Genomic DNA, 72,089 nt, shown 5'->3' on the forward strand with positions numbered 1-72,089 from the left:
TGTGGATCATTTCAGTAGGCTACAACAGCATGAGAAGTGAGAATGTCTATTGTATTTCTAATCTCTCTTTCCCTCCCTATGTGTAGCGAGTTTAGAAGGGGTGGGTGTAACGGCGTTAAAATCATACCGTAAACTCATTCCACAGCTAGCCAATGGAACTATCAAAGTAGATATTTTTCCATACTCAACAGTAGGTATGTTGTCGAGGAGAGCGATCACATGTTTGCAAGCAGCGGATCACTGGTTGGAGTCCAGTATGGGGGATAGGGACAATGGAGGAAGCTATACTGTTACCAGAATACGGACCTCCATTTCACAGGGATACTAGGAGATCTAGTAGAGAGCTGGAGAAACAGGAGAGGGTACAAGGGCTGAACACTGTGGATGATAAGCCTGGGATGGGTTGGGACGGTGGAGAACAGAGTGCATGACCCTAAACAAGTGGATCTCACACCTTTTATTACTGTGACCCACCTTAAGGGTCTCTACATTCCCTGTGACCCTCCAGATAATCAGAACAATCCCTCCAGCCAAATCTCAGCCGTAAGTAGCGACCCAGTGGCACTTGACTGCAGCCCACCATTGGATCTCAGCCCACCATTGGATCCAAATCCATCAGTGGTGGAACACTGTTTCAAACCCAGCACCACGTCTCGAAAAACTCACCACTGCCGTGACTGTGGTGAAAAATTTGCTCTGAAAACTGACCTGCAGAGGCATGTGACTCTACAAGAAAAGACTCAGTGAATGTCGCTTCTGCAGAAAACGCTACGACTCCACCTGTACACTGACGGCCCATATCCTCCTCTGTCACAGTGGGAAACCCTACACCTGCCCTGTTTGTGGCAAGACTGTCAAACTCAAAGTGGAGCTGTCCAAGCACATGAAGATTCACACAGGGGAGAAATTTTATTGTTGCGGCGACTGTGGGAAGAGCTTTAATCGCAAGTGGGCCCTAGCCGCGCATATACAGATTCACACAGGAGAAAAAACATTTAACTGTGCTGACTGCGGGAAAAGCTTCAATTTGAAGGGGAAACTTAGGAAGCATATACATACTCACACATGAGAGAAATCATTTAGCTGTGGATACTGTGGGAAAAGCTTCAGCCAGAAGGGGACCCTAATGGCGCATATACGGACTCACACAGGCGAGCTGTGATGTGTGCGGTAAAAGCTTCACTCGAAAGTCTAACTTACTGATCCATGTGAAAAACATCCGATATCATGGAAAACAGGATGAAAACTGAAAGAAAACAGAAAATTAGGACAAAGAACTATTTAGTCATAAGATGAGAATAAAAAGGCAGGATGTGGACAATACTCTGAGTACACGCTCATAGACTCACATCCGGTGGTTGGTGAAGGACGATACGATGATACCTCTCCTAGGGATCTGCTCTCCATGCTTCAGGATTAAAGTTCCTCTGGTCTCTGATCTATTCTATTGATAACCTGCTGTTTCTCTCCACAGTGCTCTCTGCTACTCTCTGGTCTACATGGAGGGCCGAGCTACTTTACAACTGCCTGGAGGGAGAGATAGAGGTCACAGAATGAGGGTTCTAGTCTCAACACTCTCCAAGGCTTTTTAGAGGAAAATACTAACTTTTCAGGTCATGTGACAAGTGCCTTCTTCTCTGACAGTGGCACTGCTAATTAACTCAGTGATGACACTTCTCCTTTCTCCCCCTAGATGGCACTGTTTGAGATATGATCCCCATCACACCATCTCTGTTGTATGTAAAACTTGTTAGTCATTTGAAATCATTCTTCACAGACCTATGAAGATATAATGTTAAATGAATCAACACTGTTACCCATTACGAAACACATTAAAACACACACACCAAACAGGACCACGCTAAACTGAACCAGACATGACTGACCTTTCCTGGACTGACCGTAAGGGGATGTCATATATGGTGTGTATTGTGGGGTCAAAGGTGACTGTAAATCAGGATTAGGTTCTTAACGTCTGAGTGGTATACTACGAAACAAGCTAAATCAACTCAGGGTTTTCTAAAGCTAACCAGCTTCAGTTAGCTTCACATTCCAGCTCAGGTTTCATCAATACTATGACAGTGGATATTGCTTGTCCGCCTGCCGCTAACTCTAGCAGGCTTGTAGCTGCGCTTCCACGTCACACATGGTTAGTCAAACGCCAAACTCTTCGTTGAGACAATGCTGAAAAATCAACCCATGTGCAAGTCAGTGCCACAGTTTCATTTGTGAAGAAATCAAAATGAAAGAAAATTGATTTTACAAATTCAGCAGACTATGGTGTGAAATAGGCTTTTAGAAGTGCTGTCTTTATTTGATTACTTAATTAATGCCGTCTTTGGTGTGCTTATCGCTCCTTATTCTATGTGTGGAACAGCTTGTTGTGTTGTGGCCATAGACATAATCCATAGAAGGGTTTTGTGACCTCTGACCCTGTCAATTTGACTGTTAAACTCATGGGTACACTAGCAATGGCTGGCAGTCTTGACTTGAATAGGAACTACCATCTATGGTTGGTTGTGGCGGTCAGTCTGTCTTTTGCAAATTTCTAAATACAATAGTGTGAAAAAACATACAGTTTGGTAAGCAAATGCTGTCGTTACTTTTTGGTTTATTTGTTTTCATTTAAAATTGTCAAAATTAAGTAAGGTACTGAATTGTAACCCAGAAATGATTTGATATTGAGATAAAAACAGCTGCATTAGACCTTTAAATGCTCTCCAAAGGAGGACATATTGTCATTCTATTCATAAAGGCTACTAGACTAATGAATAAATAAAGGTAAACCTATGTTTGTGCATCATTGTCCCTCTGCCGAAGAGATGTCAGTATGACATCTTACTATAGCAAAATGACATTGGCTAAGGCTAGCTGGCCAGTCAAGTGGATCTATTACACTAACAAGGATCCTATCAGTAGGGTACAACAACATGAGAAGTGAGAATGTATATTGTATTTCTAATCTCTCTCTCTCTCATTCCCTTCCTGTGTGGGTGGGTGTAAATGATTTCTCTAGGGACTACAGGAGGGCCTGGTTTACCATTAGGTAGTCTGAGCACCCATAGGCACACCATGTTCAAGAGGAGTGTCACCATGTTAAGTAATTACACACATCGCCTGCTACAGAGCTATAGGACAAACCAAGTTCGCCTCATCTCAAGGTTGGAATACATTTACTGGAGAATTCTACAGAGAATTGACTAATATTGTCACGCCCTGACCTGAGAGAGGGGGTTTGTTTCTCTATGTGGTTAGGTCAGGGTGTGGGGTGGGCATTCTATGTTTTTGTATTTCTTTGTGTTGGGCCGAGTATGGTTCCTAACCAGAGGCAGCTGTCTATGACAAGCTGATTAGGAACCATACTTAGGCAGCCTGTTTTTCCTGTGGGTTTTGTGGGTAGTTGCTTTCTGTTTAGTTTGTATTAACCTGACATTTTGTTTATTTTGTCTAGTGTTCGTTTTCATTAAAAAATAACGATGAGCACTCAACACGCTGCGCCTTGGTCTCCTCTATATGACGCCAGTTACAAATATACCCCTTTATCAAAGCAAGAGCATGTCTAGTAAGACATTCATACTTTTCTAACATTGTCTTTTGCTCCACGTTTGCTTGTTCTTTCAACAGGCAAAGCCAGCGCAGTGTACAATACTTGCTTTTAGCCCATGTCTCTTTCTAATAATACACACAAAAGGCAATCATGGAAAGGGGACAGTATGGGTCTAGACCCCACCCCCCTCCTGCCGCTACTGGCTCCAGCTCCTTACACCTCTCTGACAAAAAGAAACAGCGAAAGGGAGAGAGGGCGTGTATGAAAGAGAGTCGATGAGAAACAAACCCGAACAGCTCTGTGTGTCACTCGAATACATCGCATCCACAGCTATGACCTAGGCGCGGATCGTCGCTGTCAAGACAAGCGCAACATCGGAGAGAGCAATTACGCATGGTTCTGATAGAGAATGAATGCGAAGCTGTATCCAACAATTCCAAAACGCCCGGTTGGTCTAATTTTGCTACAATTAAAGCATCAATAGGATTACCATAAGGGAGCGCCGAAAACGGAGCACAGTGGAAACGTCTTTACAATTGAGGAATAAGAGATTTTGCTCCAATAATTGAATAATTTACTTTTAATCAAAACACAAATATTTGTATATATTTGGAGGTGTATTTCTAAGGACACATACATTAAAGCACGGATAGCCGTCATTAGGTCCACTTGGATTTGATCATATTGACACTTTATTAGTTATCCTGATGGAAACTGCTTCAAAAGCTCGTCGACTATCCAATGTGTCCACGGCATCTAACGTGTCCAATGTGTCCGCGTCCAGCGCTGGGACTGAGGTAGGACAGAGCGATGTGCAGATTTGGGGGGACAGACCTTTACCTGTCGACTACCTTGGTGACGTCTCGATCCTGGATGACGGGAGATGGTCGAACTCTAGCGTGAAGAAACATCACCACAAGCACAACCTGAAGCACCGCTACGAACTGCTGGAGACGCTGGGGAAAGGGACATACGGCAAAGTGAAGAAAGCCATCGAGAGACAATCCGGCAAAGTGGTGAGTTTTAGACTCACCGCCAATAAAACGAGTGTGACAACTAATGAATAACACCAGTATAATGTTGTTTGTGATGTAAGAACATCAAAACACAGCGTCTGGCAACTGAATATAGTGATATTTTGGTGTTTCATTGATAAATATTCATAAACACTCCCATGTTCATGGCGTGCCAATCAGAAATCAATTGAGAATTCCCTGATGATGTTATGTGGGATTTCAGCTTTCCCATTTAAATTCAGAAATGAGCCCATTTAATGTGGTTTTATGGCCATAATTACACACTTGGCTTCAGGAGACAAAATCGGTTGTATTGCCTCAGAGGTCACACTGCTTATACAAGATGAGTCAAAGGTCAGTTTAAAAATACATTGGGGCCCATGTAGCTAAATGTAGTTTCCATTTATAACATGTGTTTTCAGTGTTAACAGACCTCAGAAGAATGAGTCTCTTGTCTAATTCTGTTGACTTTAACTTGTGAGTTTTGATGAGCTGAGATGCATGAGTAAAAATGAAAGTTTTGTCCCACTGAACATGCACTGACAAATCCATGTAATAATCCACCTTGAACCACCTTCCCTGTAGCCATGACATGAATTATAGGGATATTTCAGGTATTTTGTTGACTAGTACTAAAATAGGTCTAGTGGGTTATTCAACCTCTGTACTGTGTGAAGAGACAGTAGGAGGGGGGGAGAGAGCAGAGAGAGCGATACTGAGGGTATTATTTGACCTCTGGTCACCCCCTGGCTTGGCAACTAGAACTTTCCAAGTGTGAGGTATGCAGGAGGAAAGTAGACAGTCTGGTGTGTGTGTTTCCTCGTTGGGACTAACACCTAGGTGTGAAGGAAGCAGAGGCTCTTGGAGAGGTTACGTGTGGGGTACACACACACAACCTCACATATATATATACATACACGCCGAGAGCTTCTCACTTGGTCGCTGAATTGATGAGGTACCTAATGGAGAGAGAGAGAGAGAGAGATTCTCACTGGTTATCCTGTATAGTCAGGAAGAAAAGACACCACATAGCCTCCAATACATTACCCTTCTGTGTGTGGGCTCTGTCAGGCATAGAAATGCCTCCATGTCTAAGAGGTCTGGAGACATGCCTGTTTCAGGACACCCTGCTTACTAGACAGAGAGAGAGGATGAGCCAGTGAGTGAACACACACTCACACAGACAATACAAACAGAAGTCTGGATGGAATAGTTTGGGGATTTTTAGGCCGCGGTGACTCATTGAGATTAGCTGCTATAAAACCACCAGCATAGCGTACAGTCTCCTGGCTGCTACCATGCAAGAGTCTTCAGTCTCCTGGCTGCTACCATGCAAGATCGTTCAGTCTCCTGGTTGCTACCATGCAAGAGTATTCAGTCTGCTGGATGCTACCGTAAAATAGAAGTCAGTCTCCTGGCTGCTACTGTAAAATAGTATTCAGTCTCCTGGCTGCTACCATGCAAGAGCTTTCAGTCTCCTGGCTGCTACCATGCAAGAGTCTTCAGTCTCCTGGCTGCTACCATGCAAGAGTCTTCAGTCTCCTGGCTGCTACCATGCAAGAGTCTTCAGTCTCCTGGCTGCTACCATGCAAGAGTCTTCAGTCTCCTGGCTGCTACCATGCAAGAGTCTTCAGTCTCCTAGCTGCTACCATGCAAGAGTCTTCAGTCTCCTGGCTGCTACCATGCAAGAGTCTTCAGTCTCCTGGCTGCTACCATGCAAGAGTCTTCAGTCTCCTGGCTGCTACCATGCAAGAGTCTTCAGTCTCCTGGCTGCTACCATGCATGAGCCTTCAGTCTCCTGGCTGCTACCATGCATGAGTCTTCAGTCTCCTGGCTGCTACCATGCAAGAGTATTCAGTCAGCTGGATGCTACCGTAAAATAGAATTCAGTCTCCTGGCTGCTACCGTAAAATAGAATTCAGTCTCCTGGCTGCTACCGTAAAAGAGCAATCAGTCTCCTGGCTGCAACTGTAAAAGAGCATTCAGTCTTCTGGCTGCTACCATACAACAGCATTCAGTCTCCTGCCTGCTACCATGCAAGATCGTTCAGTCTCCTCGCTGCTACCATAAAAGGGCATTCAGTCTCCTGGCTGCTACCGTAAAAGAGCATTCCATCTCCTTGCTGCTACCATAAAAGAGCATTCAGTCTCCTGCCTGCTACCATGCAAGATCGTTCAGTCTCCTGGCTGCTACCATAAAAGAGATTCAGTCTCCTCGCTGCTACCATAAAAGGGCATTCAGTCTCCTAGCTGCTACCATGCAAGAGCATTCAGTTTCCTGGCTGCAACTGTAAAATAACATTCAGTCTCCTGGCTGCTACCGTGCAAGAGCATCCAGTCTCCTGGCCGCTACCGTACAAGAGCATCCAGTCTCCTGGCTGCTACCGTAAAATAACATTCAGTCTCCTGGCTGCTACCGTACAAGAGCATTCAGTTTCCTGGCTGCTACTGTAAAATAACATTCAGTCTCCTGGCTGCTACCGTGCAAGAGCATCCAGTCTCCTGGCTGCTACCGTACAAGAGCATCCAGTCTCCTGGCTGCTACCGTAAAATAACATTCAGTCTCCTGGCTGCTACCGTGCAAGAGCATCCAGTCTCCTGGCTGCTACCGTAAAATAACATTCAGTCTCCTGGCTGCTACCGTAAAAGAGCATTCCGTCTCCTTGCTGCTACCGTAAAATAACATTCAGTCTCCTGGCTGCTACTGTAAAAGAGCATTCAGTCTCCTGGCTGCTACCGTACAAGAGCATTCAGTCTCCTGGCTTCTACCGTACAAGAGCATTCAGTCTCCTGGCTGCTACCATACAAGAGCATTCAGTCTCCTGGCTGCTACCGTAAAATAACATTCATTGGGACTCTGAGTCAGTCAATCATGATACACACGGTTGAGTCGACATGTGTGTGTCTAATCTGTCTCTCTGACTGACTGACTGAACGTTTGTGTTCCCACCCTGAACCTTTTTTCCCAAAAGAGACATAAGACACAGTCATATGGTGGAGGGTTGAGAGAGCCTTTAGATTGAATGTTATGTAATTATGCAGCTTTCCCTGGCCTGGCCTGGTCTGGTCTGGTAATGTTGTTATCAAGGCAGTGAGAGGAGCAGGTTGACAGGGTCAGCCAAGCAGCAGGAAGGGAACACTTCTATGTTGACCTGTCAGGGTGTGTAAGTATGTGTGAGTGTGTGTGAGTGTGTGTAAGTGTGTGTGAGTGCCTGTGTTCTGCGCCAGCTTCTCTGAATAGATTGGTATTTCAGAGACAGGTCTAAGGAGAGAGAGAGAGAGAGACAGAGATAAGAGGGGGGGGGCTAGTCTGGTGTGTACATCACAATAAACCCCCAGTAGCATCTCTCCTCTCCAGCTGGGTTAGTCTGGTGTATACATCACAATAAACCCCCAGTAGCATCTCTCCAGCTGGGTTAGTCTGGTGTATACATCACAATAAACCCCCAGTAGCATCTCTCCAGCTGGGTTAGTCTGGTGTGTACATCACAATAAACCCCCAGTAGCATCTCTCCTCTCCAGCTGGGTTAGTCTGGTGTATACATCACAATAAACCCCCAGTAGCATCTCTCCTCTCCAGCTGGGTTAGTCTGGTGTATACATCACAATAAACCCCCAGTAGCATCTCTCCTCTCCAGCTGGGCTAGTCTGGTGTGTACATCACAATAAACCCCCAGTAGCATCTCTCCAGCTGGGCTAGTCTGGTGTATACATCACAATAAACCCCCAGTAGCATCTCTCCAGCTGGGTTAGTCTGGTGTGTACATCACAATAAACCCCCCAGTACCATCTCTCCTCTCCAGCTGGGCTATTTTGGTGTATACATCACAATAAACCCCCAGTAGCATCTCTCCAGCTGGGTTAGTCTGGTGTGTACATCACAATAAACCCCCAGTAGCATCTCTCCTCTCCAGCTGGGCTAGTCTGGTGTATACATCACAATAAACCCCCAGTAGCATCTCTCCTCTCCAGCTGGGTTAGTCTGGTGTATACATCACAATAAACCCCCAGTAGCATCTCTCCAGCTGGGTTAGTCTGGTGTGTACATCACAATAAACCCCCAGTAGCATCTCTCCTCTCCAGCTGGGTTAGTCTGGTGTATACATCACAATAAACCCCCAGTAGCATCTCTCCAGCTGGGTTAGTCTGGTGTGTACATCACAATAAACCCCCAGTAGCATCTCTCCTCTCCAGCTGGGTTAGTCTGGTGTGTACATCACAATAAACCCCCAGTAGCATCTCTCCTCTCCAGCTTGGTTAGTCTGGTGTATACATCACAATAAACCCCCAGTAGCATATCTCCTCTCCAGCTGGGCTAGTCTGGTGTATACATCACAATTAACCCCCAGTAGCATCTCTCCAGCTGGGTTAGTCTGGTGTGTACATCACAATAAACCCCCAGTAGCATCTCTCCTCTCCAGCTGGGTTAGTCTGGTGTATACATCACAATAAACCCCCAGTAGCATCTCTCCAGCTGGGTTACTCTGGTGTGTACATCACAATAAACTCCCAGTAGCATCTCTCCTCTCCAGCTGGGCTAGTCTGGTGTGTACATCACAATAAACCCCCAGTAGCATCTCTCCTCTCCAGCTGGGCTAGTCTGGTGTATACATCACAATAAACCCCCAGTAGCATCTCTCCTCTCCAGCTGGGTTAGTCTGGTGTATACATCACAATAAACCCCCCAGTAGCATCTCTCCTCTTATCATTCTCATCAACCCTGTGTTTAACATTATCTGTAATGACCATGCTGTGAATAGCAGCACCTGCTATGGTGAGCCTCCTTTCCACTCCACTGCACTGATGCAGGGCATACCCTTTCCCTAATTTCTTCATCAACCAGTCTGCCTGTAAACCAACACACCTGGTTCCTACCACAGACAAAGTCCTGGTTTGTATCTGTGACAGCTCTTCTTCTCTTATAGCTCGAGGCTAAAGAGTACACATGAACACACACACACACACACCACTGAGCCCAGTCGCCAGCTGTTGTATGGCCCAAATGGTGGTTGTGACTAACGATCCATAACCCTGGGCTGGAGGGGTAAGGGTGTGTCCGTCCTGTCTACCCAGCTGTACAGTAGGCAGGGATCACCATTCACTATCACCACAATAGACTATTCATGAGTTCAGAGCTGCGTCCCAAATGGCACTCTTCGGTCCAGAGTAGGGCACTATGTAGGGAATAGGGTGCCATTTGGGACATATATTAGACTTTGACTGTAGTTAAGGAAGGACTTAGAACCTATTCAATATAGTTCTGTTCTCTGTATTTCCTTTAATAAATTATAATATGCAACTGTAACCACATTCTACACTCTGTTTATAACCCATAAAAAAAAAATATATATATATATTTAAGTTGGACACTTAACCATAACACATGATTTGTAACCATAACACATGATTTGTAACCATAACACATGATTTGTTACCATAACACATGATTTGTAACCATAACACATGATTTGTTACTATATTACATGATTTGTAACCATAACACATGATTTGTTACTATATTACATGATTTGTAACCATAACACATGATTTGTAACCATAATACATGACTTGTAACCATAACACATGATTTTTAAAATGTTTATTTCACCAAGTAGGCAAGTTGAGAACAAGTTCACATTTACAATTGCAACCTGGCCAAGATAAAGCAAAGCAGTTCGACACATACAACAACACAGAGTTACACACGGAGTAAAACAAACCTACAGTCAATAATACAGTAGAAAAATAAGTCTATATACAATGTGAGCAAATGAGGTGAGATAAGGGAGGTAAAGGCAAAAAAGGCCATGGTGGCAAAGTAAATACAATATAGCAAGTAAAACACTGGAATGGTAGATTTGTAGTGGAAGGAAGTGCAAAGTAGAAATAGAAATAATGGGGTGCAAAGGAGCAAAATAAATAAATAAATAAATACAGTAGGGGAAGCGGTAGTAGTTTGGGCTAAATTAAAGATGGGCTATGTACAGGTGCAGTGATCTGGGAGCTGCTCTGATAGCTGGTGCTTAAAGCTAGTGAGGGAGATAAGTGTTTCCAGTTTCAGAGATTTTTGTAGTTCGTTCCAGTCATTGGCAGCAGAGAACTGGAAGGAGAGACGGCCAAAGGAGGAATTGGCTTTGGGGGTGACCAGAGAGATATACCTGCTGGAGCGCGTGCTACAGGTGGGTGCTGCTATGGTGACCAGTGAGCGGAGATAAGGGGGGACTTTACCTAGCAGGGTCTTGTAGATGACCTGGAGCCAGTGGGTTTGGCAAAGAGTATGAAGCGAGGGCCAGCCAACGAGAGCGTACAGGTCGCAGTGGTGGGTAATATATGGGGCTTTGGTGACAAAACGGATGGCACTGTGATAGACTGCATCCAGTTCATTGAGTAGGGTATTGGAGGCTATTTTGTAAATGACATTGCCGAAGTCGAGGATTGGTAGGATGGTCAGTTTTACGAGGGTATGTTTGGCAGCATGAGTGAAGGATGCTTTGTTGCAAAATAGGAAGCCAATTCTAGATTTAACTTTGGATTGGAGATGTTTGATGTGAGTCTGGAAGGAGAGCTTACAGTCTAACCAGACACCTAGGTATTTGTAGTTGTCCACATATTCTAAGTAAGAACCGTCCAGAGTAGTGATGCTGGACGGGCGGGCAGGTGCGGGCAGCGATTGGTTGAAGAGCAAGCATTTAGTTTTACTTGTATCTAAGAGCAGTTGGAGGCCACCGAAGGAGAGTTGTATGGCATTGAAGCTCGTCTGAAGGGTTGTTAACACAGTGTCCAAAGAAGGGCCAGAAGTATACAGAATGGTGCCGTCTGCGTAGAGGTGGATCAGAGACTCACCAGCAGCAAGAGCGACATCATTGATGTTACTATATTACATGATTTGTAACCATAATACATGATTTGTTACTATATTACATGATTTGTAACCATAATACATGATTTGTTACTATATTACATGATTTGTAACCATAATTCATGATTTGTTACTATAATACATGATTTGTAACCATAATACATGATTTGTTACTATATTACATGATTTGTAACCATAATACATGATTTGTTACCATATTACATGATTTGTTACCATAATACATGATTTGTTACCATATTACATGATTTGTTACCATCACACATGATTTGTTACCATCACACATGATTTGTTACCATATTACATGATTTGTAACCATAACACATGATTTGTAACCATAACACATGATTTCTAGACATCCAAGGCACCGTTGTTTTTAAACAATGTTGAGTCTAGAGGCAGACGTCTTAGTAGCCACCTAGCCTCACTTTGTTAGGAAAGTGGAAATCCAATGTACCACATACAGGGCATTACCAATACTAATATCATTCCATATGATGTAATAGAGTCTTATCAGACGTGTTGCATAATGTTCTGATACTGCTACTGCCAGCCTGCCACTATGTCTTCTGAGAAGGGGGGGATATTTTACTTCCATACACTTGTTTGCGTCCCTTATGGCACCCTATTCCCTATATAGTGTACTACGTTTGACTAGCTCGGGTATAAAGTAGTGCACTATATAGGGAATAGGGTGCCATTTGTGACACATATTTTGTCAAAGGGGAGATAAAAACTCCCTAAAAAGGAGTGATGGAGGATATGGTGCCATGAGTGACGCAGGGAATAAGGAAGTACATCTCACTGGAACTTCCTGTCCCTGTCGGCTGACTCATAACCCCCCCCCCCCCTATGAGTGTGACGTGTGGAACCAGCATGGTCTGTTTGAGATACTGTAGAGCAGTGGTTCCCAACCCCAGTCCTCCACTTCCCTCAACAGTACACATTGTTGTTGTAGTCCTGGACAAAAACCACCTGATTCCTCATTGAGGGCCTGATGATTCGTTGACAAGTTAAATCAGGTGTGCTTGTCTGGGGCTACAATAAAAATGTGTACTGTTGAGGGTACTGGAGGACTGGTGTTGAGAAACAGTGGTGTAGAGTACTGTTACTTCTATACTCTATCTGTTCCACAGTAGGACACACGTAACTCTGATTACAACTATTTATGTGGCTCTCAAGACATTGGGAGCCACACACACACACACACACACACACACACACACACACACACACACACACTGGGCTGTGTAAAATGGAACATGTATTTGTATCTAACCTCATTTAGCATCTGTTGTCTCCAGTGGGCTGGCTGCATGTCCTTCCATAAACCTAGTTTCTCTCTTCAAGGTTGTGGTAAAACTTCACCATCCATCCTCTCCTCCTCCTCCTCTGAGAGAGAGAGATATTCTTGAGGGTCTTGGCCCAGTTAGAGACACAGCCAGGTTATTTTCCACTACCAGAGGACGGGACACTGCTTATGAGCTTTATTGTGAGACCTAGAATAATCAAAAGTTTATGAGCACATAAGAGTAAAATAGTATTTATTTCCTCTCGCAGGGGACTGGACAAGTTTTACGACTCTTACAAGACCTGAAACAATAAACATAAGTACAAAAGTGAATTGACCACACAAAAGTGAAAATATACCACAGAGATAAACAATGAAACAGTATTACTGTTACTATCAATTCATCTCTTCCTATAGCCTCTGTATCTGTGGAGAGCCATGAGACTGCCAATGGAGAATACTACTCTGTTGAAGACCTGAGACCTGAACCATGCTGCCCCTCTGACCTCACTGACCCAGGGCAGGATAATACTCTGTTGAAGACCTGAGACCTGAACCATGCTGCCCCTCTGACCTCACTGACCCAGGGCAGGATAATACTCTGTTGAAGACCTGAGACCTGAACCATGCAGCCCCTCTGACCTCACTGACCCAGGGCAGGATAATACTCTGTTGAAGACCTGAGACCTGAACCATGCTGCCTCTCTGACCTCACTGACCCAGGGCAGGATAATACTCTGTTGAAGACCTGAGACCTGAACCATGCTGCCCCTCTGACCTCACTGACCCAGGGCAGGATAATACTCTGTTGAAGACCTGAGACCTGAACCATGCTGCCCCTCTGACCTCACTGACCCAGGGGAGGATAATACTCTGTTGAAGACCTGAGACCTGAACCATGCTGCCCCTCTGACCTCACTGACCCAGGGCAGGATAATACTCTGTTGAAGACCTGAGACCTGAACCATGCTGCCCCTCTGACCTCACTGACCCAGGGGAGGAGAAGCCAGAGACAGTTCTACTAAACGCTGAGCTGTTGTATTGACCCAGTATTGATCATCTGTTAGTCTCCCGTGACAGACGATAACATTTAAACGTCTGTGAATGTCATCAGGTCCTGTCAAAATACAAGGGTCACTCCAATACAACATGTTCACAGTGGACTCAGATAACTGTGTGTGTGAAGCAATCTGCAGTCACGCTCTAATCAGTGATCACGCTTCTGTTGTGTGACCTGTGTGTGATCTGCCATCAGTGTGTGATGATGTGATGTTCTCTCTCTCTCTCTCTTCTGTCAGGTGGCCATTAAGTCCATCAGGAAGGAGAAGATCAAGGATGATCAGGACATGGTTCACATCCGCAGAGAGATCGAGATCATGTCCTCCCTCAAACACCCTCACATCATCTCCATCTACGAAGGTAGGTCTGAGAGAGAGAGAGAGAGAGACAGATAGGGAGAGAGACAGATAGGGAGAGAGACAGATAGGGAGAGAGACAGATAGGGAGAGAGACAGATAGGGAGACATGGAGAGAGAGAGAGGGAGACATGGAGAGAGAGAGAGGGAGACATGGAGAGAGAGAAAGAGAGAGAGAGGGAGACGGAGAGAGAGAGAGAGACATGGAGAGAGAGAGAGACAGAGAGGGAGAGCAGTGAGTGCGTTCATTTGTTTGCCTTTGCACATACTGCACTGTACAGCGAATCAGAAGGGAACATTGGGGAGATTCCACTGAAGATTCCTCATCCCTCTGTCTCCACTATCGCCAAGCCCAACATCTGTGGATGTTTACTATGATGTTGGCTGCTTACGTAGGAACAGGGAACACACACACACACACACGACTGAGAGACCAAGTGTAACCCAAAACAAACCCAAATAACACTCAAATAGCAACACATGTAATAACATAGACTTGTATTTGTATTTTAAGTACATCTGTCTGGATAATTTGAACATTTGAGTATATTTGGATGTGAAAGCCGTCAGTGTCTTGTTGCCTTGCTGGTGTGTGTCTCATTGTGAAACCACAGAGGTTCTGTGAGGGCAGCCAGCAGTACCATCTCTGTGTTCTGTACAGTATCTGTCATCAACTATACAACAGAGTCTTTAACGGATGAATACTACATGTGTTTATTGTTGTGGTTTGGACCGAGCCCAGAAAGCCCTAGAAACCTATAGACACACACTTAATCAAGTTTATACGGCCTCGCCCCCGGTGTCACCTGAATGAGAGAGAGAGAGAGAGAAACAGGAGCAGGGAGAGAGAGAGAGGAGGAGGGAGAGAGAGAGAGAGGAGGAGGGAGAGAGAGAGAGAGGAGAAGGGCGAGAGAGAGAGAGGAGGAGGGAGAGAGAGAGGAGGAGGAGGAGGGAGAGAGAAAGAGAGAGAGAGGAGGAGGGAGAGGAGAGAGAGAGAGGAGGGAGAGAGAGAGGAGGAGGGAGAGAGAAAGAGAGAGAGAAGAGAAGGGCGAGAAAGAGGAGGAATAGAGAGAGAGAGAGGAGGGAAGAGAGAGACAAGGGAGAGAGAGAGGAGGAGGAGGGATAGAGAGATAGAGGAAAACGAGAGGAGGAGGGAGAGGGAGAGAGAGAGAGAGAGAAGAGGAGGGAGAGAGAGGAGGAGGAGGAGGGAGAGAGGAGAAGGAGGGAGGGAGGGAGACAGAGAGAGAGAAAGAGAATGAGAGAGAGGGAGGAGGAGGGAGAGAGGATGGAGAGAGAGAGAGGAGAGAGAGAGAGAGAGAGGAGGGAAAGAGAGAGAGAAAGAGAGAGATAAGAGGAGGGAGAGAGAGAGTGGAGGAAGAGGAGAGAGAGAGCAAGGAGATGCGAGAGAGAGTGCAAGGAGGGGGAGAGAGAGAGAGCAAGGAGGGGGAGAGAGAGAGAGGAGAAGAGAGAGAGAGAGAGAGAGGAGGTGGGAGAGAGAGAGGAGGAGGGAGCGAGAGGAAAAGGAGAGAGATGAGAAAGAGGAGCGGGAGAGAGAGAGAGAGAGGAGGAGGGAGAGAGAGGAGAAGACAGAGGGAGTGAGGAGATAGAGTTTCCAGTGTATCCAGTTCTGTAGTGAAGTAAAACTTGTAAAAAATAGTAATAGTAAAGTACAGATAGTACTTTAAAGTATTTTTACTGAAGTACTTTACACCACTGCCTTTGTCACCCTTCACGGTGGCAAGGTTAAAGACATGATGTATCCAGTTCTACAGGCCTATGTCACCCTTCATAGTGGCAGGGTTAGAGACATGATGTATCCAGTTCTGCAGGCCTATGTCACCCTTCATAGTGTCAGAGTTGGAGACATTATGTATCCAGTTCTGCAGGCCTATGTCACCCTTCATAGTGGCACTGTTGGAGACATGATGTCTTTGGACTCCCAGTGTTTTGGGGCCTGACCAGTCTCATTCATTAGTCTCTATGTTTAGACTAGAGGGGAGAGGGCCCACCTCTGAGTCCACTAGCCTGTATCTAATACGGATTAACTGAACTAGCTAGGTAATTACATTGAGGAGTGGCTGGAGATGACTGCCATAGGTCGCAGCTAGCAGACAGACTGAAGGCCAGACAGTCAGACGCATACAGATGGGCAGAATAAGACACACACACACACACACACACACACACACACACACACACACACACACACACACACACACACACACACACACACACACACACACACACAGTGGAACCAGCCCCCTGTAGTTTTCTGGTTCCACAGCAACAGCAGCAGATGAAGTGTCCAGGAGTCAGAGAAAGTTCAGGTTCAGTCCTGGCTAGCCAGCCCACAACCAGCACTGTAGAGATCCTTCCTTAGATGTCAAAACACTGTCTAACACAAACATGATAAATGATGAAGAAAGTTATCACCTGACCAATATAAATACCCTTTATTTTATCACATAAACGGTCTACAGTGGTCAGTTCGTGGGGAGTTTCCAGGAGCTCTGGACCTGAGTCAGCTGTTGTTATTGTGCAGAGCCATATAGTGTAGAAGGAGAATAGACAGGTCCTCTGGCAGCCTACTATCAACTGACAGGCTACTGTCGCTTAGCTCCAGGTCAGGTCCAATGGAAAGAGTTCAGGATCTGGGAGAGGAGAGGACAGACAGACAGAGACACAGAGACACAGAGACACAGAGAGAGAGAGAACAGTACTCTCCTGTCCTAGGCGAGGACATGACTCTGATATCACAGTGTTCCTCAACTATAGCAGGGTAGAACAGTGTTCCTATACACCAGCAGGGTAGAACAGTGTTCCTATACACCAGCAGGGTAGAGCAGTGTTCCTATACTATAGCAGGGTAGAACAGTGTTCCTCAACTATAGCAGGGTAGAACAGTGTTCCTCAACCTTAGCAGGGTAGAACAGTGTTCCTATACTATAGCAGGGTAGAACAGTGTTCCTCAACTATAGCAGGGTAGAACAGTGTTCCTATACTATAGCAGGGTAGAACAGTGTTCCTATACTATAGCAGGGTAGAACAGTGTTCCTCAACCTTAGCAGGGTAGAACAGTGTTCCTCAACTATAGCAGGGTAGAACAGTGTTCCTCAACTATAGCAGGGTAGAACAGTGTTCCTATACACTAGCAGGGTAGAACAGTGTTCCTATACTATAGCAGGGTAGAACAGTGTTCCTATACTATAGCAGGGTAGAACAGTGTTCCTCAACCTTAGCAGGGTAGAACAGTGTTCCTATACTATAGCAGGGTAGAACAGTGTTCCTCAACTATAGCAGGGTAGAACAGTGTTCCTCAACTATAGCAGGGTAGAACAGTGTTCCTATACTATAGCAGGGATGAACAGTGTTCCTCAACTATAGCAGGGTAGAACAGTGTTCCTCAACCATAGCAGGGAAGAACAGTGTTCCTCAACCATAGCAGGGTAGAACAGTGTTCCTATACACCAGCAGGGTAGAACAGTGTTCCTATACTATAGCAGGGTAGAACGGTGTTCCTATACTATAGCAGGGTAGAACGGTGTTCCTATACACTAGCAGGGTAGAACGGTGTTCCTATACACTAGCAGGGTAGAACAGTGTTCCTATACACTAGCAGGGTAGAACAGTGTTCCTATACTATAGCAGGGTAGAACAGTGTTCCTATACTATAGCAGGGTAGAACAGTGTTCCTATACTATAGCAGGGTAGAACAGTGTTCCTATACTATAGCAGGGTAGAACGGTGTTCCTATTCTAAACAGTTAACAGTTAACAGCAGTAAAACACAACAATGTGAACAGTATCAGTGACCTCGCCGTTGAAACACAGAAGCAAGATCACCAGTTGTGCTAAATTGGCGACAGTATGTCTCTCTGTGTTCTGTATTTACTCCAAAGGGCCCCATTGTTGAAACTGTGGACCCTGTGGGCCCTGGTCAAAAGTAGTGTTCACTATATCTGGAAATAGAGGGCTATTTGGGATGCAACCTGAGATGCGTTTGCTGATTTCAAACTCCTCCCATCCTGATGTTGTCCTCTGTGTATGTCCTTGTGTCCAGTGTTTGAGAACAAGGACAAGATAGTGATCGTGATGGAATACGCCAGTAAGGGAGAGCTGTATGATTACATCAGCGAGCGACGGCGGCTGAGCGAGCGAGAGACACGACACTTCTTCAGGCAGATTGTTTCTGCCGTGCACCACTGTCACAAGGTAAGAGATACGCTGATCTGAAGTCTGTTTTACTCTCTTCTGTATGGTAAAGGCTAGGACCTGTGGAAGGCTGAGCTGATCCTAGATCTGTGCCCTAAGCCAAAGGACATTTCTACAAGGAAGAGCTATGTAGCTACAGGACCCTACAGCAGATCAGAGTACATGACCCTACAGCAGACCAGAGTACAGGACCCTACAGCAGACCAGAGTACATGACCCTACAGCAGACCAGAGTACAGGACCCTACAGCAGACCAGAGTACATGACCCTACAGCAGACCAGAGTACATGACCCTACAGCAGACCAGAGTACATGACCCTACAGCAGACCAGAGTACATGACCCTACAGCAGACCAGAGGACAGGACCCTACAGCAGACCAGAGTACAGTACCCTACAGCAGACCAGAGTACAGACCCTACAGCAGACCAGAGTACATGACCCTACAGCAGACCAGAGTACAGGACCCTACAGCAGACCAGAGTACAGGCCCCTAAAGCAGACCAGAGTACAGGCCCCTAAAGCAGACCAGAGTACAGGCCCCTACAGCAGACCAGGGTACAGGACCCTACAGCAGACCAGGGTACAGGACCCTACAGCAGACCAGGGTACAGTACCCTACAGCAGACCAGAGTACGGGACCCTACAGCAGACCAGAGTACGGTACCCTACAGCAGACCAGAGTACGGTACCCTACAGCAGACCAGAGTACAGTACCCTACAGCAGACCAGAGTACAGTACCCTACAGCAGACCAGAGTACAGTACCCTACAGCAGACCAGGGTACAGGACCCTACAGCAGACCAGGGTACAGGACCCTACAGCAGACCAGGGTACAGGACCCTACAGCAGACCAGGGTACAGGACCCTACAGCAGACCAGAGTACAGGACCCTACAGCAGACCAGAGTACAGTACCCTACAGCAGACCAGAGTACAGGACCCTACAGCAGATCAGTTAGCTCACACAATAAGACACATAATTGCCCTTCTGTGCCCATGTAGCAGCCCATCCCCCAACCTCCACCCTCCCCTTCCCTCAGGCCCTCTCCACCTCCAGGTTGAGTGCTGTTCCCTGGGGAGATGGAGAGAGGGTTGGCCCTTTGTCCTCCACAGTCCCTACAGCTGGAGGCTATGACTGATGTCATTACTGTAGGTCCTGTTGGAGTGATGTCATATCCCCAGCTGGGAGAGAATATCCCAAATATTCTACTATGGGCCCTAGTTAAAAAAGTGTGCACTATAAAGGGAATAGGATGCCAGCTGGGAGAGGATGACTGACGGATAGGGCTGGCTACAGCTGCTGGTGACATCCTGGTGAGGGAGTTGTCGGGGGCAACCGTGACATCCTGGTGAGGGAGTTGTCGAGGGCAACCGTGACATGGTGAGGAGGGAGGAGCCGGACATAGAGATACAGTAGGTTAGGACAGGGCAGCGCTGCAGTGACAGACTGAAGGAAGTGTGGCAGAGTATAGACTTCCCCTGCTTCCTCCCTACAGATAGAGAGACAGGGAGGGAGGGAGTGTGGGAGAGTTAGAGAGAGAGTTAGAGAGAGAGAGAGGTCGACCACATCTGCCTTCCATGGTTAAGTGAATTATCAACACACAGTGCATGGTCAAACTGTTCATGTGGTTCCTCTGGTTCATGTTGAACCATGACCACACTTCCTGTCACTGGCTGAACTCCAAATGGCACCCTGATCCCTACATGCTGCACTGACTACTGCACTCATCTGGCCCAAAGTAGTGCACTATGTAGGGAATAGGGTGGCATTTGAGATGTGGATCCTGTGTCCCACATGTTTAACGGCTGTTTATGTAAATGTAAATGTTTAGTGTGTCACCCAACAACACGAGAGATGTTTATGAGAATACATTTTATCATTGAAATGAATTAAAGATGCTAGATTTATATAGAACATGTGCCACTTGAGAAGAACCATTGCGGATGAGCTCAGCAAACATGGTAGACAAAAGAAAGGTGCGCATGTGTGTGTGTGTGTGTGTACGCGGGCGTGTGTGTGTGTATGCAGGTGTGTGTGTGTGTGTGTGTGTGCGCAGGTATGCGTGTGTGTGTACGCGGGCGTGTGTGTGTATGCAGGTGTGTGTGTGTGCGCAGGTGTGCGTGTGCGTGTACGCGGGCGTGTGTGTGTGTAAATGGGTCACAGTTTAATTAGACTTGTCCTGTTTTGTCTTTGTAGAACGGAGTGGTGCACAGGGATTTAAAACTGGAAAACGTGCTGCTGGATGAAAACTGTAATATCAAGGTAAGATCTTTGACTTCGTAGAGATGATCTCTTGTCTTTCATATGCTGTACTTCAACACAGCATCTTAGGGATAGTGACAGTCTCTTTACAGGTGCAGTCAGGGATCTGCGAGTCTTATCCAAGGGTAATTTAACGTTGATTGTCATGCTCTTCTCTCCTCCAGATTGCTGACTTTGGTCTGTCCAACCTTTACCACAAAGACGAGCTCCTTCAGACGTTCTGTGGCAGCCCTCTGTACGCCTCACCAGAGATCGTCAACGGCAGGCCCTACCATGGTCCAGAGGTACACACACACACACACCAGTGGATCTCACCAGTGGAAAATCCCCAGAACAAATTCCCCCTTACAGTTGGATAAGGGAAACACTGAAGGGAACCCCCATCCCAAAAAGTGCTCTTGCTCCCTGGGCCTTCTGGGTTTGTCCTTAAGCTGACAAGTGAAGGTAGTGAACACCCGTTCCTGTCTTGGAGGAAGTTTACTCACACACACACTTCTCCCACACACACACACTTCTCCCACACACACACACATTTCTCCCACACACACACACATTTCTCACCCACACACACACACATTTCTCACACACACACACACACACACACACACACACACACACACACACACACACACACACACACACACACACACACACACACACACACACACACACACACACACACACATACATCCTGTCAGGCCCAACCAGCCAGGATTCACAGCCACTTCCCCAACAGCCAGCCCAGGTCAGCTCACTCATCTGTTACCAAACATAGACCCAGAATGACTGTGACTCCAGGATTTCACTGAGTCCCATCATTTCATGAGACATTAGGAGCCGCCCCTCTCCCACCCTACAGTAAATATTACATAATGACCCCTACACCACCTGACCCTGTGTCAACGCTCCCCTACTCCCATCTCCTTTAGCTTCCTGACCCTGTGTCACCCCTCCCCTACTCCCATCTCCTTTAGCTTCCTGACCCTGTGTCACCCCTCCCCTACTCCCATCTCCTTTAGCTTCCTGACCCTGTGTCACCCCTCCCCTACTCCCATCTCCTTTAGCTTCCTGACCCTGTGTCACCCCTCCCCTACTCCCATCTCCTTTAGCTTCCTGACCCTGTGTCACCCCTCCCCTACTCCCATCTCCTTTAGCTTCCTGACCCTGTGTCACCCCTCCCCTACTCCCATCTCCTTTAGCTTCCTGACCCTGTGTCACCCCTCCCCTACTCCCATCTCCTTTAGCTTCCTGACCCTGTGTCACCCCTCCCCTACTCCCATCTCCTTTAGCTTCCTGACCCTGTGTCACCCCTCCCCTACTCCCATCTCCTTTAGCTTCCTGACCCTGTGTCACCCCTCCCCTACTTCCATCTCCTTTAGCTTCCTGACCCTGTGTCACCCCTCCCCTACTCCCATCTCCTTTAGCTTCCTGACCCTGTGTCACCCCTCCCCTACTCCCATCTCCTTTAGCTTCCTGACCCTGTGTCTCCCCTCCCTACTCCCATCTCCTTTAGCTTCCTGACCCTGTGTCTCCCCTCCCCTACTCCCATCTCCTTTAGCTTCCTGACCCTGTGTCACCCCTCCCCTACTCCCATCTCCTTTAGCTTCCTGACCCTGTGTCACCCCTCCCCTACTCCCATCTCCTTTAGCTTCCTGACCCTGTGTCACCCCTCCCCTACTCCCATCTCCTTTAGCTTCCTGACCCTGTGTCACCCCTCCCCTACTTCCATCTCCTTTAGCTTCCTGACCCTGTGTCACCCCTCCCCTACTCCCATCTCCTTTAGCTTCCTGACCCTGTGTCACCCCTCCCCTACTCCCATCTCCTTTAGCTTCCTGACCCTGTGTCACCCCTCCCCTACTCCCATCTACTTTAGCTTCCTGACCCTGTGTCACCCCTCCCCTACTCCCATCTCCTTTAGCTTCCTGACCCTGTGTCACCCCTCCCCTACTCCCATCTCCTTTAGCTTCCTGACCCTGTGTCACCCCTCCCCTACTCCCATCTCCTTTAGCTTCCTGACCCTGTGTCACCCCTCCCCTACTCCCATCTCCTTTAGCTTCCTGACCCTGTGTCACCCCTCCCCTACTCCCATCTCCTTTAGCTTCCTGACCCTGTGTCACCGCTCCCCTACTCCCATCTCCTTTAGCTTCCTGATCCTGTGTCTCCCCTCCCCTACTCCCATCTCCTTTAGCTTCCTGACCCTGTGTCTCCCCTCCCCTACTCCCATCTCCTTTAGCTTCCTGACCCTGTGTCACCCCTCCCCTACTCCCATCTCCTTTAGCTTCCTGACCCTGTGTCACCCCTCCCCTACTCCCATCTCCTTTAGCTTCCTGACCCTGTGTCACCCCTCCCCTACTCCCATCTCCTTTAGCTTCCTGACCCTGTGTCACCCCTCCCCTACTCCCATCTCCTTTAGCTTCCTGACCCTGTGTCTCCCCTCCCCTACTCCCATCTCCTTTAGCTTCCTGACCCTGTGTCACCGCTCCCCTACTCCCATCTCCTTTAGCTTCCTGACCCTGTGTCACCCCTCCCCTACTCCCATCTCCTTTAGCTTCCTGACCCTGTGTCACCGCTCCCCTACTCCCATCTCCTTTAGCTTCCTGACCCTGTGTCACCCCTCCCCTACTCCCATCTCCTTTAGCTTCCTGACCCTGTGTCTCCCCTCCCCTACTCCCATCTCCTTTAGCTTCCTGACCCTGTGTCACCCCTCCCCTACTCCCATCTCCTTTAGCTTCCTGACCCTGTGTCACCCCTCCCCTACTCCCATCTCCTTTAGCTTCCTGACCCTGTGTCACCCCTCCCCTACTCCCATCTCCTTTAGCTTCCTGACCTGTGTCACCCCTCCCCTACTCCCATCTCCTTTAGCTTCCTGACCCTGTGTCACCCCTCCCCTACTCCCATCTCCTTTAGCTTCCTGACCCTGTGTCTCCCCTCCCCTACTCCCATCTCCTTTAGCTTCCTGACCCTGTGTCACCCCTCCCCTACTCCCATCTCCTTTAGCTTCCTGACCCTGTGTCACCCCTCCCCTACTCCCATCTCCTTTAGCTTCCTGACCCTGTGTCACCCCTCCCCTACTCCCATCTCCTTTAGCTTCCTGACCCTGTGTCACCCCTCCCCTACTCGCATCTCCTTTAGCTTCCTGACCCTGTGTCACCCCTCCCCTACTCCCAACTCCTTTAGCTTCCTAAGAAAAGCCCTTCCTCGGTTTGACACAGCCTGTCAAAGAGGCCGAGACCGACAGAGTCCCAGCCAACAATCACAGCTCTAGACACACACACACACACACACACACACACACACACACACACACATTCTGAGGTTATGGAGTCAGGGGAGTAGACTTCCCATAGACTAATCATCCATTGTTTCCCAGCTAGCTGTGATTCCTGGAGATAATCTCAGCTAATCAGAGAATACAGCCTGTGTCCCAAATTAAACCATACTCTCTATGAGCCCTGGTCACTACATAGGGAATAGGCTGTCATTTGGGCCCGAAGCCTAAGGTTTATACCTCAGAGCCAAAGGCAACCTCATCAGAACAGAACCCAATCACTTAAGTCACAGACCTTGACATGGCTTTTACGACAGCAATCAGTGTGTAAAGAACGGAGTGTTTGGAGAAGATACAGCATCTTGTTATTGTTTCTGTTAAAACACATTAAAGGGCCATTATCTTAGCCAGCAGAGGGGTGTGAAAACAGTAGGAAGTGAACCAATGACAAACCAACAGTAGTAAATCAGCAGCCTTGGGGAATGTGTGCTACTGAGGCCACCATACAAGAACGCTTTGGAGAAATGATGTGTTGTCTACCTATCACAAAGGTGTTGTATTGTAACTACCAGTGTGTTGTGTTTCCAGGTAGACAGTATTGTAACTACCAGTGTGTTGTGTTTCCAGGTAGACAGTAATGTTTCCAGGTAGACAGTATTGTAACTACCAGTGTGTTGTGTTTCCAGGTAGACAGTTGGGCCCTTGGAGTGCTTCTCTACACCCTGGTCTATGGGACCATGCCCTTCGATGGGGAAGACCACAATAAACTAATCCGCCAAATCACCAATGGAGAGTACAGGGAACCTACACAGTCCTCAGGTACTAGTTTAACACTGTTGCTGTCCCCTCTTTCTTTCTCTCTCTGCAGCTGTCTCCTCTCTCTCTCTCTGTATCTGTCTCCTCTCTCTCTCTCTCTCTCTCTCTCTCTGTAGCTGTCTCCTCTCTCTCTCTCTCTCTCTCTGTAGCTGTCTCCTCTCTCTCTCTGTAGCTGTCTCCTCTCTCTCTCTCTGTAGCTGTCTCCTCTCTCTCTCTCTGTAGCTGTCTCCTCTCTCTCTCTCTGTAGCTGTCTCCTCTCTCTCTCTCTGTAGCTGTCTCCTCTCTCTCTCTCTATAGCTGTCTCCTCTCTCTCTCTCTGTAGCTGTCTCCTCTCTCTCTCTGTAGCTGTCTCCTCTCTCTCTCTCTGTAGCTGTCTCCTCTCTCTCTCTCTGTAGCTGTCTCCTCTCTCTCTCTGTAGCTGTCTCCTCTCTCTCTCTCTGTAGCTGTCTCCTCTCTCTCTCTGTAGCTGTCTCCTCTCTCTCTCTCTGTAGCTATCTCCTCTCTCTCTCTCTCTCTCTCTCTTTCTCTCTCTCTGTAGCTGTCTCCTCTCTCTCTCTCTGTAGCTGTCTCCTCTCTCTCTCTGTAGCTGTCTCCTCTCTCTCTCTGTAGCTGTCTCCTCTCTCTCTCTGTAGCTGTCTCCTCTCTCTCTCTGTAGCTGTCTCCTCTCTCTCTCTCTATAGCTGTCTCCTCTCTCTCTCTCTATAGCTGTCTCCTCTCTCTCTCTCTGTAGCTGTCTCCTCTCTCTCTCTCTGTAGCTGTCTCCTCTCTCTCTGTAGCTGTCTCCTCTCTCTCTCTCTCTGTAGCTGTCTCCTGTCTCTCTCTCTCTCTCTCTCTCTCTCTCTGTAGCTGTCTCTCTCTCTCTCTATGTAGCTGTCTCCTCTCTTTCTCTGTAGCTGTCTCCTCTCTCTCTCTGTAGCTGTCTCCTCTCTCTCTCTGTAGCTGTCTCCTCTCTCTCTCTCTCTCTCTCTCTCTCTGTAGCTGTCTCCTCTCTCTCTCTCTCTCTCTGTAGCTGTCTCCTCTCTCTCTCTCTGTAGCTGTCTCCTCTCTCGCTCTCTCTCTCTCTGTAGCTGTCTCCTCTCTCTCTCTCTCTCTCTCTCTCTCTGTAGCTGTCTCCTCTCTCTCTCTCTGTAGCTGTCTCCTCTTTCTCTCTCTGTAGCTGTCTCCTCTCTCTCTCTCTGTAGCTGTCTCCTCTCTCTCTCTCTGTAGCTGTCTCCTCTCTCTCTCTCTGTAGCTGTCTCCTCTCTCTCTCTCTCTGTAGCTGTCTCCTCTCTCTCTCTCTGTAGCTGTCTCCTCTCTCTGTAGCTGTTTCCTCTCTCTCTCTGTAGCTGTCTCTTCTCTCTCTCTGTCTGTTAAATAATTCCATAGATTGCTGCTAAAGTCTCTGTCCTCCTCACCTTCCACTCTCTCCCAGATGCTCGTGGTCTGATCCGCTGGATGTTGATGGTTAACCCGGAGCGTCGAGCCACGGTGGAAGACATCGCCAACCACTGGTGGGTCAACTGGGGCTGGAAGACCACTGTGTGTGACTGTGACATCCAGAAGGACAACACTGGCTGCACCTCTTCTCCAACGCTAGCACGCTTTATCGACTGGCAGAACCGCACCACAGAGTCACCCAGCGTGGCGCCGGTCAAGCCTCCCCGCTCGGAACCCCCCGCCGTACCCCCCCACGCTGGTCGCCAACGCCTGAGGAAGTGCAGGAAGGAGAATGATAGCGGAGTGCTCCACCATCACACCGCGTGGGAAGACAAAGACAAACCAGGACTGAAGAGGCCCAAGGGGATCCTGAAGATGCATGTGTCTGAGCAGAGGTCCCACAGCCTGGGGGAGATCGAGCTGAGTCGCTCCCTGCACTTCCACGAGGGAAGGGAGCTGCCCTCCAGCCCCGAGAGGGATGAGGAGGAGGACGATGATCAGGATCGCCTGGGGGTCTCGCCGGCCAAGATGGTGCCCACCCTCCCCAAGAAGGGCATCCTGAAGAACAACCAGCAGCGGGAGTCTGGCTACTACTCCTCTCCAGAACGCAGTGAGTCCTCTGAACTGCTAGGGGGCAGCACCTCCATGGCCCCACCCGCCAGCTCACCAACAAAGAGGTCCATGGGGAGAAAGGGCATATTGAAGCGTAATGGGAAATACAGCAACTCCACTTCCTTCCACAGTGGCTTGTCCAATATGGGCTACCATGGAGAGACTCAGGGGGACTCAGGCCTCTCTCGCAGCCAGAGTAGACCCTCCAGTATTGTCTCTGAGGAGATGGGTCTCTCCAGTGTTCCTCCCTTAATGGGAATGGATTGGTCTCCCTCGTCCCCGCAGCCCAACGTCAGGGCCTGTATGTCGGCTGAGGATCTACTCCAGCTGGCAGGCTTCAGACGGGGCCTCCAGACGGCTGCAGGGGGGCTCCATGGGGGGAAGGTGGGGACCCGAGGGACACCAGGGTCTCCTGGGGACGATGGAAGCTTCTCTCTGCTAGGAGACATGGACGATATGACCCAGGTCTACCAACACGCCCTGGACATCAGCAGCAAACTGACCTAGGGGAGTTAGGGGAGTTAGGGGAGGTGGAGTTAGGGGAGTTAGGGGAGTTAGGGGAGGTGGAGTTAGGGGAGTTGGGGGAGTTGGTGGAGTTGGTGGAGTTAGGGGAGTTAGGGGAGGTGGAGTTAGGGGAGTTAGGGGAGGTGGAGTTAGGGGAGTTAGGGGAGTTAGGGGAGTTAGGGGAGGTGGAGTTAGGGGAGGTGGAGTTAGGGGAGTTAGGACGATGGGAAGTTACATGGGAAGGACAGACACTCACACTAGAACCCTCATTTCTGTGTTAGGACTGGCCACGTGTGTTGTGAACTAGGCGTTCCAGCCATCTTAACGTACTGAATCTACCCTCAGAGACAGTGCTGCTGTAAATATTTATATGTTCAATAGAGCTAAATAAGTATTGTATTATATGTCAGTCAGAGACACAAACCATGCTGTGGTGAAGCTCATGGAAAACCTCCATTAGGTTTCCTGAAGAATCTTTAGAAGAAGGACTGTTGTTTCTGAATCCATGGACTTATCTCAATGTAATGGACAGTTAGGACTACTGTTCATGTTATCTCAATGTAATGGACAGTTAGGACAACTGTTCATGTTATCTCAATGTAATGGACAGTTAGGACTACTGTTCATGTTATCTCATTGTAATGGACAGTTAAGACTACTGTTCATGTTATCTCATTGTAATGGACAGTTAGGACTACTGTTCATGTTATCTCAATGTAATGGACAGTAGGACTACTGTTCATGTTCTCATTGTAATGGACAGTTAGGACTACTGTTCATGTTATCTCATTGTAATGGACAGTTAGGACTGTGTGTTATCTATTTATTTTGTTGAAACAGACATATATTGCCTGTGTGTTTTGGTCATTTCACGACGTACTGTATGTAACCATCAAGGAATGGTACTGTATAGTAGTAGTGCTTGATTGAATTGACATGAATGCCATACGTGATATTTGTCCTAATCCAGCATCACAGTGGGAAGGATTAAGAGCAAACCGTGTGTATTGATATGTCTACTGTATAGGCCATCCAAAGGAAGTGCCTTTATTAGTGCTATGTTATCATGTACTGTATTTCCTGAAGGTTTATGGAGGAACAGTTAGATAACCAACAAAACTCACCACATTAGACACTACTATAGGGAGGCGATTCACAGAGCTGTGACCACGCACTCTCCTGAGTCTAAACAACTAGGACCTGTTCATGTTCGTAACCATTTGGTTTCACAGTAGAACTGCAGTTGTTTTGGACATGGGACTGAAAGACAGAACGACTGAAAGAACAAAAGAAAGGTGGATAGACTTGTAGTCAAAACTTAAGTAGATTCACAGAGTTGTGGCTACAAGCCCTCCAGTCTACATGATTAGGTCATGTGTAGGCCGTATGATATTGAACTGTAGTTGTTTTAGAAAGAGAAATACTGAAAAAAACAAGGGGTAGATAGACGTGAGTTAGTGGGAGGGGTTAATGGGTTGGTTGTGGAGGTCTTGTTTGTGGAGGGAAGTTGGGTGCTGGCCAAGGCTGTTACACCTCTTCCTACCCAGACTGAAGACTCAGAGTGGAGCGAGAAAAGAGGGGGCTACTAGAGACAGAGAGAGAGAGAGAGAAATACAGAAAGAAAGAGAGCGATAGTAGCTTAGTGTAGCTGGGAAAATAAAGGGGTAGAAGAGAGAGAGAAAGGTTGGGTGAAAAAAAGGTAAAATAGAAAGAATGTTTGGAAGGGTAAAAGGAATGTTATGTTTCAGTTTTAAGTTGGGAAGATATACAGTTCAACACATTGCAGCTGAAAGTCATTACAGTCACTGTAGCTGAAAGTCATTACAGTCACTGTAGCTGAAAGTCATTACAGTCACTGTAGCTGAAAGTCATTACAGTCATTGTAGCTGAAAGTCATTACAGTCACTGTAGCTGAAAGTCATTACAGTCACTGTAGCTGAAAGTCATTACAGTCATTGTAGCTGAAAGTCATTACAGTCATAGTAGCTGAAAGTCATTACAGTCATTGCAGCTGAAAGTCATTGCAGCTGAAAGTCATTACAGTCATTGCAGCTGAAAGTCATTACAGTCACTGTAGCTGAAAGTCATTACAGTCATTGCAGCTGAAAGTCATTACAGTCACTGTAGCTGAAAGTCATTACAGTCATTGCAGCTGAAAGTCATTACAGTCACTGTAGCTGAAAGTCATTACAGTCACTGTAGCTGGCACTACACAACCTTGATAGAACAGCAGTGTGTTATCTCACTGTGAGTGTTACATATAGATGGCCTTCTCTCTCTACAGCCTGTGTGCTGCTGGACCAGTTATATGTGCTCTATGAAGCGTGGCTTGGTGAGAGGGCATAACCTTCAGTACCACTCTAGAACAGAAACAACCCAGGCAATATGTTTCAGTGTGTTTGGGTTTCTCAAACACCACACGGTTGTTTAAATGTCTGGGTTTGTGTCCCAAATGGCACCCTATTGGTTACTTTTGAACGCAGCTCTATGGGCCCTTTGTGAAAAGGAGTGCACTACATAGGGAATAGGTTGCCATTTGGGACACAGACCCAGACATTTAAACAACCGAGTGGTGTCCGAGAAACCCAAACACACTGAAACATATTAGTGTTGAGAAATCAATGGAGCCCCACTGTGGAAATGTCACATATGCCAACGGCTAGCTCATCAAAATAAATCAAAATCAGCCAATGAATGCTTCTGAAAGGTCAGGGGTCTTTATGGCTCAGGGCCCAGGGTGTTACCATAACAACCCACAGTCTTGTTAAGTATTGTTTAGCCTTTTTTGTATTGTATGGACTGAAATTGTATTTTTTAACTGGATTTTACAGTGCTGAAAAATGATACTATGTTAGTATTTTTGAAAGGATTAGTTTTTTTATCATGCTTCTGTTTTTGATTTTTCCAAAATATAGAAACATTGTATGGTTTTATTTTGTGGGCAGAGGATGTGTACCAGGTCTGCTTTAATAACTGGAAGGGGTCCTGCCTCCTATGAAAACAGGGTTAGCGGTATGTGTGTATAAGGGACTGAAGAGGTTAAAGTTCAACAACAGTAAGGAACAGATCGTAAACACACAAGTGATTCTCTGGGAGTCGTAAGATTGAAAACACGCACACATGCACGCACGCACGCACACACACACACACACACACACACACACACACACACACACACACACACACACACACACACACACACACACACACACACACACACACACACACACACACGCGCGCACACACACACACACACACACACACACACACACACACACACACACACACACACACAGCTACGTAGACTGTAATGGAAAAGAAAGGGGTGCCATCAAGTCTCAACAGGTCTAAGAGCCCCCAAGCTGCCCTCTGCCTAACTAGACAAAACAGATGTTAGCCAAATATGTCATATAACTATAGGAAAACTTCACTAGATATTATCTTATGATAAAGTATTATAATGTTATTTAAGCTTTATTTTGCTGCTGTCTATTGATAGTGAAGTTATTACTGTACTATAGTTACTATCTTGTTATAGATGGTTCAACCTGGATCATGCTTTTGTTTGTTACCATCACAGATGTGCTGTTCTGGTTTTTATAAAAACTGTTTCAGATTGTGTAATAGCGTTGTTCTCTACTGTGTATTACAGTGGAAATCATGTTTGTAGTCAGGAGAGTGAGGAAACCACAGATTCTCACAATATCTTCTTTCTGCATCATCTCAAATAAACAGCTCCATTTAAAAGTGAAGTCTCTTGTCTTCTCTGGTGTGTGTTCTTGCGTGCGTCTATTAAAGTCTTCCCATGCTGACTCTAGTAAAAGTCTCCCTCAGCAAAGGAAAATAAGTACTCCATGTCCCTTGTTCTCCATGTTCCTACATCTACACACCCACCATGTTCCTCTTACACTACCTAGTTGTCAAAACAACTTTGTTATAGCTGCTAGCTTTGTTTTCTCTGATAGCCAGCAGGAAGAAGACATTTCACAGACCAGGCCAGTCCATATTTCTCACTGAGTAATGGCATTCTTTTGCTCCAACAAATTTTCCAAAGGTTGTTGAGAAGACAAAGCAGAAGGAGGGGTATTTAACACAGGAGGGAATAGGTTTATACTACAGTATGTCATTTAACACAGGAGGGAATAGGTGTAGACTACAGTATGTAATTTAACACAGGAGGGGATAGGTGTAGACTACAGTATGTAATTTAACACAGGGGGGATAGGTGTAGACTACAGTATGTAATTTAACACAGGGGGGATAGGTGTAGACTACAGTATGTAATTTAACACAGGAGGGGATAGGTGTAGACTACAGTATGTAATTTAACACAGGAGGGGATAGGTGTAGACTACAGTATGTAATTTAACACAGGAGGGGATAGGTGTAGACTACAGTATGTAATTTAACACAGGGGGGATAGGTGTAGACTACAGTATGTCATTTAACACAGGGGGATAGGTGTAGACTACAGTATGTAATTTAACACAGGGGGGATAGGTGTAGACTACAGTATGTAATTTAACACAGGAGGGGATAGGTGTAGACTACAGTATGTAATTTAACACAGGGGGGATAGGTGTAGACTACAGTATGTAATTTAACACAGGGGGGATAGGTGTAGACTACAGTATGTAATTTAACACAGGAGGGGATAGGTGTAGACTACAGTATGTAATTTAACACAGGGGGATAGGTGTAGACTACAGTATGTAATTTAACACAGGGGGGATAGGTGTAGACTACAGTATGTAATTTAACACAGGAGGGGATAGGTGTAGACTACAGTATGTAATTTAACACAGGGGGATAGGTGTAGACTACAGTATGTAATTTAACACAGGGGGGATAGGTGTAGACTACAGTATGTAATTTAACACAGGAGGGGATAGGTGTAGACTACAGTATGTAATTTAACACAGGGGGGATAGGTGTAGACTACAGTATGTAATTTAACACAGGGGGGATAGGTGTAGACTACAGTATGTAATTTAACACAGGAGGGGATAGGTGTAGACTACAGTATGTAATTTAACACAGGGGGGATAGGTGTAGGCTACAGTACGTAACAGGAGAAGAGAGAGAATACAAGACAGAGGGGCGTCCCAAAAATGCACCCTATTCTCTATATATATATATTTTATTTGTTTTATTTAACCAGGCAAGTTTATAAGAACAGATTCTTATTTACAATGACGGCCTACACCGGCCAAACCCGGACAACGCTGGGCCAATTGTGAGCTGCCCTATGGGACTCCCAACCATGGCCAGTTGTGATACGGCCTGGCATTGAAACAGGGTGACGCCTCCAGCACTGAGATGCAGTGCCTTAGACCGCTGCGCCACTCAGGAGCCGCTTGGGAGCACTACTTTGGACCAGTTTTGACCAGAGCTCTGTAGTGCACTACATCGGGAATAGAGTGTCATTTGGGATGCACATTAAGACAGAGTGGGAACTAGTATAAACTCTAGTGGACTAGTGTTTTCCCCTGGATTGAACACCAACAGAGGAGTGAAAAGGGCCAAGTCTGTAGGTAGTCACTCATGCTCCTGTCTGGAGAAACAGACACTGTAGGCTAGCAGGACATGCTCCTGTCTGGAGAAACAGTCACTGTAGGCTAGCAGGACATGCTCCTGTCTAGAGAAACAATCACTGTAGGCTAGCAGGACATGCTCCTGTCTGGAGAAACAGTCACTGTAGGCTAGCAGGACATGCTCCTGTCTAGAGAAACAGGTACTGTAGGCTAGCAGGACATGCTCCTGTCTAGAGAAACAATCACTGTAGGCTAGCAGGACATGCTCCTGTCTAGAGAAACAATCACTGTAGGCTAGTAGGACATGCTCCTGTCTAGAGAAACAATCACTGTAGGCTAGCAGGACATGCTCCTGTCTAGAGAAACAATCACTGTAGGCTAGCAGGACATGCTCCTGTCTAGAGAAACAGGTACTGTAGGCTAGCAGGACATGCTCCTGTCTGGAGAAACAGTCACTGTAGGCTAGCAGGACATGCTCCTGTCTGGAGAAACAGGTATTGTAGGCTAGCAGGACATGCTCCTGTCTGGAGAAACAGGTACTGTAGGCTAGCAGGACATGCTCCTGTCTGGAGAAACAGTCACTGTAGGCTAGCAGGACATGCTCCTGTCTAGAGAAACAGGTACTGTAGGCTAGCAGGACATGCTCCTGTCTAGAGAAACAATCACTGTAGGCTAGCAGGACATGCTCCTGTCTAGAGAAACAATCACTGTAGGCTAGTAGGACATGCTCCTGTCTAGAGAAACAATCGCTGTAGGCTAGCAGGACATGCTCCTGTCTAGAGAAACAATCACTGTAGGCTAGCAGGACATGCTCCTGTCTAGAGAAACAGGTACTGTAGGCTAGCAGGACATGCTCCTGTCTGGAGAAACAGTCACTGTAGGCTAGCAGGACATGCTCCTGTCTGGAGAAACAGGTATTGTAGGCTAGCAGGACATGCTCCTGTCTGGAGAAACAGGTACTGTAGGCTAGCAGGACATGCTCCTGTCTGGAGAAACAGTCACTGTAGGCTAGCAGGACATGCTCCTGTCTGGAGAAACAGGTACTGTAGGCTAGCAGGACATGCTCCTGTCTGGAGAAACAGGTACTGTAGGCTAGCAGGACATGCTCCCGTCTGGAGAAACAGGTACTGTAGGCTAGCAGGACATGCTCCCGTCTAAAGAAACAGGTACTGTAGGCTAGCAGGACATGCTCCTGTCTAGAGAAACAGGTACTGTAGGCTAGCAGGAAATGCACCCGTCTGGAGAAACAGGTACTGTAGGCTAGCAGGACATGCTCCCGTCTGGAGAAACAGGTACTGTAGGCTAGCAGGACATGCTCCCGTCTGGAGAAACAGGTACTGTAGGCTAGCAGGACATGCTCCTGTCTGGAGAAACAGGTACTGTAGGCTAGCAGGACATGCTCCCGTCTGGAGAAACAGGTACTGTAGGCTAGCAGGACATGCTCCCGTCTAAAGAAACAGGTACTGTAGGCTAGCAGGACATGCTCCTGTCTAGAGAAACAGGTACTGTAGGCTAGCAGGAAATGCACCCGTCTGGAGAAACAGGTACTGTAGGCTAGCAGGACATGCTCCCGTCTGGAGAAACAGGTACTGTAGGCTAGCAGGACATGCTCCCGTCTGGAGAAACAGGTACTGTAGGCTAGCAGGACATGCTCCCGTCTGGAGAAACAGGTACTGTAGGCTAGCAGGACATGCTCCCATCTGGAGAAACAGGTACTGTAGGCTAGCAGGACATGCTCCCGTCTAAAGAAACAGGTACTGTAGGCTAGCAGGACATGCTCCTGTCTAGAGAAACAGGTACTGTAGGCTAGCAGGAAATGCACCCGTCTGGAGAAACAGGTACTGTAGGCTAGCAGGACATGCTCCCGTCTGGAGAAACAGGTACTGTAGGCTAGCAGGACATGCTCCCGTCTGGAGAAACAGGTACTGTAGGCTAGCAGGACATGCTCCCGTCTGGAGAAACAGGTACTGTAGGCTAGCAGGACATGCTCCTGTCTAGAGAAACAGGTACTGTAGGCTAGCAGGAAATGCTCCCGTCTGGAGAAACAGGTACTGTAGGCTAGCAGGACATGCTCCCGTCTGGAGAAAGAGGTACTGTAGGCTAGCAGGACATGCTCCTGTCTAGAGAAACAGATACTGTAGGCTAGCAGGACATGCTCCCGTCTGGAGAAACAGGTACTGTAGGCTAGCAGGATATGCTCCCGTCTGGAGAAACAGGTACTGTAGGCTAGCAGGACATGCTCCCGTCTGGAGAAACAGGTACTGTAGGCTAGCAGGACATGCTCCCGTCTGGAGAAACAGATACTGTAGGCTAGCAGGACATGCTCCCGTCTGGAGAAACAGATACTGCAGGCTAGCAGGACATGCTCCTGTCTAGAGAAACAGATACTGTAGGCTAGCAGGACATGCTCCCGTCTGGAGAAACAGATACTGCAGGCTAGCAGGACATGCTCCTGTCTAGAGAAACAGATACTGCAGGCTAGCAGGACATGCTCCTGTCTAGAGAAACAGGTACTGTAGGCTAGCAGGACATGCTCCTGTCTAGAGAAACAGGTACTGTAGGCTAGCAGGACATGCTCCTGTCTAGAGAAACAGGTACTGTAGGCTAGCAGGACATGCTCCCGTCTGGAGAAACAGGTACTGTAGGCTAGCAGGACATTCCACATGCAGGGCTGGGTCTGGTGGGTCTGGTGGGTCTGAGGTTGAAAACAGAGAAAGTAAAATAAACACAGGAACACACACACCAGGAACCCAAGCAGGCCCAGGGCCAGTAGTAACAGTACAGTGGAGTGTGTAAGTGTGTGTGTAGGTGTGTGGGTATGTGTGTGACAGTGGTCGTTTTAGAGGGCCGGTTTAAAGGGCTGGTTTAAAGGGCTGGTTTAAAGCTCTAGCATGGGTGGGTTTCTTCAAACGTCTCTGAGAAGACTGGTCTCTTTCTACCACTGACTGAGTTCTGTAGAGATAGCCTGGTCCCAGGTCTGTTTGTGCTGTATAGCCAACTCCTATTGTCATATACAGCAAACACCGAAATGACCATAAGAGCTGGCAACACAGCACAAACAGATGTGGTCCCAGGCTTCTGTAGAGCTCTCAATCTAGTAGCAGGGAAGGAATCTGGAGCTCAATTTATCACCCCTCCTCCAACCCAGCCCAACCCAAGCTAACCCCAAAACCCTGGAACCAGTGACCACACCATTAAGCATTTCTCTATGAACGTCAGACACGTTTCCGTGGTGATCTTTCTATTTTTAGCTGCTTCTATGCTGGCGATGTTCGGGAATTGAGGTATTTGGTTTTGACTGGCTGAATGGGTTGTCTCCGGTTGTCTGGACTACTACACAATTAGGAATGTCTCTGGCATACGATCAAGAACCACTACAGAGGGGGGTGGGGGGAGGGAGAGAGAGGGGGGAGAGGAGAGGAGAGCGAGGGGGGAGAAGGGGAGAGGAGAGAGAGAGACAGAGGGAGAGAAGAGGAGAGGAAAGAGAGGAGGGAGAGAGAGAGGGGAGAGAAGAGGAGAGCGAGAGAGAGAGGGGGAGAAGAGGAGGAGAGAGAGAGAGAGAGACAGAGACAGAGACAGAGAGAGACACACACTAATCTTTAGCCTAGTGTTTTTGAAGGTAGGAGGGTGATACCACTCAGAATGGGAGTAATTAGTGAAATATGGTGTTGAACCCAAAACTGACTCCAGATCAGTAATGAGACGCTGGCGCTGTCTGACTGTCAGTTTTTGCCCTACTTCATACACAGCTTGGCTGATACTGTACATAAATAGCTGATGCATACATCCACAAAGGTCCTGCCAAAGTCAACAACCACACACATTCTCTGTCACTGACATGAGTTAGAAATTGACCCTATTCATATTACATGCAGGTTCAACCTGTCCATATATGGAATCTCAGCAGTCACCAACGAACAACAGGGGTGTCCAAAACTGCATCCTGTTCCCTATAGGGTGCACTACTTTTGATCAGGGCCCATTGGACTCTATGGAGGGAATAGGGTGCCATTTGGAACATATCCAGGTTAAGGAGGACATTGGGTTCCTGACCTGGCCTCGTCACTAAGGAATGGAAATTCCAAGAGTTCCTAAGTTGCCCCAGGTTACGGGAGAACTGACCTCAGATATTCAGGAACTCTGATAGCCATCTAACATTCCAAACGTTCTGACAGGAATCAATAGACTGTTTGGTTCTTCACTCTAACTGGCCAATCAGCAACCAAGACAGGGGCTGAAGTATGAAGGTATGGACCATGGGCCATGTGAGTGTTGGGCAGAGAGAGAGAGGTGTATGTGTGTGTGTGTGTGTGTGTGTGTGTGTGTGTGTGTGCGTGCGTGCGTGGCTGCGTCCATGCCTGTTTCTATGTGTCTGTGGGGTGTTGTTCGTCTGTCTGAGCTCTCAGGATAGTTACTCAGTATCAGCTGGTAATCCTTCTTTCCTACAAACAGAGGTGTTCTTTCAATGTGGCCCCCTTAGAGACCTCCTGGAGACCCCTTGGAGGCCCCTCCACTGAGGGGGAGAGGTGACCCGTTCACCACATGCGTAGAGGAACACAAGAAGTCATTCTGGTCATCCTGCACCATCTACACTGTTAGATATGGTTTCAATACATGGTTGAAGAGAAAAATACTTCTACTCCCCTTTGACCTAAAGCATCCTCACCCATTATTCACACACACATCTACCCTGTTATACCTGTTACCATGGAACCATAACCTGGGACTTAGCTGTTATACCTGTTACCATGGTACCACGACCTGGGACTTAGCTGTTATACCTGTTACCATGTTACCATGACCTGGGACTTAGCTGTTATACCTCTTATCATGACCTGGGACTTAGCTGTTATACCTGTTACCATGGAACCATGACCTGGGACTTAGCCGTTATACCTGTTACCATGGTACCATGACCTGGGACTTAGCTGTTATACCTGCTACAATGTTACCATGACCTGGGACTTAGCTTTTATACCTGTTACCATGTTACCATGACCTGGGACTTAGCTGTTATACCTCTTATCATGACCTGGGACTTAGCTGTTATACCTCTTATCATGACCTGGGACTTAGCTTTTATACCTGTTATCGTGACCTGGGACTTATCTGTTATCATGGCCTGGGACATAGCTGATGTATGTTTTACCATGACCTGGGACTTAGCTGAGGTGTGTGTTATCATGACCTGGGACTTAGCTGGGGTATGTGTTATTTGAGTGAAACGCACAGAAAACAATAAAGAGCAAAACGAAACGTGACGCCAATGTGGTGCTCGCAGGCAACAATACATAGACAAGATCCCACAACAAACAGGTGGGAAAAGGCTGCCTAAATATGATCCCCAATCAGAGACAACGATAGACAGCTGTCTCTGATTGGGAACCATACCAGGCCAACATAGAAATACAAAAACTAAAGTACCCACCCTAGTCACACCCTGACCTAACCAAAATAGAGAATAAAAAGGCTCTCTAAGGTCAGGGCGTGACAACGTCTATGGATTATTTTTGTTTTTATAAAATATTACATTTAGAGAGTTTAATCACTTAACATTAATGTATGAAGTATTTCCACAGATATTCTGCTGTGACTCCTGAAGAGCAGGAGTCACCTACCTTACATAGCAACCCTTCTCTCTCTGTTCTTAAGAGTAAAGTGGTGGAAAAAGTATCCAATTGTCATACTTGAGAAAAAGTAAAGATACCTTAATAGAAAATGACTGAAGTAAAACTGAATGTCACCCAGTAAAATACTACTTCAGTAAAAGTCTAAAAGTATTTTGTTTTAAATATACTTAAGTATCAAAAGTAAATGTATTTGCTAAAAAATATATACTTAAGTATCAAAAATAAAAGTTAAAGCATAAATCATTTCAAATGACATATTTGTAACGCGGGTCGTATAGAGGGGACCAAGGCGCGGCGTGATGAGTGCTCATTATTATATTTTAATGAAAAAATTAAACACTTTACAAAGGAACAAAAACGACAGCAAACAGTTCTGTCATGTAACAACCACAAAACGGAAAACAAGTACCCACAAAAACCCAGGAAGAAAAACCCCTACTTAAATATGATCTCCAATCAGAGGCAAAGAGGACCAGCTGCCTCCAATTGGAGATCAACCCAAAAAACAACAACATAGAAATAGAAAACCTAGAACACAAACATAGAAATAGAAAACCATATGTTAAGCCATGAATCAACGCAGATGGTCTACTTGTCATGTATGATGAGGGAGAAGTGGGACTCTGTTGCTTTTAACATTTTTAACGAATTTGACATGCTCAGAATGCATAATTGACTGGCCCGATGATCTCGGGATGGCTGTGCAGTGACTGTGGTTCCTCTCCATCGCTCGTTGTGTTGATTTCATCATGTCAACTTTGGTGATATTTTTTGCTGTTGAATAATATTGCAAATGCGCGTTACATTTGCAATATTGCGCGTTACATTTGCAATATCATTCAATGGGCATTTAGCATCACGAATTTAAGCATGCTCAAAAATACTGCAGAAATGCATAATTGACTGTCCCGATGAACTGGGGATGGCCGTGCAGTGACTGTGGTTCCTCTCCATCGCTCGTCACCCAGCAGTCAGCGTCCATCAGTCAATTAGATGTTATTCTGACACCAAACTGATACCATCTGACACCAAATCCACTTTTTCCAACTCGTATAGAAGCCAACTATCACATATGTCAGAGAAGGCCCATAATTCACAGTGCTTTCAATTTTAACCATAAAAAAAACATAAAACACATAGTTACATTATAGCTGCGGGTCCAGCTCTGACAATATGTGTAGGCCTATGTGAGGCGACCCCAAATAACCAAGTTTCGGCTTGATAGGTAATTCGGTGCCCGAGCAATGGCCTTAATTGGTGCTGAAAATCCACTTTTTCAGGGCGTTACTACGGGGTCCCTGAATGAGCTATCGGACAGAGACATTGGGGTCCGTCTCTATGGGCCGAGGCGGTTTCAATGCACCTAGTCTTGTGACTCTGGGACATTTCTACATGTCGCCATGTCCGTGATATTCAAAATGAATTGAACATATTGCAAATGCACGAGGCGGTTTCTCACTATGTGCAGGTTATATGAGAATAGCTCTAGGCTGTTTTTAACAACTTCCGGTTGTCACAGGAAGCTCTTGCTCAACACACGTTGTCTTTGGGGTAGGCATAAACAGAATCCTGAATATGAAGCTTCTACCTTAAGAATTGACTGAATGACACATGGTTGAGTTGCGTGATTATCAATATCTGCAGGTTGGCCATATGACAATAGCTCTAGGCTGTTTTTAACAACTTCCGGTTGTCACAGGAAGCTCTTGCTCAACACACGTTGTCTTTGGGGTAGACATAAACAGAATCCTGAATATGAAGCTTCTACCTTAAGAATTGACTGAATGACACATGGTTGAGTTGCGTGATTTTCACTATGTGCAGGTTATATGACAAATGCTCTAGGGTGTTTTTAACAACTTCCGGTTGCTCCAGGAACCTTAGAATCGACACAGGTAGACCTCACAGTAGCCTGATGGATTGTTATAGAAGACAGGTTCATAAGGCATTCATAACCCACATAGGCTTCAGGTTGAATTTTGGAGAATAGTCAATGTATTCCTATGGGGAGAGAAGTCATTGCACACTGTTTGATCTAAACACCTTCTTTTCACTGTGAACGGTTAATGCCACAGGGTCAAGGTTAGGCTTGCACAGATCGGGAGGACCTCAGGAACGCTCCTGGTTCCTCTCCATCGCTTGTTGTGTTGATTTCATCATGTCAGCTTTGGTGATATTTTTTGCTGTTGAATCATATTGCAAATACGCAGATGCGCATTTGCAAAATGATTCAATGGGCATTTAGCGTCACAAATTTGGCATGCTCAAAAACACTGCAGAAATGCATAATTGACTGTCCCGATGAACTGGGGATGGCCGTGCAGTGACTGTGGTTCCTCTCCATGGCTTGATGGTGACATGAGAGAAGTGGGACTGTCGTTTTTTAGCGATTTTTTTTTTTAAATGTCCAAAAATGACTAGGGGCGCCCCATACTGGATGGGCACTGATGGAAGGTGCTCCCTACCCAACCGTGGACCCCTTGCACCCCCCTAAAGGCATTTAAAACCCTTCTAAAAAAAAAATCCTGGTAACCCATTTCGGGTCACCATGTGCACGAATGCGCATTTGCAATATGTTTCAATGGGCCTTAACATCACGAATTTGGCATGCTCAAAAACACTGCAGAAATGCATAATCGACTGTCCCGACGAACTGGGGATGGCCGTGCAGTGACTGTGGTTCCTCTCCATGGCTTGATGGTGACATGAGAGAAGTGGGACTGTCGTTTTTTAGCGTTTTTTTGAAAAATGTCCAAAATGACTAGGGGCGCCCCATACTGGATGGGCACTGATGGAAGGTGCTCCCTACCCAACCGTGGACCCCTTGCACCCCCTAAAGGCATTTAAAACCCTTCTAAAAAATTAATCCTGGTAACCCATTTCGGGTCACCATGTGCACGGATGCGCATTTGCAATATATTTCAATGGGCCTTAACATCACGAATTTGGCATGCTCAAAAACACTGCAGAAATGCATAATCGACTGTCCCGATGAACTGGGGATGGCCGCGCAGTGACTGTGGTTCCTCTCTATTGCTCATTGTGTTGATTTCATCATGTCAACTTTGGTGATATTTTTTGCTGTTGAATCATATTGCAAATGCGCGTTACCTTTGCAATATTGCGCGTTACGTTTGCAATATGATTCATCATGTCAACTTTGGTGATATTTATTGCTGTTGAATCATATTGCAAATGCGCATTACGTTTGCAATACTACGCGTTACGTTTGCAATATGATTCATCATGTCAACTTTGGTGATATTTTTTGCTGTTGAATCATATTGCAAATGCCGTGCAGTGACTGTGGTGCAGTGACTGTGCAGTGACTGTGGCCGTGCAGTGACTGTGGTGATGTTAAGGCCCACGTTTGCAATATAGCACGTTACGTTTGCAATATGATTCAATGGGCATTTTGCATCACGAATTTAGGCATGCTCAAAAATACTGCATAAATGCATAATTGACTGGCCCGATGAACTCGGGATGGCCGTGCAATGACTGTGGTTCCTCTCCATTGCTCGTCACGCAGCAGTCAGCGTCCATCAGTCAATTAGATGTCATTCTGACACCAAACTGATACCATCTGACACCAAATCCACTTTTTCCAACTCGTATAGAAGCCAACTATCACATATGTCAGAGAAGACCCATAATTCACAGTGCTTTCAATTTTAACCATAAAAAAACATAAAACACATAGTTACATTATAGCTGCGGGTCCAGCTCTGACAATATGTGTAGGCCTATGTGAGGCGACCCCGAATCCCAAGTTTCGGCTCGATAGGTAATTCGGTGCCCGAGCAATGGCCTTAATTGGTGCTGAAAATCCACTTTTTCAGGGCGTTACTACGGGGTCCCTGAATGAGCTATCGGACAGAGACATTGGGGTCCGTCTCTATGGGCCGAGGTGGTTTCAATGCACCTAGTCTTGCGACTCTGGGACATTTCTACATGTCGCCATGTCCGTGATATTCAAAATGAATTGAACATATTGCAAATGCACGAGGCGGTTTCTCGGTCTGAGAACCTTCTAGAGCCACATAATTCACCGTGCACTATCGACTTGAGCTCTAGAACAGGTTTCTAAAATTTCGGAGCTGTAGGTCTGACGGTTCTTGAATCGTTTGAATGAAAGTAACTATTGAAGGCGGTATAAGCCTCTAAGCCCCACACTATGTCCCTATGGCCAAGCTGTGTGTGTGTGTTTTAGTTTTTTTTGCAAAAAGAATAGACACACGTTGTCTTTGGGGTAGGCATATACAGAATCCTGAATATGAAGTCTCTACCTTAAGAATTGACTGAATGACATAGGGTTGAGTTGCGTGATTTTTACTATGTGCAGGTTATATGACAATAGCTCTAGGCTGTTTTTAACCACTTCCGGTTGTCACAGGAAGCTCTTACTCAAAACACGTTGTCTTTGGGGTAGGCATAAACAGAATCCTGAATATGAAGCCTCTACCTTAAGAATTGACTGAATGACACATGATTGAGTTGCGTGATTATCACTATCTGCAGGTTGGCCATATGACAACAGCTCTAGGCTGTTTTTAACAACTTCCGGTTGTCACAGGAAGCTCTTGCTCAACACACGTTGTCTTTGGGGTAGACATAAACAGAATCCTAAATATGAAGCCTCTACCTTAAGAATTGACTGAATGACACATGGTTGAGTTGCGTGATTTTCACTATCTGCAGGTTGGCCATATGACAATAGCTCTAGGCTGTTTTTAACAACTTCCGGTTGTCACAGGAAGCTCTTGCTCAACACACGTTGTCTTTGGGGTAGACATAAACAGAATCCTGAATATGAAGTCTCTACCTTAAGAATTGACTGAATGACAGATGGTTGAGATGCGTGATTTTCACTATCTGCAGGTTGGCCATATGACAATAGCTCTAGGCTGTTTTTAACAACTTCCGGTTGTCACAGGAAGCTCTTGCTCAACACACGTTGTCTTTGGGGTAGACATAAACAGAATCCTGAATATGAAGCCTCTACCTTAAGAATTGACTGAATGACAGATGGTTGAGTTGCGTGATTTTCACTATCTGCAGGTTGCTTATATGACAATAGCTCTAGGGTGATTTTAACAACTTCCGGTTGCTCCAGGAACCTTAGAATCGACACAGGTAGACCTCACAGTAGCCTGATGGATTGTTATAGAAGACAGGTTCATAAGGCATTCATAACCCACATAGACTTCAGGTTGAATTTAGGAGAATTGTCAATGTATTCCTATGGGGAGAGAAGTCATTGCACACTGTTTGATCTAAACACCTTCTTTTCACTGTGAAGGGTTAATGCCACAGGGTCAAGGTTAGGCTTGCACAGATCGGGAGGACCTCAGGAATGCTCCTGAGGTTGAATTGTGCTTCTTACCCTAACGGTTCTCTCACTGTCACCCAAAAGCACTTGACAAATTGGTGCAGGCTTCATTTTTGGCCTAGTTTTCTCACGGTCGCTGCGCTCAGACCGAGCGAGCTACGGTCAAGCGAGGCGTCTCATTGAACTCGGCACAGCCTAGAGATAATGGTAATGCCATTGCAGGCTCTTTGTGTCTTTAAGCACCGCACTGTGTCACTCCTTCCTTGCTGTGTGTGTGTGTGAGAGAGCTTTTCTTTGACATCTGATGGGATAAATGACTAATTTACAGTTCATGAGGGTTGCCTAGTCACACATAAGAAGTTGTGGAAAGATCTGACCTTTTTAACCCTTCAAAACAGCCCCTATGACACCATTTTAAGGCACTTCTGGTTGACACAGGAATCTGAACGTTAAGCTCTTATAGAATATTGAGTTTTAAGTCTTTATGTTAAGAACTGACTTATTTACAGAGGGTTGAACAAGTGTGTGTTGTTTCAGAAAATCACAGAAAATCACAGAAATCTCACAGAGCTCCGAAACCCGCCTTAACGGACTCATCTGAACACGCTGCAACTGGATATGTAACTTTTTTGAAAGAAAAACCTCCTATTGTTGAATATCACCAATGTGCCATTGTACAATTTCTCTGAAATGAACATTGGTAAATGCATTGTTCCTTTTCTCCTGACACCGTAGGCTCATGTAGTTTGATGTGAAGCGGTCAAATCAGCACTCTATTTTCCTGTTTGACTTTCAATCCCAGAAAAATAGCCTTAACTCGACGCCATCCTGTTCAGGGCCAACTGCCCATTATGCCAAACCCACGCTGACCGAGTTTCGTCTCCGAATTCTGTTCCGTTTAGGAGAAAAAGCCGCGTCGTGATCGGTGATATACGTTACGTTTGCAATATGAATCCGTTCGCCCTCCCGTGGAATAATCCAGAACTGCAAAGAAATGACCAAAATTTGAAAATTTTATTAAACGGAAACGGAAGGTTCGAGAGACTCCGTTCGATGACTTCCTGGAAGATCCAGCCCCTGTGAGCGGCCCGACGCCGTCCGCGGATTTATCGGACGTAGTCGGACGTCTAGTAAGGGAGCGTACATTTGCAATATGCACTTTCTCACTAACCACACAGCTGGCGCATGAGAGTTCCCTTCAAGTATGGAATGTAGTGAAGTAAAAGTAAAAGTTGTCAAAATTATAAATAGTAAAGTAAAGTACAGACACCCCAAAAAACGACTTAAGTGTTACTGTACTTTAAAGTATTTTTACTTAAGTATTTTACACCACTGCATACCAACCCTTCTCTCTCTTCTTACTGACCAAGTGCTGGTCCTACATTCCTCCCAATCACTCTGACATGCCTGCATACTGCTGTCACAAGGCCAACAACTCTTATCAGTAAAATAAGGAGCTATAGACAGCTAGGAGAGGCATGGAGGTGTGTGTGTGTGTGTGTGTGTGTGTGTGTGTGTGTGTGTGTGTGTGTGTGTGTGTGTGTGTGTGTGTGTGTGTGTAAACCCTGGTAATCTGTCTAGCTGGATAAGGCTTTCACATCTCTGCAAAGCTCTCGTCACGCTCTCATTGTAAAGTTCACACATGACAACAGTCCCCTTCTAGCCGACACCATAATCATTACCACATCACTCATGCATGTTCTGTGCTATGCCAGGTCTGCCCATGATGTTTTCAAATAGCTTGCTATACCATACAGTATATTTTTATTGGTGTATTCACATGTTTTCTTTTCTTACAAGGATCTGCACAGTAGTATTGTAGACAGTGCTGTATTCCAGGACTCTGATTCAAGCTGTAGTGACTTGACTTATGACACAGATAGTTGGTGCAATAGGGTGACGGCAAACATACATGACGTTTTAGGCTACAGCATTTCTGCAGTAGTGGAGATAACACATTCTGTCTTGAACAAGGCTACATCTTCTAATAGTAGACCCAGATCTAGGGGCTGATGTTCAGGAATTTACTAACTTCTTGGACCCAGTCCAACAGTGTCATAGCATCAGACCACTGGAATGAGTGTTTGTCCTTCACCATCTTAGATACATGTAATATAACCTGAAATATGAAGAGAGAAAAAACTGGTGAATGAGAATAGAGGTAGGTATCACATTCCAGGGCATTGACTTGTGAGAGATGAGATTCGGCTTCACTAATCAGAATCTATATATCTATCTATGCTATGCAGGCAGGAGGGTAGGTGGGTTGATGAGTGACTGATGATTAACCTTTAACCTGTAAGTGAAGAAAATAGATAATTCCTCCATTGACAGTACTCTGTTCCCATGGCAATAGAGACTATTTGAGCATTCTAAGGAGTTGACATGTGCTGACATCGCTCTCCTCTTCACTCACAGAGACTGGGCTGATAGTGTAGAGAGGCAGGCTGAAGGGGTAGATGGGAGTTTCTGCAATGCAAAGCCCTCTGCCTGCCTAGATTCAATCAGGTCAAGCTTTAACCGATGATAGCCGATGCCCTCATAGCTGATGTTTTGGTGGTGTTGATAAAAGAATTTGTATGTTCAGATTTAATGACTAAAGTATTCCACTCTAAAACCATATAACTTTGTGAAATGTATTAGGATTATAAGGCTATAATAATGTGTTAGAGTCATAATTCTATAAAGGTGTGTGACTAGGCCTTTGTGTTACTATTTTGCAAGATGGTCTGGGTAAAGTTGAGACATTCCAGACCAACTGGGCTGACTTGTAATAAAATAGGCCCCAACCTATTTTATTAGAGGAACTGGTGGGCTTGTAGAAGATTAGATGATATATGTGAAAACCTGGAATGTGAGGTCAGTGGAAGATACTGTTTGTTTGAACAGGGAGTAGCCTGAAGATAAGTGTGTGTGTGTGTGTGTGTGTGCGTGCGTGCGTGCGTGCGTGCGTGCGTGCGTGCGTGCGTGTGTGTGTGTGTGTGTGTGTGTGTACATATAAAAAGACTGTGTCCTCATTTTTAGGCAGAGCCCTCGTGAATAAACTTTTTGATTCTTGTAGATTGGGACTCAGTCTTTTTCATTCAACCAGAACTTTACAAACTCTGAGTTACAGACTGGATAGTTTAATTGAAGTTCATTTGGAAGCTTGAGAATCTAGAAATTCTCTTGACAGGTGTCGGAGGTGGAACTGCTGTCTGATTGGTGAGCAGCTGCTCTTGATCATTGTCACGAAGCCACACCCACCCCACTCACGTTAAAAAATCAAGTGTAGGCTATATAGAAATAATGATCAGCCTAATCATTAAACTAAATCAGGAGGATTTCTATCAGCCTAATGAAGGTGTACAGTGGCTTGCAAAAGTATTTACCCCCCTTGGCATTTTTCCTATTTTGTTGACTTACAACCTGGAATTAAAATATATATTTTTTTTGGGGGGGGGGGTTGTATCATTTGATTTACACAAAATGTGAAACAAACAAGAAATAAGACAAAAAAAACGGAAAACTTGAGCGTGCATAACTATTCACCCCCGCAAAGTCAATACTTTGTAGAGCCACCTTTTACAGCAATTACAGCTGTAAGTCTCTTGGGGTATGTCTCTATAAGCTTGGCACATCTTGCCACTGGGATTTTTGCCCATTCTTCAAGGCAAAACTGCTCCAGCTCCTTCAAGTTGAATGGGTTCCGCTGGTGTACACAATCTTTAAGTCATACCACAGATTCTCAATTGGATTGAGGTCTTGGCTTTGACTAGGCCATTCCAAGACATTTAAATGTTTCCCTTTAAACCACTCAAGTGTTGCTTTAGCAGTGTGCTTAGGGTCATTGTCCTGCTGGAAGGTGAACCTCCGTCCCAGTCTCAAATCTCAGGAAGACTGAAACAGGTTTCCCTCAAGAATTCCCCTGTATTTATAATTCTTTCAATTCTGTCCAATTTCAAAGTCCCTGCCGATGAAAAACATCCCCACAGCATGATGCTGCCACCACCATGCTTCACTGTGGGGATGGTGCTCTCTGGGTGATGAGAGGTGTTGGGATTGTGCCAAACATAGCGTTTTCCTTGATGGCCAAAAAGCTCAATTTTAGTCTCATCTGACCAGACTACCTTCTTCCATACGTTTGATGAGTCTCCCACATGCCTTTTGGTGAACAACAAACGTGTTTGCTTATTTTTTTATTTAACCTCTCTGGGCTACACCATTTTAAAGACAAGACTCTCATTAATCTAACCACACTGTCTGATTTCAAAAAGGCTTTACAACGAAAGCAAAACATTAGATTATGTCAGCAGAGTACCCAGCCAGAAATAATCAGACACCCATTTTTCAAGTTAGCATATAATGTCACATAAACCCAAACCACAGCTAAATGCAGCACTAACCTTTGATGATCTTCATCAGATGACAATCTTAGGACATTATGTTATACAATACATGCATGTCTGTTCAATCAAGTTCAATCAAAAACCAGCTTTTTACATTAGCAGGTGACTAGCATGTGACTAGCATTCCCACCGAACACTTCCGGTGAATTTACTAAATTACTCACGATAAACGTTCACAAAAAACATATCAATTATTTTAAGAATTATAGATACAGAACTCCTCTATGCACTCGATATGTCCGATTTTAAAATAGCTTTTCGGTGAAAGCACATTTTGCAATATTCTAAGTAGATAGCCCGGCATCACAGGGCTAGCTATTTAGACACCCAGCAAGTTTAGCATTCACCAAAGTCAGATTTACTATAAGAAAAATGTTATTACCTTTGCTGTCTTCGTCAGAATGCACTCCCAGGACTTCTACTTCAATAAAAAATGTTGGTTTGGTCCCAAATAATCCATAGTTATGTTCCAACAGCGGCGTTTTGTTTGTGCGTTCAAGACACTATCCGAAGGGTAAATAAGGGTTACGAGCATTGCGCATTTCGTGACAAAAAATTCTAAATATTCCATTACCGTACTTCGAAGCATGTCAACCGCTGTTTAAAATCTATTTTTATGCCACTTTTCTCATAAAAAAGCGATAATATTCCGACCGGCAAAGCCTGTTTACATTCAATGAGAGAAAAAGTAAAAGCATGCTATCCCCTCATGCACGAGCCTCGTCTAATGGCCGTCTGATAGAGCACTTGCCAAACGAGCTAGTGTGTTTCAGCCTGGGCATTGAATTACGTCATTCAGCTTTTTCCCGGGCTCTGAGAGCCTATGGGAGCCGTAGGAAGTGTCACGTTACAGCAAAGATCCTCAGTCTTCAATAAACAGAGGCAAGAAGAACAACCACTTGTCAGACAGGCCACTTCCTGGTTAGAATCTTCTCAGGTTTTTGCCTGCAATATGAGTTCTGTTATACTCACAGACAGCATTCAAACAGTTTTATAAACTTTAGGGTGTTTTCTATCCAAAGCCAATAATTATATGCATATTCTAGTTACTGGGCAGGAGTAGTAACCAGATTAAATCGGGTACGTTTTTTATCCGGCCGTGTAAATACTGCCCCCTATCCCCAACAGGTTAAGCAATGGCTTTTTTCTGGCAACTCTTCAGTAAAGCCCAGCTCTGTGTAGTGTATGGCTTAAAGTGGTCCTATGGACAGATACTCCAATCTCCGCTGTGGAGCTTTGCAGAATTTAATGGTGCTCTGTGGGATGTTCAAAGTTTTGGATATTTTTCTATAACACAGCCCTGATCTGTACTTCTCCACAACTTTGTCCCTGACCTGTTTGGAGAGCTCCTTGGTCTTCATGGTGCCGCTTGCTTAGCTGTGTTGCAGACTCTGGGGCCTTTCTGAACAGGTCTATATATACTGAGATCATGTGACACTTAGATTGCACACAGGTGGAATTTCTTTAACTAATTATGTGACTTCGAACCAGGGACAGTAGCAACCAGTGCCTTAGACTGCTGTGCCACTCGGGAGCCCCAAGGTTAATAACTGTTGCCCCTCTAAATACAGTACTACCTTCATATTACCTACAGGACAGTAGAAATGGGCATGTTTAGGCCCATTGAAGAGAAAATAATCATGAAAATCACCAGACCTTGTATTGTTGTTATTTTATTGTGTTACTTTATTCTGTGTTTTACTTTAGTTTATTTAGTAAATATTTTCTTAACTCTATTTCTTGAACTGCATTATTGGTTAAGGGCTTGTAAGTAGGCATTTCATTTCATCCAAATAACATTTGATTTTATCAGACGCAAGTACTAGCAGACAGGATGTAGTTTTATTGGCCTGGCACAGATATGTGGGTGTCAGCATTCACCCATAAAGGCACCAGATTAAACGACATAATTCTCTTCACCTGTTTGGAATAGAAACAGTTGTTGTTTGTGTTATTGTTTATGTAGGGGATACCCTGTTTTCATAAAACCCACATTTCTTAGGGCAAATGTTTCCTCCGATTTCGCCATGGTGAAGGAGTTTTGGATTGATATTCTAAAAAGAACATTGTGATCTCATCTTACATAACCTTCCGAACCATCTATTTGTGTCCCAAATGGCACCCCATTCCTTACATAGTGCACTACTTGTAACCAACGCCTCATATGTCTTAGTGCACTATGTAGGGAATAGGGTGCCATTTGGGATGGGAGCTGTGCATGTTTACGTGAGCTATGTTGACAATGTGTGCTCAATTCTATTTCCACATCTGCTATTGTTTAGCTGAAGCGTCTTCTGAATAAATGATATCACCTTCGAGGTATTCTTTAAAAGATGTTCCAGTTTAGCAATGATATTACACTACACACACATGTGGTTGTGCCCAGAGCACATTTTATATTTCTGATTGATTGTTATGAAATCTAATTGGGTTGGTATCTACTAGAGGAGAGATGTGGGGCCTTGGTAATGGTCTGCTCTCACGACCTTGTAACACTACATTTCTGTCCCTCTGTGTGTTTGTGTCTCTCTCCCTCCTTCTCTACCTCCCTCCAACTCTCCATCCTTCTCCACCTCCCTCCAACTCTCCATCTCCCCCCAACTCTCTATCCTTCTCTACCTCCCTTCAACTCTCCATCCTTCTCTACCTCCCTTCAACTCTCCATCCTTCTCTACCTCCCTCTCTCCCTGACATCCAATGACCTTGCACCTCAGTGTGTTCCATATAAAGCCATGTATGGTGCATGTGTGGATAACTCCTCCCTCTTTATACATGCATGATGTCAACCACTGAACCAGCTGAGAGTTGAGGGAATTACAGAATGTAAAAAGATAGGCAACAACTCAACCAGGGTCAAACAGTGCTCAGTGCAAGGCTGCTGTCATTCCACATACAGCACTCCTCTTGTCCATTCACACTCATACTGTATCAGTGATGCAAACCACCTGTCTGTGAGCCGCGACAACATATTTTGGAGAACCTAAATATGCATTGTGGCAGACCAGGGGGTTTGGTCAAGACGTTTACACAGATCAGACACGGACAGAGTATGATTAGCTCGGTTTCAAGGGTGTTTATTAATAAAATAATCAAAAGAAAAGGATAGGGCTCCCCATGGGACCCTCTCCAGGATATCGTATTCTGGGATCCGGGTCTTGCTGTATCCTGTCGGGCACAAAAATTCAACTCCCTCGTCTTAGCTCGGGCACCGTCTCTAACTACACGGAAGTCACCTTACTTCCCCCAGTCCTCCTTTGTGTGTTGCCCTTGTGGCAGCTTTATGGGCCTTCCACAACTGGTGAGCAATCCGCCCTTGATTACTCACCAGCTCCCAATCAGCCACAATTAGTCCTGGAGAGCGCGTCGAGACCTGGCACGTCCAGCAGATAGAGCCACCGGCTCGTGATGTATACTCCATCTGTTACCAGGCCTCGACGAGTCTCCCCCCTGGTGGCTGCCCTGCTGTATGCCACAGCATGTATTTTCAGTGTGCATGACCAAAAATGTTTCAGAAAGAGGGATGTTGATGTTTTCAATTCCTGTTGTCCAGAATGACGGTCCGATATTGATTAATATATGTTGTCCAGAATGACGGTCCGATATTGATTAATATATGTTGTCCTGAATGACGGTCCGATATTGATTAATATATGTTGTCCAGAATGACGGTCCGATATTGATTAATATATGTTGTCCAGAATGACAGTCTGATATTGATTAATATATGTTGTTCAGAATGACGGTCCGATATTGATTAATATATGTTGTTCAGAATTATATTGTATGCCTGACATCGTGTAGACTCCTACTAGAGCATGTCCAGATTTTCCAGATTGTCTTTAAATAACATACAGGGTGCTGGAACCAAATGAAATGGAAAGCCAATGGTTGAGTTCACAATTCATTCACTCCTTTCTGATTACCTGCGTCCAAAACACACTCATTGTTATGGCAGTCATATTTTCCATAGCACCTTGTCAATCATGCTAGGAAATGATTTGATTGTATACAATGATGAATTTCATGGAACATTTTCAAAGACAGCCTCCTATCCCAGATTGGCAAAAATGTGTAAATAAACATGTCAAAATTCATTTAAAACATGAACACAGAAATTGATCGAAAAACTGATCGTTGGAGAACATTCATGCATACTGTACATCTCTCAATATTTTTTACAAACAGACAATTCAATGTGTATCTTATTAATCTTATTTTATTTTAAAATCAAAGATACATACAACTCGATGTCTTAAGCATCGCATAAAACACCACAGTTGATGTATTTCAGTAGCAAATCAAAACCTTTATAAAGGATTGTCACATTGTTATCAAAACCTACAATGTTTTTCTATTTTACTTTAGAGAATGTAAATCACTGGAACTGTTAACATCTATTCATTAACAATTTTACTGAATAAAAAAGCAGAATTTTGACTTTGTAATCAAATGCTAATTTTTGCTAACAATTGTTACTCTGCTTCCTAAGCGCAGATCAGAAAGCCGGTGAAGGTGGTATGGTGAGCCCCGTCATCATAGACCTGATGTTCTGCTTTAAGACGTGTGTAGCCCTCTTCACCTTCCTCCAGCTGCAGGGTGACACCATTGGATCTACTGTCTTCTCCATCATGTGGTGTGCTATGGTCAGTCACAGTCACCATAAGTTGTCCTCCTTTGTACAGGGACACTCTTCTATGTTTGGAGGTGACTCCAAAGGCAGTGTATCTGAAGTAGTAGATTCCACGCACCGGCACCTTAAAGATGCCAGTCACCGGACTGTAAGCATTGCCAGTGTTGGTGAAGACATGCTTGTAGACCAGGGTGATGTCATTATTGTATGGTCTTTTGGTTTCAGACAGTAAAGCTGAGAAGGCTACCTTCGGTCTCTCTCTGTTCTCTCTCTTCAGTTCCTTCACGGTGGCTCTCAGCTCTTGGAGTGCAGAACTCTGTTTCTCCACGGTGGCTCTCAGTGATAGCAGTAGGTCTTTCTGTTCCTCTACCTGGCACTCACTGGCTGTCAGTGTGTCTTCCATGACTGTTTTAGATAGAGACCTTCAGAAACAAGTTGACTCTGTAACGGAGAAGGGTTGAGTCTGTGGTCGAGGTAACAGCTTTATGCAGAGTGCTCTGGGGTACAAGCAGTCACATCAAAATGCAAAGGCTAGTACAAATGGAAACTTCTTCGATCTTGAGGTTATGTGCGTTGACTTAATTAAGTATTCATTCATCACTTCAGTTTCACAATATGTAAATTCTCTTTCATAAAACATGAGTTTCTTGGGAACAGGATGAACTTCTGGTGAATAGGAGCTTTCTGTATGGAAAGTTACTCAGTGAGATAAGGGGAAGTGCAGAAAGTTCATATTCTGTTCAAACATCTATAATAGTATCAACACCCCACCCCCCCACCCCCCACCACACCATCCTATAATAGTACCAACACCCCACCCCCCACCACACCATCCTATAATAGTACCAACACCCCACCCCCCACCACACCATCCTATAATAGTACCAACACCCCACCCCCCACCACACCATCCTATAATAGTACCAACACCCCACACCCCACCACACCATCCTATAATAGTACCAACACCCCACCCCCCACCACACCATCCTATAATAGTACCAACTGGAGGTTACTTCCTGCATAGCGTCAGTATGACTGGAGGTTACTTCCTGCATAGCGTCAGTATGATTGGAGGTTACTTCCTGCATAGCGTCAGTATGACTGGAGGTTACTTCCTGCATAGCGTCAGTATGACTGGAGGTTACTTCCTGCATAGCGTCAGTATGACTGGAGGTTACTTCCTGCATAGCGTCAGTATGACTGGAGGTTACTTCCTGCATAGCGTCAGTATGACTGGAGGTTACTTCCTGCATAACGTCAGTATGACTGGAGATTACTTCCTGCATAGCGTCAGTATGACTGGAGGTTACTTCCTGCATAGCGTCAGTATGACTGGAGGTTACTTCCTGCATAGCGTCAGTCGGGCCCAGTCCCAGATCCTTGACGTAAGCACATGCATGTACCACTCACACACACACATCCCAGCACTCAGGTGGGAGAAGTATAGGTACACCGTGACAGGGTTATAGCATCCCTGGGCAGAGCTAGGACAAGAAGCCAGTGTCACAGACACACGTCATTGGCAGGAGACTGATGAAGGCATGACAGGGGTTCAGACAGAGGTCAACATTAAACACAGTAATGGGGGTTTGTTCAGGAGAGGGCAAACGTCAGATGATTTTGTAAAAACAGGGTATCAATAGACCAAATAAAACAATCAGGCTCTTGAATATGATCTTGTCTTAAAATTGTTGGAGAAAAAAAGCCAGACAGAGATTTTTGTTTTTTCTTACATTAATTAAATAAATAAAGTGATTTACAGTATATGGAGACGCAGAACTCATTTTTCTCCAACGTTATCACATTTGTCTGGTATTAGTCGTTTACTGCAGGAGTTGTTACACCATAATACATTCAGAGACTTTAACCACTAGCCTGTAGCCGTAGGTGTCTTCCCCTCCACAACCATTCTGTCCACACAGCTAGCTAGTACAACACTACTGAGACAGACCAGACCCTGTCTGTCTGACTGACAGTGAACCAGCAGCAGCATGTTGAAACAGGCTGAGTGACTGACAGTGGACCACAGACCTTTATCAGGAGACCATGGTTAATGCTCCAGTCTAAAGATTACATAATGCTCATCTCAGGTCAAAACAAGGTGTTTTCCTAGCTGATACACACAAGCACACAAACACACACACTATACTTTTTTACATGTTTTATCTTCAAGCTCTGTGAAGTTGGTTGTTGATTATTGCTAGATAGCCATTTTCAAGCCGATTCCAGTCAAAACTGGAACTAGGCCAATCAGGAACGATCAATGTCATCTTGGTGAGCAACACCAGTGTAATTTTGGCCTCGTGTTTTAGGTAATTTTCCTGCTGAAAAGTGAATTTATCTCCGAGTGTCTGTTGGAAAGCAGACTGAACCAAGTTTTCCTCTGCCTGTGCTTAGCTCTCTTCCGTTTCTTTTTATCAACAAAAAAACTCCCTAGTCCTTGCCGATGACAAGCATACCCATAACATGATGCAGCCATGTGGTATTCAGTGATGTGTCGTGTTGGATTTGCCCCAAACAGTCATGTCTTCTGTCTCCTTGTTATGTAAGTAACCTCAATATGGCCTTTATTGACGACCTATACCTGTCAGCAGTTTTTCAAACACCTAAACCAGCATTTTCCTGCAATCTAGAGCCACAACCATAAAAACATCTGCAGTGGTCATCTAAGCATACCTGCTCAATTGTCATTTTAATGAGGGTGTCATTCTGACTGTTGTCAAGCACACATCTCAATATACAGCACTAACATGCCTAGGATAGTACATCCACATCACTGTACAGTACAAGGGATCATAACACACATCCTCAGTACAGGCCACTATTGGGAAAAATACTCTGAAATATACTGTATAGTTTACCAAGCTACCAATTACATCACACTGGAAGAAGTTAAGCTATCCTTAAGAATAATATTGTTTTTTTCACTAAAGTTACTTTGAAAAGTAGTTAACATTGCTGTGGGGATATGCTTCCGAACAGCCACAAGAGCACTAGTGAGGTCGGGCACTGCTGGGCGATTAGGCATGGCTCATAGTCGGCGTTCCAATTCATCCCAAAGGTGTTCGATGGGATTGAGGTCAGGGCTCTGTGCAAGCCAGTCAAGTTCTTCCACACCGATCTCGACAAACCATTTCTGTATGGACCTCACTTTGTGCACGGGGGCATTGTCATGCTGAAACAGTTAAGGGCCTTCCCCAAACTGTTGCCACAAAGTTGGAAACACAGAATCATCTAGAATGTCATTGTATGCTGTATCGTTACGATTTACATTACCAGTCAAAAGTTTGGACACACCTACTCATTCAAGGGTTTTTCCTTATTTGAACTGTTTTCTACATTGTAGAATAATAGTGAAGACATCAAAACTATGAAATAACATGTGGTCCCGTGTGGCTCAGTTGGTATAGCATGGTGTTTGCAATGTCAGGGTTGTGGGTTCAATTCCCACGGGGGACCAGTACGGGGGGGAAAAAATGTATGAAATGTATGCATTCACTACTGTAAGTTGCTCTGGATAAGAGCATCTGCTAAATGACGTAAAATGTAAAAAAAAATGTAGTACCAAAAAAGTGTAAAACAAATCTAAATATATTTTAGATTTTATATTCTTCAAAGTAGCCACCCTTTGCCTTGATGACAGCTTTGCACACTCTTGACATTCTCTCAACCAGCTTCACCTGGAATGCTTTTCCAACGGTCTTGAATGAGTTCCCACATATGCTGAGCACTTGTTGGCTGCTTTTCCTTCCCTCTGCAGTCCAACTCATCCCAAACCATCTCAATTGGATTTAGCTCGGGTGATTGTGGAGGCCAGATCATCTGACGCAGCACTCCATCACTCTCCTTCTTTATCAAATATCCCTTACACAGCCTGGAGGTGTGTTGGGTCATTGTCCTGCTGAAAAACAAATGATAGTCCCACTAAGCGCAAACCAGATGGGATGGCGTATTTCTGCAGAATGCTGTGGTAGCCATGCTGGTTAAGTGTGCCTGTAATTCTAAATAAATCACAGTGTCAACAGCAAAGAACAACCACACCATTACATTTACATTTAAGTCATTTAGCAGACGCTCTTATCCAGAGCGACTTACAAATTGGTGCATTCACCTTATGATATCCAGTGGAACAACCACTTTACAATAGTGCATCTAAATCTTTTGGGGGGGGGGTTAGAAGGATTACTTTATCCTATCCCAGGTATTCCTTAAAGAGGTGGGGTTTCAGGTGTCTCCGGAAGGTGGTGATTGACTCCGCTGTCCTGGCGTCGTGAGGGAGCTTGTTCCACCATTGGGGTGCCAGAGCAGCGAACAGTTTTGACTGGGCTGAGCGGGAACTGTGCTTCCTCAGAGGTAGGGAGGCGAGCAGGCCAGAGGTGGATGAACGCAGTGCCCTTGTTTGGGTGTAGGGCCTGATCAGAGCCTGAAGGTACGGAGGTGCCGTTCCCCTCACAGCTCCGTAGGCAAGCACCATGGACTTGTAGCGGATGCGAGCTTCAACTGGAAGCCAGTGGAGAGAGCGGAGGAGCGGGGTGACGTGAGAGAACTTGGGAAGGTTGAACACCAGACGGGCTGCGGCGTTCTGGATGAGTTGTAGAGGTTTAATGGCACAGGCAGGGAGCCCAGCCAACAGCGAGTTGCAGTAATCCAGAAGGTAGATGACAAGTGCCTGGACTAGGACCTGCGCCGCTTCCTGTGTGAGGCAGGGTTGTACTCTGCGAATGTTGTAGAGCATGAACCTACAGGATCGGGTCACCGCCTTGATGTTACACCATCACACCTCCTCCTCCGTGCTTCACGATAGGAACCACAAATGTGGAGATCATCCGTTCACCTACTCTGCGTCTCACAAAGACTTGGCGGTTGAAACCAAAAATCTCAAATTTGGACTCATCAGACAAAGGGCAGATTTCCACTAGTCATGTCCATTGCTCATGTTTCTTGGCCCAAGCAAGTTTCTTCTTATTATTGGTGTCCTTTAGTTGTGGTTTCTTTGCAATAATTCAACCATGAAGGTTCTGATTCACACAGTCTCCTCTGAACAGTTGATGTTGAGATGTGTTTGTTAATTGCACTCTGTGAAGCATTTATTTGGGCTGCAATCTGAGGTGCACTTAACTCTAATGAACTTATCCTCTGCAGCAGAGGCAACTCTGGGTCTTCCTTTCCTGGGGAGGTCCTCATGAGAGCCAGTTTCATCATAGCGCATGATGGTTTTTGCAACTGCACTTAAAGAAATGTTCAAAGTTTTTGAAATGTTCCAGACTGACTGATCTTCATGTCTTAAGGTAATGATGGACTGTCGTTTCTCTTTGCATATTTGAGCGGTTCTTGCCATAATATGGACTGTCTTTTACGAAATAGGGCTATCTTCTGTATACCACCCCTACCTTGTCACAACACAACTGATTGGCTCAAACGCTATAAGAAGGAAATAAATTCCACAAATTAACTTTTAATAAGGTACACCTGTTCATTGAAATGCATTCCAGGTGACTACCTCATGAAGCTGTTTGAGAGAATTCAGAGAGTATGCAAAGCTGTCATCAAGGCAAATGGTAGCTACTTTGAAGAATCTCAAATATAAAATATATTTTGATTTGTTTAACACTCTTTTTGGTTACTATATAATTCCATATGTGTTATTTCATAGTTTTGATGTCTTCACTATTATTCTACAATGTATAAAATAGTAAAAATAAAGAAAAACCCTTGAATGAGTAGGTGTGTCCAGACTTTTGACTGGTGCTGTACATCCAAACTACTTTGTGATAAAGGATCATATCTACATCTGAAATGTTATAGACTACAAATTGCAAGAACAAATCAGTCTGGAGTCAGATGTTAGCAGAATATACACTGCTCAAAAAAATAAAGGGAACACTTAAACAACACAATGTAACTCCAAGTCAATCACACTTCTGTGAAATCAAACTGTCCACTTAGGAAGCAACACTGATTGACAATAAATTTCACATGCTGTTGTGCAAATGGAATAGACAACAGGTGTAAATTATAGGCAATAAGCAAGACACCCCCAATAAAGGAGTGGTTCTGCAGGTGGGGACCACAGACCACTTCTCAGTTCCTATGCTTCCTGGCTGATGTTTTGGTCACTTTTGAATGCTGGCGGTGCTTTCACTCTAGTGGTAGCATGAGACGGAGTCTACAACCCACCCAAGTGGCTCAGGTAGTGCAGCTCATCCAGGATGGCACATCAATGCGAGCTGTGGCAAGAAGGTTTGCGGTGTCTGTCAGCGTAGTGTCCAGAGCATGGAGGCGCTACCGGGAGACAGGCCAGTACATCAGGAGATGTGGAGGAGGCCGTAGGAGGGCAACAACCCAGCAGCAGGACCGCTACCTCCTCCTTTGTGCAAGGAGGAGCAGGAGGAGCACTGCCAGAGCCCTGCAAAATGACCTCCAGCAGGCCACAAATGTGCATGTGTCTGCTCAAACGGTCAGAAACAGGCTCCATGAGGGTGGTATGAGGGCCTGAGGTCCACAGGTGGGGGTTGTGCTTACAGCCCAACACCGGTGCAGGACGTTTGGCATTTGCCAGAGAACACCAAGATTGGCAAATTCGTCACTGGTGCCCTGTACTCTTCACAGATGAAAGCAGGTTCACACTGAGCACGTGACAGACGTGACAGAGTCTGGAGACGCCGTGGAGAATGTTCTGCTGCCTGCAACATCCTCCAGCATGACCGGTTTGGCGGTGGGTCAGTCATGGTGTGAGGTGGCATTTCTTTGGGGGGCCGCACAGCCCTCCATGTGCTCGCCAGAGGTAGCCTGACTGCCATTAGGTACTGAGATGAGATACTCAGACCCCTTGTGAGACCATATGCTGGTGCGGTTGGCCCTGGGTTCCTCCTAATGCAAGACAATGCTAGACCTCATGTGGCTGGAGTGTGTCAGCAGTTCCTGCAAGAGGAAGGCATTGATGCTATGGACTGGCCCGCCCGTTCCCCAGACCTGAATCCAATTGAGCACATCTGGGACATCATGTCTCGCTCCATCCACCAACGCCACGTTGCACCACAGACTGTCCAGGAGTTGGCGGATGCTTTAGTCCAGGTCTGGGAGGAGATCCCTCAGGAGACCATCCGCCACCTCATCAGGAGCATGCCCAGGCGTTGTAGGGAGGTCATACAGGCACGTGGAGGCCGCACACACTACTGAGCCTCATTTTGACTTGTTTTAAGGACATTACATCAAAGTTGGATCAGCCTGTAGTGTGGTTTTCCACTTTAATTTTGAGTGTGACTCCAAATCCAGACATCCATGGGTTGATACATTGGATTTCCATTGATTATTTTTGTGTGATTTTGTTGTCAGCACATTCAACTATGTAAAGAAAAAAGTATTTAATAAGATTATTTCTTTCATTCAGATCTAGGATGTGTTGTTTAAGTGTTCCCTTTATTTTTTTGAGCAGTGTATAATTTGGCCAATTAAACACAAAACTATATTTCAAGGGAGAATTAGGCAGGTCTGATGCTGAAAAAGAAAGAAATTCTTGCATATATTTCACCCATATTTAATTGATGCAAAAAAGTAGGGTGTAGTTCCGGTAGTTAGCTACACCGCTACATGGAAAAAAGTAACTACTGAAAACACTACTGAAAACACCAAGCTTCTGCAAAATGCAGTTCAATTACTAGTTGAACTGTATGTAGTTCCCTACTCCCCAACACTAATACAGGCAAATACCATGGCATCATAATTAATACACAAATACCATGGCATCATAATTAATACACAAATACCATGGCATCATAATTAATACACAAATACCATGGCATCATAATTAATACACAAATACCATGGCATCATAATTAATACACAAATATCATGGTATTATCATAAGGTACCAGATTACATTTAAACAAAAGCATACATCCTGAGCTGTATCCTCCTGACTGGTGGTTCTTTTTCTAAAGAAACAGAATATGCTTCTCTGCATCACTGCAAAAATCTGGGTAAACGATTGAAAGGAATGAGTCTTATTCAGTACAGTAATTGCTTGCTTTTCTAAAGTCGAGCAACCTTGCCAGCAGGTGTGCCAGCTAAAATAGTTAGACAAGCTACTCCAACTTGATTTATGGCCTGAAATGGCTTGGTAGCTAATTATGAGGTTAGGAGATAGCTAAAGCTAACTTCATAAAATTGCAGGTGGCTAGTATTAAAGAAAAACAACAAAAAAATTGTGTTTTATTTATTCATCAATAGGCTGCATAGTTCGATCAAATTAATTTACAAACAATCCTCCTGAGTCCTGCCCATCACCGGCAGCTAATATCAAATCAAACACAGTGTGTGTCACTCGACACTCTCTCTCTCCTCCTCCACTGACGATACTGTCTGAAAACACTTGAGTATCTAGCATCCTTTTCTCTTTGTCTGGCCCGGTCAGTGTGCCCCCTCTGTAAAATACCGCTGACAGATATTTTATAATGAATAATGAAAAAGCATAGGCTTAAAAATGAAGTTTAGTTAATAATTTAACATCTGAAAAATGAAAAAGAAAACTGGACGAATCTGAGGGGGCACGTGTCCTTGTGCCCCCTATGGGCATGACTCCACTTCCTGTCAGTCAGAGCCCCAGTTATATAGGCTCTGGGCGGGACCCTTGTGGGCCTATAGGGGCCTGTAGTTGCCAAGCGGGTAATCACCCGTAACAGTCACAACACCTTTTATGTCAGTGTAGGACTAAGTGGACCGCAGATAGATCTGACTTTCATAGGATGGGTTATGTGTGTTGACATGCCGTCTCTCTGGTGACAGTTTCATACAACCTATAGAGATGCTATTGTGACAGACTGATCTGGCCGCTTGTCAAATGTAGTTAGTGACTGAAAAGAAATAGGAATGTGCTTCTCTCTCGCTCTCTCTCACTCCCTCCCTGCCTCTTTCTCTCCCTTGACACAGTTACCAGCTGCAGATGTGTGATATAGATTAGTAATGTATCTGAACTGATCCTGGATCAGACGAGGCAGTCGTATTTCTGTCAGCAGAGCAGAGTACCACCACACGCTACACTACAGACCAGTACACTCATCCATCTCTCCACCACACCACAGTCACGCAAGCCTCAAGCATCCGTCCAAGCCAACACATAAAGCTAAGATGGCTGAATCAACATCCTAAAACTGGCTCATAATCAGCTTAAATCTGAACCTTGGTCCAACTGGAGACTGTGTCAGACTGAAAGAGCTCAGTCTTGTATACAGTATAGTGGGAGGGCAGTGAACCTGAGTTTGACTGGCTGTCACTGGAGTGCAAGTGCTTGATCTCTAACCTCTGACCTTTGTCTCTATAGTAAGGAGGGGTCAGTCATCAACCACACATTCACACACAGGGCCTAAGGAGATATGGAGCTGTGTGTGGTAAAGTAACAGCAGTAAGGACGTTATATAACTCTCCATGCTCTCATAAACTAGACGATTTAGTAATCTTGATTATCCAGGGGAAGGGTATAAAATGGAGAAGCACTGATTGCTGTGTGTTTACTGGTATCACATTCTGCTGTTTCACTGGTATCACATTCTGCTGTTTCACTGGTATTACATTCTGCTGTTTCACTGATATCACATCCTGCTGTTTCACTGGTATCACATTCTGCTGTTTCACTGGTATCACACCCTGCTGTTTCACTGGTAACACATTCTGCTGTTTCACTGATATCACACCCTGCTGTTTCACTGGTATTACATTCTGCTGTTTCACTGATATCACATCCTGCTGTTTCACTGGTATCACATTCTGCTGTTTCACTGGTATCACATTCTGCTGTTTCACTGGTATCACATTCTGCTGTTTCACTGGTATCACATTCTGCTGTTTCACTGGTATAACATTCTGCTGTTTCACTGGTATCACATTCTGCTGTTTCACTGGTAACACATTCTGCTGTTTCACTGGTAACACATTCTGCTGTTTCACTGGTATCACATTCTGCTGTTTCACTGGTATCACATTCTGCTGTTTCACTGGTATCACATCCTGCTGTTTCACTGGAATCACATCCTGCTGTTTCACTGGAATCACATCCTGCTGTTTCACTGGTATCACATTCTGCTGTTTCACTGGTATCACATTCTGCTGTTTCACTGGTATCACATTCTGCTGTTTCACTGGTAACACATTCTGCTGTTTCACTGATATCACATTCTGGAGATCTGGAGAGGGATGGGCTTACTATTGTCTGGTGATGGGTTGATGGAGTGACTCCTTTTCAGCAGCGTGTGTGTGTGAGAGAGAGAGAGAGAGAGAGGAGAGAGAGAGACGTACAGACAGAGAGCTGTTGTGTGCTTGCTACAATCTAATGGGAAGTCTAATGGTCTGGGATACCCTGGGGTACAATACACTGGCAACACTTACCCTGGGGTACAATACACTGGCCATATCTACCCTGGATATAACCACATCTACTGGTTATATCTACCCTGGGGTACAATATACTGGATATATCTACCCTGGCCATATCTAGCATGGGGTACAATGAACTAGCCATATCTACCCTTGGTTACAATAAACTAGCCATATCTACACTGGGGTACAATACACTTTCCTTTTAACCCAGTTTATCAAAAGTAAACTAGCCAAAACTACCCTGGGGTGCAATGAACTAGCCATATTACATTTAAGTCATTTAGCAGACGCTCTTATCCAGAGCGACTAACAAATTGGTGCATTCACCTATAATATCCAGTAGAACAAACACTTTACAATAGTGCATCTAAATCCTTTAAAGGGGGGGGGGGTTAGAAGGATTACTTTATCCTATCCCAGGTATTCCTTAAAGAGGTGGGGTTTCAGGTGTCTCCGGAAGGTGGTGATTGACTCCGCTGTCCTGGCATCGTGAGGGAGATTGTTCCACCATTGGGGTGCCAGAACGGCGAACAGTTTTGACTGGGCTGAGCGGGAACTGTGCTTCCTCAGAGGTAGGGAGGCGAGCAGGCCAGAGGTGGATGAACGCAGTGCCCTTGTTTGGGTGTAGGGCCTGATCAGAGCCTGAAGGTACGGAGGTGCCGTTCCCCTCACAGCTCCGTAGGCAAGCACCATGGTCTTGTAGCGGATGCGAGCTTCAACTGGAAGCCAGTGGAGAGAGCGGAGGAGCGGGGTGACGTGAGAGAACTTGGGAAGGTTGAACACCAGACGGGCTGCGGCGTTCTGGATGAGTTGTAGGGGTTTGATGGCACAGGCAGGGAGCCCAGCCAACAGCGAGTTGCAGTAATCCAGACGGGAGATGACAAGTGCCTGGATTAGGACCTGCGCCGCTTCCTGTGTGAGGCAGGGTCGTACTCTGCGAATGTTGTAGAGCATGAACCTACAGGATCGGGTCACCGCCTTGATGTTAGTGGAGAACGACAGGGTGTTGTCCAGGATCACGCCAAGGTTCTTAGCACTCTGGGAGGAGGACACAAGGGAGTTGTCAACCGTGATGGCGAGATCATGGAACGGGCAGTCCTTCCCCGGGAGGAAGAGCAGCTCCGTCTTGCCGAGGTTCAGCTTGAGGTGGTGATCCGTCATCCACACTGATATGTCTGCCAGACATGCAGAGATGCGATTCGCCACCTGGTTGTCAGAAGGGGGAAAGGAGAAGATTAATTGTGTGTCGTCTGCATAGCAATGATAGGAGAGATCGTGTGAGGATATGACAGAGCCAAGTGACTTGGTGTATAGCGAGAATAGGAGAGGGCCTAGAACAGAGCCCTGGGGGACACCAGTGGTGAGAGCACGTGGTGCGGAGACAGCTTCTCGCCACGCCACCTGGTAGGAGCGACCTGTCAGGTAGGACGCAATCCAAGCGTGGGCCGCGCCGGAGATGCCCAGCTCGGAGAGGGTGGAGAGGAGGATCTGATGGTTCACAGTATCAAAGGCAGCAGATAGGTCTAGAAGGATGAGAGCAGAGGAGAGAGAGTTAGCTTTAGCAGTGCGGAGAGCCTCCGTGACACAGAGAAGAGCAGTCTCAGTTGAATGCCCAGTCTTGAAACCTGACTGATTAGGATCAAGAAGGTCGTTCTGAGAGAGATAGCAGGAGAGCTGGCCAAGGACGGCACGTTCAAGAGTTTTGGAGAGAAAAGAAAGAAGGGATACTGGTCTGTAGTTGTTGACATCGGAGGGATCGAGTGTAGGTTTTTTCAGAAGGGGTGCAACTCTCGCTCTCTTGAAGACGGAAGGGACGTAGCCAGCGGTCAAGGATGAGTTGATGAGCGAGGTGAGGTAGGGGAGAAGGTCTCCGGAAATGGTCTGGAGAAGAGAGGAGGGGATAGGGTCAAGTGGGCAGGTTGTTGGGCGGCCGGCCGTCACAAGACGCGAGATTTCATCTGGAGAGAGAGGGGAGAAAGAGGTCAAAGCACAGGGTAGGGCAGTGTGAGCAGGACCAGCGGTGTCGCTTGACTTAGCAAACGAGGATCGGATGTCGTCAACCTTCTTTTCAAAATGGTTGACGAAGTCATCCGCAGTGAGGGAGGAGGGGGGGGGGGGAGGGGGAGGAGGATTCAGGAGGGAGGAGAAGGTAGCAAAAAGCTTCCTAGGGTTAGAGGCAGATGCTTGGAATTTAGAGTGGTAGAAAGTGGCTTTAGCAGCAGAGACAGAAGAGGAAAATGTAGAGAGGAGGGAGTGAAAGGATGCGAGGTCCGCAGGGAGGCGAGTTTTCCTCCATTTCCGCTCGGCTGCCCGGAGCCCTGTTCTGTGAGCTCGCAGTGAGTCGTCGAGCCACGGAGCAGGAGGGGAGGACCGAGCCGGCCTGGAGGATAGGGGACAGAGAAAATCAAAGGATGCAGAGAGGGAGGAGAGGAGGGTTGAGGAGGCAAAATCAGGAGATAGGTTGGAGAAGGTTTGAGCAGAGGGAAGAGATGATAGGATGGAAGAGGAGAGAGTAGCAGGAGAGAGAGAGCGAAGGTTGGGACGGCGCAATACCATCCGAGTAGGGGCAGAGTGAGAAATTTTTGATGAGAGCGAGAGGAAAAAGGATACAAGGTAGTGGTCGGAGACTTGGAGAGGAGTTGCAATGAGATTAGTGGAAGAACAGCATCTAGTAAAGATGAGGTCAAGCGTATTGCCTGCCTTGTGAGTAGGGGGGGAAGGTGAGAGGGTGAGGTCAAAAGAGGAGAGGAGTGGAAAGAAGGAGGCAGAGAGGAATGAGTCGAAGGTAGACGTGGGGAGGTTAAAGTCACCCAGAACTGTGAGAGGTGAGCCATCCTCAGGGAAGGAACTTATCAAGGCGTCAAGCTCATTGATGAACTCTCCAAGGGAACCTGGAGGGCGATAAATGATGAGGATGTTAAGCTTGAAAGGGCTGGTAACTGTGACAGCATGGAATTCAAATGAGGAGATAGACAGATGGGTCAGGGGAGAAAGAGAGAATGTCCACTTGGGAGAGATGAGGATTCCAGTGCCACCACCCCGCTGGCTCGATGCTCTAGGGGTATGCGAGAACACGTGGCCAGACGAGGAGAGAGCAGTAGGAGTAGCAGTGTTATCTGTGGTGATCCATGTTTCCGTCAGCGCCAGGAAGTCTAGGGACTGGAGGGTAGCATAGGCTGAGATGAACTCAGCCTTGTTGGCCGCAGACCGGCAGTTCCAGAGGCTGCCGGAGACCTGGAACTCCACGTGGGTCGTGCGCGCTGGGACCACCAGGTTAGAGTGGCAGCGGCCACGCGGTGTGAAGCGTTTGTATGGCCTGTGCAGAGGGGAGAGAACAGGGATAGACAGACACATAGTTGACAAGCTACAGAAGAGGCTACGCTAATGCAAAGGAGATTGGAATGACAAGTGGACTACACGTCTCAAATGTTCAGAAAGTTAAGCTTACGTTGCAAAAAATCTATTGACTAAAATGACGAAAATGATACAGTACTGCTGGCTGGTGGAGTAGGCTAGCTAGCAGTGGCTGCGTTGTTGACTTTGTTTGACCGTGTAGCTGGCTAGGTGTAGCTGGCTAGGTGACCTCGATAGTTTCAGTACTACACCTTATCATGATACAAAAGCAACTTTGTAGCTAGCTAACATAACACTAATCAAGACGTTCCTTTGTAATGTATTTTAGTTTCTACAGTGTTACTAGTTGGCTGGGTTTGGAAAAATGGCGTCGCGGGGGACGGCAATAGCTGGCTAGCTAACCTCGGTAATTACTAAACTACACAATTATCAAGCTATGACAAAGACAACTATGTAGCTAGCTAGCCAACACTGCACTAGTCAAATCGTTCCGTTGTAAAGTATTGGTATCTACAGCGCTGCTAGTCGGTAACGGTTGGCTAGCTGTTGGCTAGCTAGCTAGCAGTGGATCAATGATGACTAGGTGTGTTGACTACGTCTGGCGTCGCGGCTGGCTACTTACTAATAATTACTCTAAACTACACAATTATCTTAGATGCAAAGACAACTAAGTAGCTGGCTCACTAACACTACACTAGTCAAGTCGTTCCGTTGTAATGTAATAGATAGTGCAGCTAGTCGGTGGAAGTTGGCTGGTTGGCTAGCTAGCAGTGTTGACTAGCTAGCTAGCAGTGATGACTACGTTAGGAGGACGAAGATAGCTAACTTCGATAATTACTCTAAGCTACACGATTATCTTTGATACAAAGACGGCTATGTAGCTAGCTAAGAAAAGAAAAGAATTGCTCGGATCAAACAAATCAAACCGTTGTAATGTAGTGAAGTGTAATATTACCTGTGGAGTGAAGCGTAGTGCGACTGCTCGCTCCAAACCATATCTACCCTGAGGTACAATAAACTAGCCATATCTACCCTAGGGTACAATAAACTAGCCATATCTACCCTGAGGTACAATAAACTAGCCATATCTACCCTGGGGTACAATAAACTAGCCATATCTACCCTGAGGTACAATAAACTAGCCAAAGCTACCCTGGGGTACAATAAACTAGTCATATAACTACCCTGGGGTACAATAAACTAACCATATAACTACCCTGGGGTACAATAAACTAACCATCACTACCCTGGGGTACAATAAACTAACCATATAACTACCCTGGGGTACAATAAACTAACCATATAACTACCCTGGCGTACAATAAACTAACCATATCTACCCTGGGGTACAATAAACTAGCCATATAACTACCCTGGGGTACAATAAACTAACCATCACTACCCTGGAAACAATAAACTAACCATATAACTACCCTGGGATACAATAAACTAACCATATCTACCCTGGGGTACAATAAACTAACCTATCTACCCTGGGGTACAATAAACTAGCCATATAACTACCCTGGGGTACAATAAACTAGCCATATAACTACCCTGGGATACAATAAACTAACCATATCTACCCTGGGGTACAATAAACTAGCCATATCTACCCTGAGGTACAATAAACTAGCCAAAGCTACCCTGGGGTACAATACAGTAGTCATATAACTACCCTGGGGTACAATAAACTAACCATATATCTACCCTGGGGTACAATAAACTAACCATATAACTACCCTGGGGTACAATAAACTAACCATCACTACCCTGGGGTACAATAAACTAACCATATAACTACCCTGGGGTACAATAAACTAACCATATAACTACCCTGGGGTACAATAAACTAACCATCACTACCCTGGAAACAATAAACTAGCCATATAACTACCCTGGGATACAATAAACTAACCTTATCTACCCTGGGGTACAATAAACTAGCCATATAACTACCCTGGGGTACAATAAACTAGCCATATCTACCCTGGTGTACAATAAACTAACCATATATACCCTGGTTTACAATAAACTAGCCATATAACTACCCTGGGGTACAATACACTAGCCTTTTAACCCAGTTTATCAAAAGTAAACTAGCCAAATCTACCCTGGGTTACAATACACTGTTATAGAGCACTCTAAATAACCTAAACAAAAGCCATAACACAAAAGTATTTGGGAGACATCTTGTTTAGTATAGGTAGCTATAACCTATAGTAACACAAGGCATTCATTGGTGTCAATGGGAGACTTTAGTGTCCGACTGGAGCACAGCCACTAATGAAGTAGTGGAGGAGAGGAGACCAACTCTGAATGACCTCAAAACTGTGGCATCTCTTTGATAACTTTGCTTTGTAAAAAGTGGGTTAACAGGCCGACCACTAGCCTGCTGTTGGTCATCCACGTCCATGTCTTCATACTCTCTGTCCCTGAAGGATCCAGAGGTCCTGGAAACTAAATTTAGACCTCTGGTATGACAGAAAAAATACATAAATCATATTTTTAACTAACCGCCTCCCCAGACGGTGCTCATATGTAGGTTGGTTGTGACTGTGAGATGAGGTAGGTTAATGTTCACATACTTTACTCCAGAGGAGGCTGGTGGGAGGAGCTGTAGAAGGGCAGGCTCTTTATAATGGCTGGAATGGAATAGATGGAACAGCATCAAACATATAGAAACAACATATTTTATTCTGTTCCATGTATTTTATTCCAGCCATTACAATTAGCCCGTCCTCCTATAGCTCTTCCCACTGGTGGGTTTATGTATAGGCGTCATGGGCAGCCGCCCAGGGCGGTATCTTGCCAGGGGCGGCACGGGGCACCCGCACAACAAAAATTCGGAATGGTGACATTTGCGCAATAGGTTTTCTATCGCTCGTTTGCACGTCACGTCAATGATATCATGTCATCGTGTGGGAGTGTGGGTCAATTAACCTTGTCGGAGTGGGCGCCCTGATTCTAGTTTGTGAGCTAGGCAGGCTACTGGGAAGGTCTCCCACTCAGAAGTACGAGATGGGGAGGGGGACGGGGGTATGTTGACCTCAGTCTCCCCACTGGAAGCCCGAGGTATGTTTGTTTTACTGTAGGTTTGTTTTACTCCATGTGTAACTCTGTGTTGTTGTATGTGTCAAACTGCTTTGCTTTATCTTGGCCAGGTCGCAATTGTAAATGAGAACTTGTACTCAACTTGCCTACCTGGTTAAATAAAGGTGAAATAAATAAATAAAATAAAATAAAAAAATTAAAAATTGAAACAACTGTAATGCGATTTTTACTCTGGAATAACACTGACACCTTGTGGCAGATAGTGGAACAGCAAGACACTTCCTTTTCGACTCTACTGTTACATCCAACTGAACAACTACCATCAAAACTGCTCTTCTTTCAACATGAAATAGTACATATAGTTATATTTCCTATAACCCCATCATTTAGTTCTTTTTTAAATCTAGTCATGGTTTGGGAGAAGCTTTAAAACGGCCCATCCTGTTAAGTGTAAATGAAATGCCCGTATTAATCTATCTGTGGACATGTACCATTTCATGTGTCACAGAAAGCAGCTTATTATGATTACAGCGTTGTTGATTGGCAGTGTTTGGCCTGCAGTTAATGCCACATCACCAGTCAGGGATCCACCATCAATCTACCTGAGAGATCCTTCAACATCCCATCTACCGCTGCAGCCTCGGGCCAAACCCCAAGTGGCTCCTGGTAGAATATGCCCATAGGCACAGATCTAGGATCAGTTTACCCACCACAGTTTATTATCTGTACATTAGATCAGTATCCAGGGGCAACTGCATCCTCTCTGTGATGAGATGTCCCAGCTGTGTTGTTCATGCTGTTCCAATGATGTTCTAAAGGCAATAGAACACAGTCATGTGACTACCATTAAACACTGATGATTCAGCGGAAGAGGTCTGCTTCGCGTTGGTGTTTGTAACTAGCAGGGAGAAGTGACTGAGTGAGTGGGATTTAGTGTTGTGAGTCATTGGCCATGTAGGAATGGCATCCTATTCCCTAAATAGTGCACTACTTATAACACAAGCCCTATGTTGGCACTGATCAAAAGTAGTGCACTACATAGAAAACAGGGTACCACATGGGACGTAGACATTGTGTTATCACCCATTACCTGAGAGAACAGCAATTAGCTACACTGCTGAGACCAGAGGTGCTGGTCGACACGCCATTTACTGTGACAAAGTGGTGCGGGGGTGTGTGTGTGTCAGTGGAGGCTGTTGAGGGGAGGACGGCTTATAATAATGGCCAGAACTGAGCAAATGGAATGGCATCAAACACCTGGAAACCATGTGTTTGATATATTTGATACCATTCCACTGATTCCTCTCCAGCCATTACCACAAACCCTTTCTCCCCAATTAAGGTGCCACCAACCTCCTGTGGTTTGTGTGTGTGTTGTTGTTCCTGTCCAAGTATTTAATCACCACAAATGAACGATCTCTTTATTCTCTGGAACAAGGGAGGTAGCCTTATAGGACAATCTTGATCTCATGAGTTTACATGATGTTTTGCCAATCCGTGTAGTGAAACAGAATGTAAACTCATGAGATCAAGATGGTCGTTCAAGGCTACAAGGGAGGTGGAATCAAAATAAACAATACAGTCAAGATATACAGTGAGGAAAACTATTGTATGTGCATCAACCCATCTCATTGGTTTATTTGACATCATTTTACAACATAATCAGGACAACAAGCCTTAATGGAGCCCAGGAAGTAAACATGAAGAGGATTGTGATGGACACACACACACACACACACACGAGATGTTACCAGAGAGACTGTGTATTCTGTGTCTTCTAGGTTGATAATAACAGAGTTGGTGATTATCCAATGTTCCTGGATTAGCCAGTGTTACTGAGAGGTGACTGACACACAACACCACACAACACAAAGGAAATGATGTCATGAGAAACCATCTCCTTTGAAAACACCAACTACTTCCTAAGCCCTCTACACTGGTAAACAAGACACAGGTTCCATCCCAAACGGTACTGTTATAAATGGCAACGCAATACTTTTTACTGGCCCTGATCGCACAATACAGGGAATAGTGTTCCATTTGGAACACAACCACAGTCCAACCAGTCCATAGGGCAAGTCAGTTCAAAAGGGCCTGAACCATGTTACCGAAATCTGAAAGCTGATTGACTGATAACCAGACCACTGAGTTTTAGCTAGCTTGTTGATATAATGAACCACAAGGATCTGATTCAGAACAAGCACAGTAAGAGAGTGTGGATGCTGCTTGTACTGTAGGTGATTGACAGCTTGTGTCACACATATGCACACCTACACAGATTCATAATTCCATCACGTATTTTTCAATACTGTCAACCTAGGTTGCTATTGTTACATAGGTTATGGTATCTACACTCAAGAACAAGAGGAAAAAACAGTCTGGGCATGTAGTTTCATTTATCATACAGTCAGAGTTGTGTCTCTGAAATGTCAGCTTGATACCTTTTAGATTGATTTAGAAGCATCAAAGCTCTGTCAGAGTTCTCTCTGCGAATGTTAAAGTGGTTGAACTGCAATTAGTGGCCGATAGAACGGCATCAGAACAAACCAGAAGTGTG

At 45.6% G+C, this 72,089-nt stretch overlaps 1 protein-coding gene across 1 annotated transcript; it reads left to right on the top strand.

Moving 5' to 3' along the window:
• The first annotated feature begins 3,821 nt into the window (after positions 1–3,821).
• On the top strand, positions 3,822–27,253 carry LOC115188396 (NUAK family SNF1-like kinase 1). Its single transcript, XM_029747205.1, has 7 exons — positions 3,822–4,563; positions 14,029–14,149; positions 18,205–18,356; positions 20,555–20,620; positions 20,785–20,904; positions 24,575–24,707; positions 26,116–27,253. The coding sequence occupies exons 1-7, from the start codon at positions 4,255–4,257 to the stop codon at positions 27,237–27,239; spliced, it is 2,025 nt and encodes a 674-aa protein (XP_029603065.1). The 5' UTR covers positions 3,822–4,254; the 3' UTR covers positions 27,240–27,253.
• Positions 27,254–72,089: the final 44,836 nt, after the last annotated feature.

This window comes from Salmo trutta, unplaced genomic scaffold (assembly GCF_901001165.1).
Source record: "Salmo trutta unplaced genomic scaffold, fSalTru1.1, whole genome shotgun sequence".
Lineage (NCBI taxonomy): Eukaryota > Metazoa > Chordata > Actinopteri > Salmoniformes > Salmonidae > Salmo > Salmo trutta.

Bases quoted from the DNA above. Each gene is read 5' to 3' on its own strand.
- LOC115188396 (XM_029747205.1), top strand. From the start codon at position 4,255: ATGGAAACTGCTTCAAAAGCTCGTCGACTATCCAATGTGTCCACGGCA. The intron at 4,564-14,028 runs GTGAGTTTTAGA...CTCTTCTGTCAG, and splicing joins AGAGACAATCCGGCAAAGTG to GTGGCCATTAAGTCCATCAG. The intron at 24,708-26,115 runs GTACTAGTTTAA...ACTCTCTCCCAG, and splicing joins GGAACCTACACAGTCCTCAG to ATGCTCGTGGTCTGATCCGC.